Below are 72,089 nucleotides of genomic sequence, written 5' to 3' on the forward strand. Positions count from 1 at the left end.
GGGGAAGGAGAGGAAGGGAAGAATACCTTTGAGGAGGTGCAGCTGGTAGTGTGACTTCTTAGAGACGTCAGATATATGAGGAGAGAAGGAGAGTGTGGTGTCGAAGATGACCCCGAGGTTTTTTGCCTTGCAGGTAGGAGCAGGAAGAGGGCCAAGAGAGGCCGGCCAGAGAGCTGCAGGGAAGGAGGGAGTGGGTGTGCTGATGAGAAGAATCTCAGTCTTACTGGCATTAAGGCAGAGGTCATTGGCGGCACACCATTCCTGGATAGCAGACAGACAGTCAGAGATGAGGGAAGGAGAGGAGGAGGCCGAGGGTAGCCTGAAAATGAGATGGGTATCGTCCGCATAGCACTGAAAGTTGGGGCAGAGAGCGGCGATGCGGTGGGCAAGGAGTGCCAGATACTGGTTGAACAGCCAGGGAGAGAGATTGGATCCCTGGGGGACACCACAGGTGGAGAAAAAGATGTCAGAGAGGAAGGACCCCAGTTGGAACTGGGAGGGACGATTGGAGAGGAAAGATGTCAGCCACGCCAGAGCCTGACCAGTGATACCCAGGTTATCACGGAGATGGTTGAGCAGGATGGCATGGTTGACAGTGTCAAAGGCAGACGAGAGATCGAGCAGAATGAGAACACACGGAGTGTTGGAGTCGAGGTTCAAGAGCAAGTCCTCACGGATGTTCAGGAGAGCAATTTCCGTGCTTCTGGCAGCTCTGAAGCCAGACTGATGGTCATGAAGGCTACCAACAGATTCAGCATGGAGGTTAAGCTGGAAGATGGCCAGTTTCTCCAGGAGCTTGCCCAGGAAGGGAGTGATGGAGATTGGGCGATAGTTAGCCGGGCAGGAGGGGTCAGAAGAGGGTTTCTTAAGAAGAGGGTGCACAAGGGAGTGCTTATTATTACCTGCATGTATTACCTAGGATGGACTTAAAGCCTGTTGCCCTCTAAAGACTGTAATATCTGGGATAGTCTTACAGCACGTTGCCATCTAAAGCATGTACTATCTGGGATGGTTTTACAGCTCATTGACCTCTAAAGCATGTATTACCTGGGATAGTCTTACAGCCTGTTGCCATCTAAAGTATGTATTACCTGGGATGATCTTACAACCCATTGCCCTCTAAAGCATGTATTATCTGGGATAGTCTTACAGCCCGTTGCCCTCTAAAGCCTGTATTATCTGGGATAGTCTTACAGCCTGTTGCCATCTAAAGTATGTATTACCTGGGATGATCTTACAACCCATTGCCCTCTAAAGCATGTATTATGGGGGATAGTCTAACAGTCAATGCCCTCTAAAGCATGTATTACCTGAGATAGTCTTACACCCCATTGCCCTCTAAAGCATGTATTATCTGGGATGGTCTTACAGCCCATTGCCCTCTAATGCATGTATTATCTGGGGTAGTCTTACAGCCCGTTGCCCTCTAAAGCCTGTATTATCTGGGATAGTCTTACAGCCTGTTGCCATCGAAAGCATGTATTATCTGGGATAGTCTTACGGCCCGTTGCCCTCTAAAGCCTGTATTATCTCGGATAGTCTTACAGCCCGTCCCATCTAAAGCATGTATTTTCTGGGATGGTTTTACAGCCCATTGCCCTCTAACGCATGTATTACCTGGGATAGTCTTACAGCCCACTGCCCTCTAAAGGATGCATTATCTGAGATAGTGTTATACCCCATTGCCCTCTAAAGCATGTATTATCTGGGGTAGTCTTACAGCCCGTTGCCCTCTAAAGCCTGTATTATCTGGGATAGTCTTACAGCCTGTTGCCATCGAAAGCATGTTTTACCTGGGATAGTCTTACAGCTCTTTGCCCTCTAAAGCCTGTATTACCTGGGATGGACTTACAGCCCATTGCCGCCTAAAGCATGTATTACTTGGAATAGTTCTACGGCCCATTGCCCTCTAAATCATGTATTATCTGGGATAGGCTTACAGCCTGTTACCCTCTAAAGCCGGTGTTATCTTGGATAGTCTTACAGCCCATTGTCCTCTAAAGCATGTATTATCTGGGGTAGTTTTACAGCCCGTTGCCCTCTAAAGCCTGTATTATCTGGGATAGTCTTACAGCCTGTTGCCATTGAAAGCAAGTATTACCTGGGATAGTCTTACAGCCCGTTACCCTCTAAAACATGTATTACCTGGGTTGGTCTTAAAGCCCGTTGTCCTCTAAAGCCTGTATTATCTGGGATAGAGTTACAGCCAGTTGGCATCCAAAACATGTTTTATCTGGGATAGTCTTACAGCCCGTTGTCCTCTAAAGCATGCATTATCTGGGATAGTTTTACAGCCCATTTCCCTTTAAAGCATTTATTACCTGGGATAGTCTAACAGCCCATTGCCATCTAAAGCATGTATTACCTGGGATAGTCTTACACCGCATTGTCCTCTAAAGCATGTATTATCTGGGATGGTCTTACAGCCCATTGCCCTCTACTGCATGTATTATCTGGAGTAGGCTTACAGCCTGTTGCCCTCTAAAGCCTGTATTATCTGGAATAGTCTTACATCCTGTTGCCATTGAAAGCATGTATTATCTGGGATAGTCTTACATCCCGCTGCAATCTAAAGCATGTATTACCTGGGATGATCTTACAGCCCATTGCCCTCTAAAGCATGTATTATGTGGGATAGTCTAACAGCCCATTGCCCTCTAAAGCATGTATTACCTGAGATAGTCTTACACCACATTGCCCTCTAAAGCATGTATTATCTGGGATGGTCTTGCAACCCATTGCCCTCTAATGCATGTATTATCTGTGGTAGTCTTACAACCCGTTTCCCTCTAAAGCCTGTATTATCTGGGATAGTCTTACAGCCTGTTGCCATCGAACGCATGTATTATCTGGGATAGTCTTACGGCCCGTTGCCCTCTAAAGCCTGTATTATCTCGGATAGTCTTACAGCCCGTTGCCCTCTAAAGCCTGTATTATCTGGGATCGTCTTACAGCTTGTTGCCATCGAAAGCATGTATTACCTGGGATAGTCTTACAGTCGTTTCCCTCTAAAGCCTGTATTATCTGGGATAGACTTACAGCCCGTTGCTATCTAAACAATGTATTGTCTGGGATGGTCTTACAGCCCATTGCCCTCTAAAGCATGTATTACCGGGGATGGACTTACAGCCCGTTGCCCTCTAAAGCCTGTATTACTTGGAATAGTTCTACAGCCCATTGCCCTCTAAAGCATGTATTATCTGGGATAGTCTTACAGCCTGTTACCCTCTAAAGCCGGTATTATCTTGGATAGTCTTACAGCCCATTGCCCTCTAAAGCCTGTATTATCTGGGATAGTCTTACAACCCATTGCCCTCTAATGCATGTATTATCTGGGGTAGTCTTACAGCCCATTGCCCTCTAATGCATGTATTATCTGTGGTAGTCTTACAACCCGTTTCCCTCTAAAGCCTGTATTATCTGGGATAGTCTTACAGCCTGTTGCTATCGAACGCATGTATTATCTGGGATAGTCTTACGGCCCGTTGCTCTCTAAAGCCTGTATTATCTCGGATAGTCTTACAGCCTGTTGCCCTCTAAAGCCTGTATTATCTGGGATAGTCTTACAGCTTGTTGCCATCGAAAGCATGTATTACCTGGGATAGTCTTACAGTCGTTGCCCTCTGAAGCCTGTATTATCTGGGATAGACTTACAGCCCGTTGCTATCTAAAGAATGTATTGTCTGGGATGGTCTTACAGCCCATTGCCCTCTAAAGCATGTATTACCGGGGATGGACTTACAGCCCGTTGCCCTCTAAAGCCTGTATTACTTGGAATAGTTCTACAGCCCATTGCCCTCTAAAGCATGTATTATCTGGGATAGTCTTACAGCCTGTTACCCTCTAAAGCCGGTATTATCTTGGATAGTCTTACAGCCCATTGCCCTCTAAAGCCTGTATTATCTGGGATAGTCTTACAACCCATTGCCCTCTAATGCATGTATTATCTGGGGTAGTCTTACAGCCCATTGTCCTCTAAAGCCTGTATTATCTGGGATAGTCTTACAGCCTGTTGCGATCGAAAGCATGTATTATCTGGGATGGATTTACAGCCTGTTGCCTTCTAAAGCATGTATTACCTGGGATGGTTTTACAGCCCATTGCCCTCTAAAGCATGTATTGCCTGGGATAGTCTTACAGCCTGTTGCCCTCTAAAGCATGTATTACATGGGATAGTCTTACAGCCCATTGCCCTCTAAAGCATGTATTATCTGGGATAGTCTTACAGCCCGTTGCCATCTAAAGCATGTATTATCTGGGATGGACTTAAAGCCTGTTGTCCTCTAAAGCATTTATTACCTGGAATGGTCTTACAGCCCATTGCCCTCTAAAGCATGTATTAACTGGGATTGTCTTACAGCCCATTGCCCTCTAAAGCATGTATTACCTGGGATATTCTTACAGCCCATTGACCTCTAAAGCATGTATTACTAGGGTTAGTCTTACAGCCTGTTGCCCTCTAAAGCATGTATTACATGGGATAGTCTTACAGCCCGTTGCCCTCTAAAGCCTGTATTACCTGGGATAGTCTTACAGCCCTTTGCCCTCTAAAGCCTGTATTATCTGGGATAGTCTTACAGCCCACTGCCCTCTAAAGCATGTATTATCTGGGATAGTCTTACAGCCGATTGCCCTCTAAAGCATGTATTACCTGATATGGTCTTACAGCCCGTTTCCCTCTAAAACATGTAGCTGATCCGGAGCTGATCCCAAGTAAAGCAGACATGGAAAAAACGGCATCCACAAGACCGCAAAGTACCTTACCGCCATGGAGTAAATACCGGCATCGCCGAGAAGGTGTTAAGGACCCTGAGCAGTGTTTCCAAGAGGAACAGGTGCACTCAATCAGCACAGGTGGAGGCAATGGAGTCTGGCACAGCACAAAAGGAGCACACCCACACAACACACCCCCTCCCACACCAAGATGATACCAATAGTAGCAGCATTCCTGGAGCTGGAGGCCCTGCTTGCAAGGCAGCAACTACAACAACAGCAACTACAACAACCACAACCCCCACTGCAGAGGATACACAGGAGGAGAAGGAGGGTGAGACAGGTCCAGCATGCCCTACCGGTGCAGCCACCATTACCACGCCGCCAGCCCCCAATCCCCCGCATCAGAGCCACCCCCTTCAACCTCACACCAGAGCAGATCCACACCCTGTACCGGCTTGACTGGGACACCATTACCAGCATAGTGGACATGATACATGATGATATAGTGAGCCGCATAGAAATCCGCACTGCCACCCCCCCTCTACTGAAGGTAGTGTCTGTGCTCCACTTCCTTGCCACAGGCAGCTGCCAGCATACAGTGGGGCACATGCATGGCATTTCACAGCCCATATTTTCACGGATACTCAAACAAGTGCTGGATGCCCTCCTCACCCACACAAGGGAATACATATCCCTACCCCGTACTCCCCAGGAGATATATGACACCAAAGCTGCCTTCCATGCACTGGCAGGCATGCCAAATTGCATAGGTGCCATCGACTGCACCCACGTGGAATTTGTGGTCCTGCATGCCATGGAGGTGCCGTATTGCAACCGCAAGCAATACGGCTCCATCAACATCCAGATGGTGTGTAATGCCAGTAAATCCATCACACATTGCAATGCTCGATACCCCGGATCAACTCATGACTCCTTGGTCCTGCGGAACTCAACACTACCACGCTACATGGAGCGACATGCCGGACGACGTGCCTGGCTGCTTGGTGAGTAACCTGAATGGGCCATGGCAGTGCATTGGGGCTGTGAGTAGGTCGCCTGCATACTCCACCTGGGTGGGAAAAGGGGGGGGATGCATACTCCACCTGGGTGGGAAAGGGGGGGGATGCATACTCATCCCAGTAGTCATCTGCGGCCATGTAAGACTAGTACAATTCTCCACCATGAATGCACACACAATTACCTCCTTTCCACTTCCATGCAGGTGATGCTGGCTACCCTCTAAAGCCGTGGTTCATGACCCCAGTCCGCAACCCACAGAACAGGCAGGAGGAGGACTACAATAGATCCCATACCCGTACACGGGTGTTGATAGAGCAGACCTTCGGCCTGTTGAAGGCACGATTTCGTTGCCTCAGCGGGTCTGGTGGGGCACTCATCTACAGCCACGAGAAGGTGTCCAAGATCACCATGGCATGTGTAATGCTACACAACATGTGCATCCGTCGGAACGTGACACTGCCCCCTGACGTGGAACTGCTACCACCAGATGATGATGAGGGGGAGGAGGAAGGAATGGCAGGACAGCAGCACGGTGCCGATGCACAGGAGGGACGTTCAGTGCGGCAATCATTGATTGGACAATATTTCGGACTCACAAGTCAGCTGAGGGTGTGAGGGTGAGAGGACATTGGGCACTGGGTGTGGGGATACATGTACACCATGCAATGTGCGATATTAAAAGACACAAGCAAAATGAGCAATGTCCACTCTGTTTTCTGGGAATGAACAACCAGTGTATTCAACATTTATGTAGGAACGTGTACAACAAAACCACCACCCTCACCCTCACCCCCCTCCCCCTCCCCCCCAACTCCCACACACACACACTCACCCCCCTCCCCCTCCCCCCCAACTCCCACACACACCCTCACCCCCCTAACCCCAACTCCCACACACCCTCACCCCCTCCCCCTCCCCCCACAACAACCCCACAATAGTCCCTTCAGTGCAACATAGGCCACATGTGTGTGGCAGTATGGTTATTGTGTACTTCCAGAGCCAGGGGTATCCATGTTCTGGCAGCGGAGTGTGCGCATTGACCGACGGACAGGGCTGATCTGCGTGGAGGAGCACTGTGAGGGTGGGTACTCCCACTGGGGCTGTGGTCTGGGGGGTGCTGCCTCCAGGGCATCAGCGATCCGGCCCAGCACCAACAGAGCCGGTTTGTGTTGGCAGTGATGACTTCGCCCAGGGCCTGCAGGTCATTGTGGCACTCCGACCTGGATTAACGGTTGTCATGGATAAAGTCCTCAATCAGGCGCGTGAGGCGCTGGGAGTGCAATCCATCCATGGCCGGTGTGGCAGATGTGCTCGGCAGCCATGGTGTTGAGCCTGCAGCCCTTTCGGGGCTTTCTGCAGGGGAGGTGGATCCAGGACTGGCAGGTCCTGCTCCTTGGCCTGTGAGGCCTGGGGTGTCACTCTCCCCGGAGTCGCTGTGTGCAACTTGACTGTAGGATGGGGTGTCTGGGCTGTGTACAATGTCATGGGACTCCTCCACGTCGGATACGGGAACTGATGTTGGGCTATCTGGCTCCTCGAGGAGGCACATGGCAGCATTCTCCCCTGCCACACTGGACTCCTCTGAGTGCACCGTGGGGCATGTCTCCGTCGGCAGTGCAGGCATGGGTAGGGGTGTGGGTGTGGGTGTGGGTTGTGCAGCCTCCATGGGGTTTGCTGGTGCAGGTGGTGTTGCCTGTGCCTTCTTCCTTCCTGCAGGTTTACGCTGTGCCCCTGGAGGTACAGGGCTGCGAGGCTTCCTGGCCCTCACTTTCATGGCCGCTGCCTGTGGGGGGGAAGAGAGAGATGGCATGAGCTATGATTTGGGGGTCAGCATTTCTTCAAGCCTATGGTATGAGAATGGGATTGCAGCGATTTGTTGACATTTGGGTGGGGAGTGGGACAGTGATCTGGGCTTGGATGGTAAATGCATGCAGGTGTCTGGGTCACTCATGTTGGTATAGTACTGTGCTGACTCACATTGACTGCCTCTTTGTGTGCTATGGCCAATATGGGTTGGAGCCTTGCACCTGGCATCAGCCTGGGTCTCATTTGTGATGGCATGATTTGATGGGGGGGGGTGTTCCCATATGTGATGTGACTGCTTGACCAGCCCTTGGGGGTGCCTTACATTGGGAATGCATTTACTGTCTTCACTCATGACACTCACCTCCATCTGCGGATGACGGGGCACCGCACTCCATCTCGCCGACCCCCTCTATGACTTCAGTGCCCATCATGTCCGCACACGTTTCCTCCCAGGGCATCATCTTGATGGGAGAAGCTGGGCCTCCTCCTGTCTACAGGGCCTGTGTTCGGTTTGCCGATAGGATGGCCCGCACCCTGAGACGGAGGTCATCCCACCGTTTCCTGCAGTCCCTCGTCGTACAGGGGGTGTTCCCTACGGCGCTCAACCTCTGTGCAACCAAGTCCCAGATCTCCTTCTTCCTGGCAATGGTGGGCCTACGCATGTCACTGCTGAATACTATCTCAGCATTTGCGTGCAGGGTGTCCACCAGGACCTGGAGCTTGTCCTGCGTGAAACGCTCCTTCCTGATGCGGGCGGCACCTTTCTTCAGTTCTTTCGGCATGATACTGGTCAGTGATGGCTTTTTTAAGGGTCAAAATATACCTCCGGGTACTGTATTAAGAGGGTGGCAATGGATTGTGTTTTTGAAGATGGCCGCCGCGCTCCTTCCCGTTCCTGTGCGATGACGTAATTTCCGTATCCGTTAATTAGCGGTGACCGTAATTTACGGATACTGTAAATAACGGTCACCGCTAATAACAGACAGCGAAGCTTCGGTGGCGGTGTTGTATTGACCGTCTCGCTTCATGCCGCTAAGGGGTTTTACGGGCCCTTTAGCGGTATGCCGCTAGGGGATTTACCGGCATGGCGGAAAGCTCGTGCCCGCGAAGTCGCAATGGCCTGTAAATTGCGGCGTCGTACCAGACCGGACTCGGTCTTTCCGCCATGCCGGTAAAAACCCATACTTAGCGCAAAACTCGGAATGAGGCCCACTGACCAGAGCTTTGTATCAAAAGGATATAATTATTTAGTTGAACCACACTTTAGGCAATACACTAGCACTTTAAATCGAAAGCAAGTTAAAACACAGTCAGGCAAAGTATACACACCTTAATAACTATTAGACAAGTCAGAGTTAAAACACCACTATTTGTCAAGGCAGATGTGAGCGCGTAACTAAGATGGCACTCCAATAGTTTAGTTAAAGGGAGAGCAAAATGGCAGAGCATAAAAATAACAGTTCCCAATACTTTTAGAAGTTCAGAGCAAGGGGAGAAAGGCAGTATACACTGTATAGCCAAAGTTCATAGGCCAGGCCCACTTTAAATGGATCAAAGCAAAATGTGCCCAAGATCACACAGTTTAAGCTGTACTAAAAGTCTTTGCAGAGTTCAAAAAGAAGTTGGAGTGGTTCAAGAAGTAAAGTTAGAAGGTCTGGGGCCAACCCAGTGTGGAAAGCCAAGGATTTACGGGACTCCTTTAGTAATCCGTTGAATGGGAGGCCAGGCAAGACACAGTACCTTAAAGAGAGCGGAAGCTCCAGCGGGGGCAGTTGTTCCTGGCAGTGATGGCAGTTTGTTGTTCCGACCAGGGGAAGATAGGGTCTCGTCGTGGAAGAAAACGTGGAGTCGTTGCACTGCTCAGGGAGGAAACCAGCCGCGGAGTTCCTGATTAAAAGGTACGGCCCTTTTATTCGCGGTCAAAGTGGTGAAGCTTGGCTATCCGGCCGCCGGGGTGCTTGGCACGGCGGTTCGACCAAGAGACGTCTTTGGAAAGCGAAAAGTGGCGAACTGGTTGTTCCCCCCAGCTTAAAGGAAGAAGACTCGTCCAGCAGAAGATCTTCTCTTGTCGTTGGTAAAGTGGTGAGTTTGTTGCAGCAGGGCTTCACCGGTGGTGTTGTTATTGCAGATGGCTCAGCTTCTTCCCTCTTCGGATTCTTAGGTCCTGTGGCGACTTCTGAAGTTCCAGTCCCAAAGGCCCCGCTTTTATGCAGAAAAACCACCATTCATTAGCCTAGCTGTCACTCACACATGCTAAGTGGTGAACCGGGCGGCCAATCAGAGTAGAGTGCGACTTGGGTTGCTTTGGCAACACAGTCCAGGGTGCCAAGTCCCCCCTCAAACCCTTCTGTGGAACCCAGACTGAGTGGCACCATTTGGGGGGCTTCTGTGGAGAAGCCTGCCAAATAGTGGAACAAAGGGCTCGGCCTTGGTCAGAGTTACAGAGACGGACACAAACTCCATTTTGGAACCAAGTTCTGGCAAAAAGACCCAAACGTGGATTTAATATTAAATAAATAAATCAGTGGTATCTTTAACATTTACCAAAAAGTGGTGCGTTTAAAATCAATGGGAAAATCCCACAGTAAATATTCCAAAGGAATATTCTGCATGGTAACCACTGCCACCAGCCAGAAACTTGACAAGGGGGGACTGAACCGTGCCCCCTTGGGAACAGACCCCGGGGCAATCAAATTACCCCTACCAGTACTTCCACAATAAGGTGGTTTGTGCTGTTTCTGTTCACAATTTAGGACTAGTAAAGCCAATGGTGACTTTTCCTGCCCGGGAGACAGTAGTCAGTCCCAGGGTCCGGAATCTATGTTGGGGAGTCACTATGATCCCCCTGTGTTACTGCACCGAGGGTGCTATGTAACACACATATAAAAATGATGATGCCCTATGGAGTAAAAAGAGGTTACCCTGTAGCCCATGAACACATACTAAGTAGGAAAGTACCTCAAATCATGCCTAAGAGTGGGAGGAAAAGAGTCTCACTCTTAGCAGGAGAAAAAAACAAACCCCAAAAATCCAGCAAATCTGCTGGGGGACTCACTAGGTTTTGGAAATTAGCCTTATAAGAGAATGCTCCCTACAAGTCGTACAGCCCGTTGCTCTCAAAAGCATATATTACCTGGGATGGTCTTACAGCCCGTTGCCCTCTAAAGCATGTATTACCTGGGACGGTCTTGCAGCCTGTTGCCCTCTAAAGCATGTATTACCTGGGATGGTCTTACAGCCCGTTGCCCTCTAAAGCATGTATTACCTGGGATGGTTTTACAGCCCGTTGCCCTCTAAAGCCTGTATTACCTGGGGTAGTCTTACAGCCCGTTGTCATCTAAAGCAGTTACTATCTGGGATAGTCTTACAGCCCGTTGCCATCTGAAGCTTGTATTATCTGGGATGGTCTTACAGCCCATTGCCCTTTAAAGCCTGTATATTCTGGGATGGTCTTAGAGCCTGTTGCCCTTTAAAGCATGTATTACCTGGGATGGTCTTACAGCCCGTTACCCTCTAAAGCATGTATTACCTGGGATGGTTTTACAGCCCATTGCCCTCTAAAGCATGTATTACCTGGGATAGTGTTACAGCCCATTGCCTCTAAAGCATGTATTACCTGGGCAAGTATTACCTGGGATAGTCTTACAGCCTGTTGCCCTCTAAAGCATGTACTACCTGGGATAGTCTTAAAGCCCGTTGCCATCTAAAGCATGTATTATCTGGGATGGTCTTACAGCCCATTGCCCTCTAAAGCCTTATATTCTGGGATCTTCTTAGAGCTTGTGCCCTCTAAAGCATGTATTACCTGGGATGGTCTTACAGTCCGTTGCCCTCTAAAGCATGTATTACCTGGGATAGTCTTACAGCCCCTTGCCATCTAAAGCCTGTATTATCTAGGATGGTCTTACAGCCCATTACCCTCTAAAGCATGTATTACCTGGGATGGTCTTACAGCCCATTGCCTTATAAAGCCTGTATTACCTAGGATGGTTTTACAACCCGGTGCCCTCTAAAACCTGTATTATCTAGGATGGTCTTACAGCCCATTACCCTCTAAAGCATGTATTACCTGGAATGGTCTTACAACCCATTGCCCTCTAAAGCTTGTATTACCTGGGATGGTCTTACAGCCCATTGCCCTCTAAAGCATGTATTACCTGGGATGGTCTTACAGCCCATTGCCCTCTAAAGCATGTATTACCTGGGATGGTTTTACAGCCCATTGCCCTCTAAAGTCTATATATTCTGGGATGGTTTTAGAGCCTGTTGCCCTCTAAAGCATGTATTACTTGGGATGGTTTTACAGCCCATTGCCCTCTAAAGCGTGTATTACCTGGGATGGGCTTACAGCCCATTGCCATCTAAAGCCTGTATTATCTGGGATAGTCTTACAGCCTGTTGCCATCGAAAGCATGTATTATCTGGGATGGACTTACAGCCTGTTAGCCTGTGGCCCTCTAAAGCATGTATTACCTGGGATGGTCCTACAGCCCATTGCCCTTTAAAGCATGTATTACCTTGGATGTTCTTACAGCCCGTTGCCCTCTAAAGCATGTATTACCTGGGATAGTCTTACAGCCCATTGCCCTCTAAAGCATGTATTACCTGGGATAGTCTTACAGCCTGTTGCCCTCTAAAGCATATGATATGATATGATATGGCATTTGTAACGCGCCTATACACAAGTGTTTCAAGGCGCGATGAGGCAGGGAGGGGGGAAACAAGGGGAGGACAGACAACGATCCTACTAAGCCAGGTGTCATTCAGATCGTGCAAGTGAAGGGGTAGGGGGAAGGGAAAAGTGCAAGGGGAAGGGGAGGGGGGAAGTGCAGTACAAGAAAAGGGCCAGCTGGTGGCAAGTGCAGGGTAAGTGCAGACAAGTGCTGGGAAGGGGGGGCTGTAGGGATACAGAGACAGTCCCGCAGTGCAGGGGTTGCCAGGGAGGCAGTGCAAGTGGAGAGTGGCTGGGCCCAGGACCGAGGTCGGTGAGAGTGGCCCAGTTGCAGATTCAGTGCAGTTTCAGTGAAGAATAAGCAGGGGAGAGGGAGAGAGAAAGCAGAAGCAAAGAGGAAGGTTTTGAGGTGCTTCCAGAACCGGAGATGGTTCTCCTCAAATTTCAGGGAGGCAGGAAGGCTGTTCCAGAGAGAGGCCCCTGCCGCGGAGAGAGATCTACCACCAGCTCGTTGGTTCGAGAAGCGGCTGACCCTGAGGGAGTTGGAGACGGATGAGTGAAGGGCTCGGGAAGGAAGATATTTAGGAAGAGAGAGTTGAAGGTATTTAGGCCCCAGGCCCCAGAAGGCCTTGTGGACAATGCAGAGGGTTTTGAACTTTATCCTCGCAGCCACTGGGAGCCAGTGTAGAGATTTCAGTCCTGGAGAGATACGGTCCCTGGGCTTGAGGGTAAGGACAAGTCTCGCAGTTCTGTTCTGGATGAGTTGCAGAAGGCGGAGAGTGGAGGCAGGCAGATTAAGATAGAGGCTGTTACAGTAGTCCAGCTTTGAGAGAACCAGGGCTCGGGAGACAGCGAGCTTCTGGGGGAAGGAGAGGAAGGGAAGAATACCTCTGAGGAGGTGCAGCTGGTAGTGTGACTTCTTAGAGACGTCAGATATATGAGGAGAGAAGGAGAGTGTGGAGTCGAAGATGACCCCGAGGTTTTTTGCCTTGCAGGTAGGAGCAGGAAGAGGGCCAAGAGAGGCCGGCCAGAGAGCTGCAGGGAAGGAGGGAGTGGGTGTGCTGATGAGAAGAATCTCAGTCTTACTGGCATTAAGGCAGAGGTCATTGGCGGCACACCATTCCTGGATAGCAGACAGACAGTCAGAGATGAGGGAAGGAGAGGAGGAGGCCGAGGGTAGCCTGAAAATGAGATGGGTATCGTCCGCATAGCACTGAAAGTTGGGGCAGAGAGCGGCGATGCGGTGGGCAAGGAGTGCCAGATACTGGTTGAACAGCCAGGGAGAGAGATTGGATCCCTGGGGGACACCACAGGTGGAGAAAAAGATGTCAGAGAGGAAGGACCCCAGTTGGAACTGGGAGGGACGATTGGAGAGGAAAGATGTCAGCCACGCCAGAGCCTGACCAGTGATACCCAGGTTATCACGGAGATGGTTGAGCAGGATGGCATGGTTGACAGTGTCAAAGGCAGACGAGAGATCGAGCAGAATGAGAACACACGGAGTGTTGGAGTCGAGGTTCAAGAGCAAGTCCTCACGGATGTTCAGGAGAGCAATTTCCGTGCTTCTGGCAGCTCTGAAGCCAGACTGATGGTCATGAAGGCTACCAACAGATTCAGCATGGAGGTTAAGCTGGAAGATGGCCAGTTTCTCCAGGAGCTTGCCCAGGAAGGGAGTGATGGAGATTGGGCGATAGTTAGCCGGGCAGGAGGGGTCAGAAGAGGGGTTCTTAAGAAGAGGGTGCACAAGGGAGTGCTTATTATTACCTGCATGTATTACCTAGGATGGACTTAAAGCCTGTTGCCCTCTAAAGACTGTAATATCTGGGATAGTCTTACAGCACGTTGCCATCTAAAGCATGTACTATCTGGGATAGTCTTACAGCCCGTTGCCCTCTAAAGCCTGTATTATCTGGGATAGTCTTACAGCCTGTTGCCATCTAAAGTATGTATTACCTGGGATGATCTTACAACCCATTGCCCTCTAAAGCATGTATTATCTGGGATAGTCTTACAGCCTGTTGCCATCGAAAGCATGTATTATCTGGGATAGTCTTACGGCCCGTTGCCCTCTAAAGCCTGTATTATCTCGGATAGTCTTACAGCCCGTCCCATCTAAAGCATGTATTTTCTGGGATGGTTTTACAGCCCATTGCCCTCTAACGCATGTATTACCTGGGATAGTCTTACAGCCCACTGCCCTCTAAAGGATGCATTATCTGAGATAGTGTTATACCCCATTGCCCTCTAAAGCATGTATTATCTGGGGTAGTCTTACAGCCCGTTGCCCTCTAAAGCCTGTATTATCTGGGATAGTCTTACAGCCTGTTGCCATCGAAAGCATGTATTACCTGGGATAGTCTTACAGCTCTTTGCCCTCTAAAGCCTGTATTACCTGTGATGGACTTACAGCCCATTGCCGCCTAAAGCATGTATTACTTGGAATAGTTCTACGGCCCATTGCCCTCTAAATCATGTATTATCTGGGATAGGCTTACAGCCTGTTACCCTCTAAAGCCGGTATTATCTTGGATAGTCTTACAGCCCATTGTCCTCTAAAGCATGTATTATCTGGGGTAGTTTTACAGCCCGTTGCCCTCTAAAGCCTGTATTATCTGGGATAGTCTTACAGCCTGTTGCCATTGAAAGCAAGTATTACCTGGGATAGTCTTACAGCCCGTTACCCTCTAAAACATGTATTACCTGGGTTGGTCTTAAAGCCCGTTGTCCTCTAAAGCCTGTATTATCTGGGATAGAGTTACAGCCAGTTGGCATCCAAAACATGTTTTATCTGGGATAGTCTTACAGCCCGTTGTCCTCTAAAGCCTGTATTATCTGGGATAGAGTTACAGCCAGTTGGCATCCAAAACATGTTTTATCTGGGATAGCTTTACAGCCCATTTCCCTTTAAAGCATTTATTACCTGGGATAGTCTAACAGCCCATTGCCATCTAAAGCATGTATTACCTGGGATAGTCTTACACCCCATTGTCCTCTAAAGCATGTATTATCTGGGATGGTCTTACAGCCCATTGCCCTCTACTGCATGTATTATCTGGAGTAGGCTTACAGCCTGTTGCCCTCTAAAGCCTGTATTATCTGGAATAGTCTTACATCCTGTTGCCATTGAAAGCCTGTATTATCTGGGATAGTCTTACATCCCGTTGCAATCTAAAGCATGTATTACCTGGGATGATCTTACAGCCCATTGCCCTCTAAAGCATGTATTATGTGGGATAGTCTAACAGCCCATTGCCCTCTAAAGCATGTATTACCTGAGATATTCTTACACCACATTGCCCTCTAAAGCATGTATTATCTGGGATGGTCTTGCAACCCATTGCCCTCTAATGCATGTATTATCTGTGGTAGTCTTACAACCCGTTTCCCTCTAAAGCCTGTATTATCTGGGATAGTCTTACAGCCTGTTGCCATCGAACGCATGTATTATCTGGGATAGTCTTACGGCCCGTTGCCCTCTAAAGCCTGTATTATCTCGGATAGTCTTACAGCCCGTTGCCCTCTAAAGCCTGTATTATCTGGGATAGTCTTACAGCTTTTTGCCATCGAAAGCATGTATTACCTGGGATAGTCTTACAGTCGTTGCCCTCTAAAGCCTGTATTATCTGGGATAGACTTACAGCCCGTTGCTATCTAAAGAATGTATTGTCTGGGATGGTCTTACAGCCCATTGCCCTCTAAAGCATGTATTACCGGGGATGGACTTACAGCCCGTTGCCCTCTAAAGCCTGTATTACTTGGAATAGTTCTACAGCCCATTGCCCTCTAAAGCCTATATATTCTGGGATGGTCTTGGAGCCTGTTGCACTCTAAAGCATGTATTACTTGGGATGGTTTTACAGCCCGTTGCCCTCTAAAGCATGTATTACCTGGGATAGTATTACAACCCATTGCCCTCTAAAGCATGTATTACCTGGGATAGTCTTACAGCCCGTTGCCCTCTAAAGCATGTATTACCTGGGATAGTCTTACAGCCCATTGTCCTCTAGAGCATGTGTTACCTGGGACAGTATTACAGCCCATTGCCCTCTAAAGCATGTATTGACTGGGATAGACTTACAGCCCATTGCCCTCTATAGCATGTACTATCTGGGATAGTCTTACAGCCCGTTGCCCTCTAAAGCCTGTATTATCTGGGAAAGTCTTACAGCCCGTTGCCATCTAAAGCATGTATTATCTGGGATAGTCTTACAGCCTGCTGTCCTCTAAAGCATATATTACCTGGGATGGTCTTACAGCCCGTTGTAATCTAAAGCATGTACTATCTGGGATAGTCTTATAGCCCGTTGGCCTCTAAAGCAGGTATTATCTGCAATAATCTACAGCCCATTGCCATCTAAAGCATGTATTATCTGGGATGGTTTTACAGCCCATTGCCTCTAAAGCCTATATATTCTGGGATGGTCTTAGAGCCTGTTGCCCTCTAAAGCATGTATTACTTGGGATGGTTTTACAGCCTGTTCCCCTCTAAAGCATGTATTACCTGGGATGGTCTTACAGCCCATTGCCCTCTAAAACATGTATTACCTGGGATAGTATTACAGCCCATTGCCCTCTAAAGCATGTATTACCTGGGATAGTCTTACAGCCCATTGCCCTCTAAAGCATGTATTACCTGGGACAGTATTACAGCCCATTGCCCTCTAAAGCATGTATTATCTGGGATAGACTTACAGCCCGTTGTCCTCTAAAGCATGTATTGACTGGGATAGACTTACAGCCCATTGCCCTCTAAAGTCTGTATTATCTGGGACAGTATTACAGCCCATTGCCCTCTAAAGCATGTATTATCTGGGATAGTCTTACAGCCCGTTGTCCTCTAAAGCATGCACTATCTGGGATAGTCTTACAGCCCGTTGCCCTCTAAAGCATGTATTACCTGGGATAGTCTTACAGCCTGTTGCCCTCTAAAGCATGTATTACCTGGGATAGCCTTACAGCCCGATGTCCTCTAAAGCATGTATTACCTGGGATAGACGTACAGCCCTTTGCCCTCTAAAGCCTGTATTATCTGGGATAGTCTTACAGCCCGTTGCCATCTAAAGCATGTATTATCTGGGATAGTCTTACAGCCCGTTGCACTCTAAAGAATGTTTTACCTGGGTTGGTTTTACAGCCCGTTGCCCTCTAAAGCATGTATTACCTGGGATGGTCTTAAAGCCCGTTGGCCTCTAAAGCCTGTATTATCCGGGATGGTCTTACAGACCGTTGCCATCGAAAGCATGTATTACCTGGGTTGGTCTTACAGCCCGTTGCCCTCTAAAGTATGTATTATCTGGGATAGTCTTACAGCCCGTCGGCCTCTAAAGCATTTATTACCTGGGATAGTCTTACAGCCCGTCGGCCTCTAAAGCATGTATAAACTGGGATGGTTTTATAGCCCGTTGGACTCTAAAGCCTGTATTATCTGGGATGGTCTAACAGCCTGTTACCCTCTAAAGCATGTATTACCTGGGATGGTTTTATAGTCCGTTGCCATCTAAAGCATGTATTACCTGGGATAGTCTTACAGCCTGTTGTCCTCTAAAGCATGTTTTATCTGGGATGGTCTTACAGCCCGTTGCCCTCTAAATCATGTATTACCTGGGATGGTTTTATAGTCCGTTGCCATCTAAAGCATGTATTACCTGGTATGGTCTTATAGCCCGTTGGCCTCTAAAGCCTGTATTATCTGGGATGGTCTTACAGCCCGTTGCCATCTAAATCATTTATTACCTGGGATGATCTTATAGCCCGTTGCTATCTAAAGCCTGTATTACCTGGGATAGTCTTATAGCCCGTTGCCCTCTAAAGCATGTATTACTTGGGATGGTCTTACAGCACATTGCCCTCTAAAGCATGTATTACATGGGATGGTTTTACAGCCCATTGCCATCTAAAGCCTGTATTATCTGGGATCGTTTTACAGCCCGTTGCCATCTAAAGCATGTATTACCTGGGATGGTCTTATAGGCCGTTGCCATCTAAGTCATGTATTACCTGGGATGGTCTTACAGCCCGTTGCCATCTAAAGCATGTACTATCTTGGATGGTCTTACATCCCGTTGCCCTCTAAAGCATGTATTACCTGGAATGGTCTTATAGCCCGTTGGCCTTTAAAGCCTGTATTATCTGGGATGGTCTTACAGACCGTTGCCATCTAAAGCATGTATTATCTGGTATGGTCTTAGAGCCCGTTGCCCTCTAAAGCCTGTATTATCTGGGATGGTCTTACAGCCTATTGCCCTCTAAAGCATGTATTATCTGGGATGGTCTTACAGCCCATTGCCCTCTAAAGCATGTATTACATGGGATGGTTTTACAGCCCATTGCCCTCTAAAGCATGTATTACCTGGGATGGTCTTACATCCGGTTGCCTTCTAAAGCATGTATTATCTGGGACGGTCTTACAGCCCGTTTCCATCTAAAGCATGTGTTATCTGGGATGGTCTTACAGCCCGTTGTCCTCAAAGCCTGTGTTATATGGGATGGTTTTACAGCCCATTGCCCTCTAAAGCATGTATTACCTGGCATGGTCTTACAGCCCATTGCCCCCTAAAGCATGTATTACCTGGGATAGTCTTACAGCCCATTGCCCTCTAAAGCATGTATTACCTGGGATGGTCTTACAGCCCGTTGCTCTCTAAAGCATGTATTACCTGGGATAGTCTTACAGCCCGTTGCCCTCTAAAGCCTTTATTATATGGGATAGTTTTACAGCCCATTGCCATCTAAAGCATGTATTATCTGGGATAGTGTTACAGCCCACTGCCCTCTAAAGCATGTATTATCTGGGATAGTCATACAGCTCATTGCCCTCTAACGCATGTGTTGCCTGGGATAGTCTAACAGCCCAATGCCCTCTAAAACATGTATTACCTGGGTTGGTCTTATAGCCCGTTGCCATCCAGAGCATATATTACCTGGGATGGTCTTACAGCCCATTGCCCTCTAAAGCATGTATTACCTGAGATGGTCTTACAGCCTGTTGCCCTCTAAAACATGTATTACCTGGGTTGGTCTTATAGCCGTTGCCATCCAGAGCATATATTATCTGGGATGGTCTTACAGCCCGTTGCCCTCTAAAGCATGTATTACCTGGGATAGTCTTACAACCCGTTGCCCTTTAAAGCATGTATTACAATGGTTTTACAGCCCGTTGCCCTCTAAAGCCTGTATTACCTGGGGTACTCTTACAGCCTGTTCTCATCTAAAGCATGTTCTATCTGGGATGGTCTTAAAGCCCATTGCCCTCTAAAGCCTGTATATTCTGGGATGGTTTTAGAGCCCGTTGGTCTTTAAACCATGTATTACCTGGGATGGTCTTACAGCCCATTGCCCTCTAAAGCATGTATTACCTGGGATGGTCTTACAGCTTGTTGCCCTCTAAAGCATGTATTACCTGGGATAGTCTTACAGCCTGTTGCCCTAATAAGCATGTATTACATGGGATAGTCTTACAGCCCGTTGCCCTCTAAAGCCTGTATTATATGGAATAGTTTTACACCGTTGCCATCTAAAGCATGTATTATCTGGGATAGTGTTGCAGCCCACTGCCCTCTAAAGCATGTATTATCTGGGATAATCTTACAGCTCATTGCCCTCTAAAGCATGTGTTGCCTAGGATAGTCTAACAGCCCAATGCCCTCTAAAGCATGTATTACCTGGGATAGTCTTACAGCCCGTTGCCCTCTAAAACATGTATTACCTGGGTTGGTCTTATAGCCCGTTGCCCTCTAAAGCATGTATTATCTGGGATAGTCTTACAGCCCGTTGCCCTCTAAAGCATGTGTTACCTGGGATGGTATTACTGCCTGTTGCCCTCTAAAACATGTATTACCTGGGTTGGTCTTATAGCCGTTGCCATAGAGAGCATATATCACCTGGGATGGTCTTACAGCCCGTTGCCCACTAAAGCATGTATTACCTGGGATAGTCTTACAGGCCATTACCCTCTAAAGCCTGTATTATCTGAGATAGTCTTACGGGCAGTTGCCATCTATAGCATGTATTATCTGGGATAGTCTTACAGCCTGTTGTCCTCTAAAGCATGCATTATCTGGGACAGTGTTACAGCCCATTGCCCTTTAAAGCATGTATTACCAGGGATAGTCTTACAGCCCATTGCCATCTAAAGCATGTATTACCTGGGATGGTTTTACAGCCCATTGCCCTCTAAAGAATGTATTATCTGGGGTAGTCTTACAGCCCGTTGCCCTCTAAAGCATGTATTATCTGGGATATTCTTACAGCCCGTTGCAATCTAAAGCATGTATTATCTGGGATGGTCTTACAGCCCATAGCCCTCTAAAGCATGTATTACCTGGGATGGATTTACAGCCCTTTGCCCTCTAAAGCCTGTATTATCTGGGATAGTCTCACAGCCCCTTGCCATCTAAAGCATGCATTATCTCGGATAGTCTTACAGCCCATTGCCCTCTAAAGCATGTATCAGCTGGGATAGTCTAACAGCCCATTGCCCTCTAAAGCATGTATTACCTGAGATAGTCTTACACCCCATTGCCCTCTAAAGCATGTATTATCTGGGATGGTCTTGCAGCCCATTGCCCTCTAATGCATGTATTATCTGGGGTAGTCTTACAGCCCGTTGCCCTCTAAAGCCTGTATTATCTGGGATAGTCTTACAGCATGTTGCCATCGAAAGCGTGTATTATCTGGGATAGTCTTACGGCCTGTTGCCCTCTAAAGCCTGTATTATCTCGGATAGTCTTACAGCCTGTTGGCATCTAAATCATATATTATCTGGGATGGTCTTACAGCCCATTGCTCTCTAAAGCATGTATTACCTGGGATAGTCTTACAGCCCATTGCCCTCTAAAGCCTGTATTGCATGGGATAGTCTTACAGCCCGTTGCCCTCTAAAGCCTGTATTATCTGGGATAGTCTTACAGCCTGTTGCCATGGAAAGCATGTATTACCTGCGATAGTCTTACAACCCGTTGTCCTCTAAAGCCTGTATTATCTGGGATAGACTTACAGTCCGTTGCTATCTAAAGAATGTATTGTCTGGGATGGTTTTACAGCCCATTGCCCTCTAAAGCATGGATTACCTGGGATGGATTTATAGCCCGCTGCCCTCTAAAGCATATATTACTTGGAATAGTTCTACAGCCCAATGCCCTCTAAAGCATGTATTATCTGGGATAGTCTTACAACCCATTGCCCTCTAATGCATGTATTATCTGGGGTAGACTTACAGCCCATTGCCCTCTAAAGCCTGTAATATCTGGGATAGTCTTACAGCCTGTTGCCATCTAAAGCATGCATTATATGGGATAGTCTTACAGCCCATTGCCCTCTAAAGCATGTATTACCTGGGATAGTCTAACAGCCTATTGCCTTCTAAAGCATGTATTACCTGGGATAGTCTTACAGCCTGTTGCCATCGAAAGCATGTATTATCTGGGACAGTCTTACAGCCCGTTGCCCTCTAAAGCCTGTATTATCTTGGTTAGTCTTACAGCCCATTGCCATCTAAAGCATGTATTATCTGGGATGGTTTTACAGCCCATTGCCCTCTAAAGCACGTATTACCCGGGATGGTGTTACAGCCCGTTGCCCTCTAAAGCATGTATTATCTGGGATAGTCGTACAGCCTGTTAAGCATGTATTGTCTGGGACAGTTTTACAGCCCATTGTCCTCTAAAGCATGTATTAACTGGGATAGACTTACAGCCCATTGCCCTCTAAAGCCTGTATTATCTGGGATAGTCTTACACCCCATTGCCCTCTAAAGCATGTATTACATGGGATGGTCTTACAGCCCATTGCCCTCTAAAGCATGTATTACATGGGATGGTTTTACAGCCCATTGCCCTCTAAAGCATGTATTACCTGGGATGGTCTTACATCCGGTTGCCTTCTAAAGCATGTATTATCTGGGACGGTCTTACAGCCCATTGCCCTCTACAGCAAGTATTACCTGGGATGGTCTTACAGCCTGTTGCCCTCTAAAGCATGTATTACCTGGGATAGTCTTACAGCCCATTGCCCTCTAAAGTATGTATTACCTGGGATGGTGTTACAGCCCATTGCCCTCTAAAGCATGTATTACCTGGGATAGTCTTACAGCCCGTTGCCCTCTAAAGCATGTATTACCTGGGATGGTCTTTCAGGCAGTTGCCCTCTAAAGCCTGTATTACCTGGGATGGTGTTACAGCCCATTGCCCTCTAAAGCATGTATTACCTGGGATAGTCTTGCAGCCCATTGCAAGATTGCCTTGCGCTCCTTGACACTATGGTAAGCTTGCTGTGCGCTCTGTCACACTGTAGCACGCTTGCCTTTCACACTGTGGTAAGCTTGCCTGTGGGTGCGCACGCACACGCATGAATGACTACCAGACAAATAGTGCAAAAACCAACGCTGCCGCAGTCAAGCTACGTGGGCACAAACCTGACGCTGAGCGCGTGTGACGTCAGAACGTCATTTGACATCATCACGTACAACGGACCACAATCCCCATGGACAGTAGTGCGAGTACTGACTGACCTAAACATCAGCTGAAGTAGTGCCAAATAAGAAATGCACAATCATTTCTTCACAATCGTGCTGCCGCCACTTTAAAATATACAAACGCACATTAATTAAACACATATAACATTAAACGAACCACGGCTGGGATTATGCTAATAAAAACATAATTGGCTTGCATGACGTCACAATGAAGTGTTTCCAAAATCTGTCTTCGAATCTGCACTCATGCTGTAACTGCAGCATATTAAACTGCCAACGTGCACATTGGGTTTTACAGCCCATTGCCCTCTAATGCATGTATTATCTGGAGTAGGCTTACAGCCTGTTGCCCTCAAACGTCTGTATTATATGGAATAGTCTTACATCCTGTTGCCATTGAAAGCATGCATTATCTGGAATAGTCTTACAGCCCGTTGCCCTCTAAAGCATGTATTATCTGGGATAGTCTTACAGCCCGTTGCAATCTAAAGCATGTATTATCTAGGATGGTCTTACAGCCCATTGCCCTCTAAAGCATGTATTACCTGGGATGGACTTACAGCCCTTTCCCCTCTAAAGCCTGTATTATCTGGGATAGTCTCACAGCCCGTTGCCATCTAAAGCACGCATTATCTCAGATAGTCTTACAGCCCATTGCCCTCTAAAGCATGTATAATCTGGGATGGTCTTACAGCCCATTGCCCTCTAAAGCCTGTATTATCTGGGTTGGTCTTACAACCCGTTGCCCTCCAAAGCCTGTATTACCTGGGGTAGTCTTACAGCCCGTTGTAATCTAAAGCATATACTATCTGGAATAGTCTTACAGCCCGTTGGCCTCTAAACCCGGTATTATCTGGGATAATCTTACAGCCCATTGCCATCTAAAGCATGTATTATCTGGGATGGTCTTGCAGCCCATTGCCCTCTAATGCATGTTTTATCTGGGGTAGTCTTACAGCCCATTGCCCTCTAAAGCCTGTATTATCTGGGTTGATCTTACAGCCCATTGCCCTCTAAAGCATGTATTACCTGGGATGGACTTACAGCCCTTTCCCCTCTAAAGCCTGTATTATCTGGGATAGTCTCACAGCCCGTTGCCATCTAAAGCACGCATTATCTCAGATAGTCTTACAGCCCATTGCCCTCTAAAGCATGTATTATCTGGGATGGTCTTACAGCCCATTGCCCTCTAAAGCCTGTATTATCTGGGTTGGTCTTACAACCCGTTGCCCTCCAAAGCCTGTATTACCTGGGGTAGTCTTACAGCCCGTTGTAATCTAAAGCATATACTATCTGGAATAGTCTTACAGCCCGTTGGCCTCTAAACCCGGTATTATCTGGGATAATCTTACAGCCCATTGCCATCTAAAGCATGTATTATCTGGGATGGTCTTGCAGCCCATTGCCCTCTAATGCATGTTTTATCTGGGGTAGTCTTACAGCCCATTGCCCTCTAAAGCCTGTATTATCTGGGTTGATCTTACAGCCCGTTGCCCTCCAAAGCCTGTATTACCTGGGGTAGTCTTACAGCCCGTTGTAATCTAAATCATATACTATCTGGAATAGTCTTACAGCCCGTTGGCCTCTAAACCCGGTATTATCTGGGATAATCTTACAGCCCATTGCCATCTAAAGCATGTATTATCTGGGATGGTCTTGCAGCCCATTGCCCTCTAATGCATGTATTATCTTGGGTAGTCTTACAGCCCATTGCCCTCTAAAGCCTGTATTATCTGGGTTGATCTTACAGCCCGTTGCCCTCCAAAGCCTGTATTACCTGGGGTAGTCTTACAGCCCGTTGTAATCTAAATCATATACTATCTGGGATAGTCTTACAGCCTGTTGGCCTCTAAAGCCGGTATTATCTGGGGTCATCTTACAGCCCATTGCCATCTAAAGCATGTATTATCTGGGATGGTTTTACAGCCCATTGCCCTCTAAAGCCTATATATTCTGGGATGGTCTTACAGCCTGTTGCCATCTAAAGCATGTATTACCTGGGATAGTCTTACAGCCCGTTGCCCTCTAAAGCATGTATTACCTGGGATAGTCTTACAGCCCATTGTCCTCTAGAGCATGTGTTACCTGGGACAGTATTACAGCCCATTGCCCTCTAAAGCATGTATTACCTGGGATAGTCTTACAGCCCCTAGTCCTCTAAAGCATGTATTACCTGGGATAGTCTTACAGCCCATTGCCCTCTAAAGCATGTATTACCTGGGATAGACTTACAGCCCATTGCCCTCTAAAGCATGTACTATCTGGGATAGTCTTACAGCCCGTTGCCCTCTAAAGCCTGTATTATCTGGGAAAGTCTTACAGCCCGTTGCCATCTAAAGCATGTATTATCTGGGATAGTCTTACAGCCCGCTGTCCTCTAAAGCATATATTACCTGGGATGGTCTTACAGCCCGTTGTAATCTAAAGCATGTACTATCTGGGATAGTCTTATAGCCCGTTGGCCTCTAAAGCGGGTATTATCTGCGATAATCTACAGCCCATTGCCATCTAAAGCATTTATTATCTGGGATGGTTTTACAGCCCATTGCCTCTAAAGCCTATATATTCTGGGATGGTCTTAGAGCCTGTTGCCCTCTAAAGCATGTATTACTTGGGATGGTTTTACAGCCTGTTCCCCTCTAAAGCATGTATTACCTGGGATGGTTTTACAGCCCATTGCCCTCTAAAGCATGTATTACTGTGGATAGTATTACAGCCCATTGCCCTCTAAAGCATGTATTACCAGGATAGTCTTACAGCCCATTGCCCTCTAAAGCATGTATTACCTGGGATAGTTTTACAGCCCATTGCCCTCTAAAGCATGTATTACCTGGGACAGTATTACAGCCCATTGCCCTCTAAAGCATGCATTATCTGGGATAGACTTACAGCCCGTTGTCCTCTAAAGCATGTATTGACTGGGATAGACTTGCAGCCCATTGCCCTCTAAAGCCTGTATTATCTGGGAAAGTATTACAGCCCATTGCCCTCTAAAGCATGTCCTATCTGGGATAGTCTTACAGCCCGTTGCGATCTAAAGCATGCATTACCTGGGATAGTCTTACAGCCCATTGCCCTCGAAAGCATGTATTACCTGGGATAGTCTTACACCCCATTGCCCTCTAATGCATGTATTACCTGGGATAGTATTACAGCCCATTGCCCTCTAAAGCATGCATTACATGGGATAGTCCTACAGCCCGTTGCCCTCTAAAGCATGTATTACCTGGGATAGTCTTACAGCCTGTTGCCCTCTAAAGCATGTATTACCTGGGATAGTCTTACAGCCCGATGTCCTCTAAAGCATGTATTACCTGGGATAGACGTACAGCCCTTTGCCCTCTAAAGCCTGTATTATCTGGGATAGTCTTACAGCCCGTTGCCATCTAAAGCATGCATTATCTGGGATAGTCTTACAGCCCGTTGCGCTCTAAAGAATGTTTTACCTGGGTTGGTTTTACAGCCCGTTGCCCTCTAAAGCATGTATTACCTGGGATAGTCTTACAGCCCGTTGGCTTCTAAAGCCGGTATTATCTGGGGTCATCTTACAGCCCATTGCCATCTAAAGCATGTATTATCTGGGATGGTTTTACAGCCCATTGCCCTCTAAAGCCTATATATTCTGGGATGGTCTTAGAGCCTGTTGCACTCTAAAGCATGTATTTCTTGGGATGGTTTTACAGCCTGTTGCCCTCTAAAGCATGTATTACCTGGGATAGTATTACAACCCATTGCCCTCTAAAGCATGTATTACCTGGGATAGTCTTACAGCCCGTTGCCCTCTAAAGCATGTATTACCTGGGATAGTCTTACAGCCCATTGTCCTCTAGAGCATGTGTTACCTGGGACAGTATTACAGCCCATTGCCCTCTAAAGCATGTATTGACTGGGATAGACTTACAGCCTATTGCCCTCTAAAGCATGTACTATCTGGGATAGTCTTACAGCCCGTTGCCTTCTAAAGCCTGTATTATCTGGGAAAGTCTTACAGCCCGTTGCCATCTAAAGCATGTATTATCTGGGATAGTCTTACAGCCCGCTGTCCTCTAAAGCATATATTACCTGGGATGGTCTTACAGCCCGTTGTAATCTAAAGCATATACTATCTGGGATAGTCTTATAGCCCGTTGGCCTCTAAAGCGGGTATTATCTGCGATAATCTACAGCCCATTGCCATCTAAAGCATGTATTATCTGGGATGGTTTTACAGCCCATTGCCTCTAAAGCCTATATATTCTGGGATGGTCTTAGAGCCTGTTGCCCTCTAAAGCATGTATTACTTGGGATGGTTTTACAGCCTGTTCCCCTCTAAAGCATGTATTACCTGGGATGGTCTTACAGCCCATTGCCCTCTAAAACATGTATTACCTGGGATAGTATTACAGCCCATTGCCCTCTAAAGCATGTATTACCTGGGATAGTCTTACAGCCCATTGCCCTCTAAAGCATGTATTACCTGGGATAGTCTTACAGCCCATTGCCCTCTAAAGCATGTATTACCTGGGACAGTATTACAGCCCATTGCCCTCTAAAGAATGTATTATCTGGGATAGTTTTACAGCCCGTTGTCCTCTAAAGCCTGTATTATCTGGGACAGTATTACAGCCCGTTGCCCTCTAAAGCATTTATTACCTGGGATAGTCTTACAGCCTGTTGCCCTCTAAAGCATGTATTACCTGGGATAGCCTTACAGCCCGATGTCCTCTAAAGCATGTATTACCTGGGATAGACGTACAGCCCTTTGCCCTCTAAAGCCTGTATTATCTGGGATAGTCTTACAGCCCGTTGCCATCTAAAGCATGTATTATCTGGGATAGTCTTACAGCCCGTTGCGCTCTAAAGAATGTTTTACCTGGGTTGGTTTTACAGCCCGTTGCCCTCTAAAGCATGTATTACCTGGGATGGTCTTAAAGCCCGTTGGCCTCTAAAGCCTGTATTATCCGGGATGGTCTTACAGACCGTTGCCATCGAAAGCATGTATTACCTGGGTTGGTCTTACAGCCGTTGCCCTCTAAAGTATGTATTATCTGGGATAGTCTTACAGCCCGTCGGCCTCTAAAGCATTTATTACCTGGGATAGTCTTACAGCCCGTCGGCCTCTAAAGCATGTATAAACTGGGATGGTCTTATAGCCCGTTGGACTCTAAAGCCTGTATTATCTGGAATGGTCTAACAGCCTGTTACCCTCTAAAGCATGTATTACCTGGGATGGTTTTATAGTCCGTTGCCATCTAAAGCATGTACTATCTGGGATGGTCTTACAGCCCGTTGCCCTCTAAAGCATGTATTACCTGGTATGGTCTTATAGCCCGTTGGCCTCTAAAGCCTGTATTATCTGGGATGGTCTTACAGCCCGTTGCCATCTAAATCATTTATTACCTGGGATGATCTTATAGCCCGTTGCTATCTAAAGCCTGTATTACCTGGGATAGTCTTATAGCCCGTTGCCCTCTAAAGCATGTATTACTTGGGATGGTCTTACAGCACATTGCCCTCTAAAGCATGTATTACATGGGATGGTTTTACAGCCCATTGCCATCTAAAGCCTGTATTATCTGGGATCGTTTTACAGCCCGTTGCCATCTAAAGCATGTATTACCTGGGATGGTCTTATAGGCCGTTGCCATCTAAGGCATGTATTACCTGGGATGGTCTTACAGCCCGTTGCCATCTAAAGCATGTACTATCTTGGATGGTCTTACATCCCGTTGCCCTCTAAAGCATGTATTACCTGGAATGGTCTTATAGCCCGTTGGCCTTTAAAGCCTGTATTATCTGGGATGGTCTTACAGACCGTTGCCATCTAAAGCATGTATTATCTGGCATGGTCTTAGAGCCCGTTGCCCTCTAAAGCCTGTATTATCTGGGATGGTCTTACAGCCTATTGCCCTCTAAAGCATGTATTACATGGGATGGTTTTACAGCCCATTGCCCTCTAAAGCATGTATTACCTGGGATGGTCTTACATCCGGTTGCCATCTAAAGCATGTATTACCTGGGATGGTCTTACATCCGGTTGCCATCTAAAGCATGTATTACCTGGGATGGTCTTACAGCCCGTTGCCATCTAAAGCATGTATTATCTGGGATAGTGTTACAGCCCATTGCCCTCTAACGCATGTGTTGCCTGGGATAGTCTAACAGCCCAATGCCCTCTAAAACATGTATTACCTGGGTTGGTCTTATAGCCCGTTGCCATCCAGAGCATATATTACCTGGGATGGTCTTACAGCCCATTGCCCTCTAAAGCATGTATTACCTGAGATGGTCTTACAGCCTGTTGCCCTCTAAAACATGTATTACCTGGGTTGGTCTTATAGCCGTTGCCATCCAGAGCATATATTACCTGGGATAGTCTTACAACCCGTTGCCCTCTAAAGCATGTATTACAATGGTTTTACAGCCCGTTGCCCTCTAAAGCCTGTATTACCTGGGGTACTCTTACAGCCTGTTCTCATCTAAAGCATGTTCTATCTGGGATGGTCTTAAAGCCCATTGCCCTCTAAAGCCTGTATATTCTGGGATGGTTGTAGAGCCCGTTGGTCTTTAAACCATGTATTACCTGGGATGGTCTTACAGCCCATTGCCCTCTAAAGCATGTATTACCTGGGATGGTCTTACAGCTTGTTGCCCTCTAAAGCATGTATTACCTGGGATAGTCTTACAGCCTGTTGCCCTAATAAGCATGTATTACCTGGGATAGTTTACAGCCCGTTGCCCTCTAAAGCCTGTATTATATGGAATAGTTTTACACCGTTGCCATCTAAAGCATGTATTATCTGGGATAGTGTTACAGCCCACTGCCCTCTAAAGCATGTATTATCTGGGATAATCTTACAGCTCATTGCCCTCTAAAGCATGTGTTGCCTAGGATAGTCTAACAGCCCAATGCCCTCTAAAGCATGTATTACCTGGGATAGTCTTACAGCCCGTTGCCCTCTAAAACATGTATTACCTGGGTTGGTCTTATAGCCCCTTGCCCTCTAAAGCATGTATTATCTGGGATAGTCTAACAGCCCAATGCCCTCTAAAGCATGTATTACCTGGGATAGTCTTACAGCCCATTGCCCTCTAAAGCAGGTATTACCTGGGATGGTCTTACAGCCCATTGCCCTCTAAAGCATGTATTACCTGGGATAGTCTTACAGCCCGTTGCCCTCTAACGCATGTATTACCTGGGATAGTCTTACAGCCCCTTGCCCTCTTACGCATGTATTACCTGGGATAGTCTTACAGCCCATTGCCCTCTAAAGCATGTATTACCTGGGATAGTCTTACAGCCCGTTGTTCTCTAAAGCAAGTATTACCTGGGATAGACTTACAGCCCGTTGCCCTCTAAAGCCTGTATTATCTGGGATAGTCTTACAGCCCATTACCCTCTAAAGCCTGTATTATCTGAGATAGTCTTACAGGCAGTTGCCATCTATAGCATGTATCATCTGGGATAGTCTTACAGCCTGTTGTCCTCTAAAGCATGCATTATCTGGGACAGTGTTACAGCCCATTGCCCTTTAAAGCATGTATTACCAGGGATAGTCTTACAGCCCATTGCCATCTAAAGCATGTATTACCTGGGATGGTTTTACAGCCCATTGCCCTCTAAAGAATGTATTATCTGGGGTAGTCTTACAGCCTGTTGCCCTCTAAACCCTGTATTATGTGGAATAGTCTTACATCCTGTTGCCATTGAAAGCATGCATTATCTGGTATAGTCTTACAGCCCGTTGCCCTCTAAAGCATGTATTATCTGGGATATTCTTACAGCCCGTTGCAATCTAAAGCATGTATTATCTGGGATGGTCTTACAGCCCATAGCCCTCTAAAGCATGTATTACCTGGGATGGATTTACAGCCCTTTGCCCTCTAAAGCCTGTATTATCTGGGATAGTCTCACAGCCCCTTGCCATCTAAAGCATGCATTAGCTCGGATAGTCTTACAGCCCATTGCCCTCTAAAGCATGTATCAGCTGGGATAGTCTAACAGCCCATTGCCCTCTAAAGCATGTTTTACCTGAGATAGTCTTACACCCCATTGCCCTCTAAAGCATGTATTATCTGGGATGGCCTTGCAGCCCATTGCCCTCTAATGCATGTATTATCTGGGGTAGTCTTACAGCCCGTTGCCCTCTAAAGCCTGTATTATCTGGGATAGTCTTACAGCATGTTGCCATCGAAAGCGTGTATTATCTGGGATAGTCTTACGGCCTGTTGCCCTCTAAAGCCTGTATTATCTCGGATAGTCTTACAGCCTGTTGGCATCTAAATCGTATATTATCTGGGATGGTCTTACAGCCCATTGCTCTCTAAAGCATGTATTACCTGGGATAGTCTTACAGCCCATTGCCCTCTAAAGCATGTATTACCTAGGATAGTCTTACACCCCATTGCCCTCTAAAGCATGTATTATCTGGGGTAGTCTTACAGCCCGTTGCCCTCTAAAGCCTGTATTATCTGGGATAGTCTTACAGCCTGTTGCCATGGAAAGCATGTATTACCTGCGATAGTCTTACAACCCGTTGTCCTCTAAAGCCTGTATTATCTGGGATAGACTTACAGCCCGTTGCTATCTAAAGAATGTATTGTCTGGGATGGTTTTACAGCCCATTGCCCTCTAAAGCATGGATTACCTGGGATGGATTTATAGCCCGCTGCCCTCTAAAGCATATATTACTTGGAATAGTTCTACAGCCCAATGCCCTCAAAGCATGTATTATCTGGGATAGTCTTACAACCCATTGCCCTCTAATGCATGTATTATCTGGGGTAGACTTACAGCCCATTGCCCTCTAAAGCCTGTAATATCTGGGATAGTCTTACAGCCTGTTGCCATCTAAAGCATGCATTATCTGGGATAGTCTTACAGCCCATTGCCCTCTAAAGCATGTATTACCTGGGATAGTCCAACAGCCCATTGCCCTCTAAAGCATGTATTACCTGGGATAGTCTTACAGCCTGTTGCCATCGAAAGCATGTATTATCTGGGACAGTCTTACAGCCCGTTGCCCTCTAAAGCCTGTATTATCTTGGTTAGTCTTACAGCCCATTGCCATCTAAAGCATGTATTATCTGGGATGGTTTTACAGCCCATTGCCCTCTAAAGCACGTATTACCCGGGATGGTGTTACAGCCCGTTGCCCTCTAAAGCATGTATTATCTGGGATAGTCGTACAGCCTGTTGCCATCGAAAGCATGTATTGTCTGGGATAGTTTTACAGCCCACTGTCCTCTAAAGCATGTATTACCTGGGATAGTCTAACAGCCCATTGCCCTCTAAAGCATGTATTACCTGGGATAGTCTTACAGCCTGTTGCCATCAAAAGCATGTATTATCTGGGACAGTCTTACAGCCCGTTGCCCTCTAAAGCCTTTATTAAATGGGTTAGTCTTACAGCCCGTTGCCATCTAAAGCATGTATTATCTGGGATGGTTTTACAGCCCATTGCCCTCTACAGCAAGTATTACCTGGGATGGTCTTACAGCCTGTTGCCCTCTAAAGCATGTATTACCTGGGATAGTCTTACAGCCCATTGCCCTCTAAAGTATGTATTACCTGGGATGGTGTTACAGCCCATTGCCCTTTAAAGCATGTATTACCTGGGATAGTCTTACAGCCCATTGCAAGATTGCCTTGCGCTCCTTGACACTATGGTAAGCTTGCTGTGTGCTCTGTCACACTGTAGCACGCTTGACTTTCACACTGTGGTAAGCTTGCCTGTGGGTGCGCACGCACACGCATGAATGACTACCAGACAAATAGTGCAAAAACCAACGCTGCCGCAGTCAAGCTACGTGGGCACAAACCTGACGCTGAGCGCGTGTGACGTCAGAACGTCATTTGACATCATCACGTACAACGGACCACAATCCCCATGGACAGTAGTGCGAGTACTGACTGACCTAAACATCAGCTGAAGTAGTGCCAAATAAGAAATGCACAATCATTTCTTCACAATCGTGCTGCCGCCACTTTAAAATATACAAACGCACATTAATTAAACACATATAACATTAAACGAACCACGGCTGGGATTATGCTAATAAAAACATAATTGGCTTGCATGACGTCACAATGAAGTGTTTCCAAAATCTGTCTTCGAATCTGCACTCATGCTGTAACTGCAGTATATTAAACTGCCAACGTGCACATTACATCTGCTAAAGACTAACTCGATAAGAAGAATGTAAATATCTTATGCATGGTATCTCAGCATTGATATCCGCATATAAAACTGTGTCCTCACTAATGGTGGCATGTGTACCTATGGAACTCACTCGTGTTGCATCATTGCAGGAACAGTATGTCTTAAATGATCTGGGCTAGTAGTATCTACTGAGCTCTCTGCAGTACTGTCACTAATGACAACACTTAGTAGCATGTATGCGTCACATATGGAACCAGATATTATTCGGTCAATGTCAACTCTAGCTCCCAGCAAATAACCTGCCGGCATATAACCTCACAGAATACCACCTGTCGGCATATCACCTGCTGGCAAATCACCTGCCAGCATATCACCTCCCAGCATATCACCTCCCAGCACATCACCTCCCAGCATACCACCTGCCGGCATATCACCTGCTGGCAAATCACCTGCCAGCATATCACCTCCCAGCATATCACCTCCCAGCATACCACCTGCTGGCATATCACCTCCCAGAATATCACCTGCCAGCATATCACCTGCCAGCATATCACCTCCCAGTATACCACCTCCCAGCATGTCACCTGTCAGCATATCACCTCCCAGTATATCACCTGCCAGCATATCACCTCCCAGCATATCACCTCCCAGCATACCACCTGCCAGCATATCAGCTGCCAGCATATCACCTCCCAGCATATCACCTGCCAGCATACCACCTGCCGGCATATCACCTTCCAGCATATCACCACCCAGCATATAACCTGCTAGCATATCACCTCCCAGCATACCACCTGTTGGCATATTACCTCCCAGCATACCACCTGCCAGCATACCACCTACCAGCATATCACCTGCCAGGGTATCACCTGCCAGCATATCACCTGCCAGCATATCACCTCCCAGCATACCACCGCATATCATCTTCCAGCATATCACCTCCTAGCATATCACCTGCCAGCATATCACCTGCCGGCATATAACCTGGCAGCATATCACCTCCCAGGATACCACCTCCCATCATACCACCTGCCGGCATATCACTTCCCAGCACATCATCTCCCAGCATACCACCTGTTGGCATATCAGCTGCCGGCATATCACCTCTCAGCATACCACCTGCCAACATACCACCTGCCGGCATATCAGCTCCCAGCATATCACCTCCCAGCATATCCCATCCCAGCATACCACCTGTTGGCATATCACCTGCCGGCATACCACCTGTTGGCATATCAGCTGCCAGCATACCAGCTGTTGGCATATCACCTGCCGGCATATCACCTCTCAGCATACCACCTGCCTGCATATCACCTCCCAGCATATCACCTGCCAGCATATCATCTGCTGGCATATCACCTGCCAGCATATCACCTCCCAGCATACCATCTGCCAGCATATCACCTCCCAGCATAACACCCATTGGCATATCACCTGCCGGCATATCACCTCGCAGCATACCACTGGCCAGTATACCACCTGCCAGCATATCACCTGCTGGCATATCACCTGCCAGCATATCACCTCCCAGCATACCACCTCTTGGCATATCACCTGCCGGCGTATCACCTCTCAGCATACCACCTGCCCGCATACCACCTGTCAGCATATCACCTGCAGGCGTATCACCACCCAGCCTATCACCTCCCAGCATACCACCTGTTGGCATATCACCTCCCAGCATACCACCTGCTGGCATATCACCTCCCAGAATATCACCTGCCAGCATATCACCTGCCAGCATATCACCTCCCAGTATACCACCTCCCAGCATGTCACCTGTCAGCATATCACCTCCCAGTATATCACCTGCCAGCATATCACCTCCCAGCATATCACCTCCCAGCATACCACCTGCCAGCATATCAGCTGCCAGCATATCACCTCCCAGCATATCACCTGCCAGCATACCACCTGCCGGCATATCACCTTCCAGCATATCACCACCCAGCATATAACCTGCTAGCATATCACCTCCCAGCATACCACCTGTTGGCATATTACCTCCCAGCATACCACCTGCCAGCATACCACCTACCAGCATATCACCTGCCAGGGTATCACCTGCCAGCATATCACCTGCCAGCATATCACCTCCCAGCATACCACCGCATATCATCTTCCAGCATATCACCTCCTAGCATATCACCTGCCAGCATATCACCTGCCGGCATATAACCTGCCAGCATATCACCTCCCAGGATACCACCTCCCATCATACCACCTGCCGGCATATCACTTCCCAGCACATCATCTCCCAGCATACCACCTGTTGGCATATCAGCTGCCGGCATATCACCTCTCAGCATACCACCTGCCAACATACCACCTGCCGGCATATCAGCTCCCAGCATATCACCTCCCAGCATATCCCATCCCAGCATACCACCTGTTGGCATATCACCTGCCGGCATACCACCTGTTGGCATATCAGCTGCCAGCATACCAGCTGTTGGCATATCACCTGCCGGCATATCACCTCTCAGCATACCACCTGCCTGCATATCACCTCCCAGCATATCACCTGCCAGCATATCATCTGCTGGCATATCACCTGCCAGCATATCACCTCCCAGCATACCATCTGCCAGCATATCACCTCCCAGCATAACACCCATTGGCATATCACCTGCCGGCATATCACCTCGCAGCATACCACTGGCCAGTATACCACCTGCCAGCATATCACCTGCTGGCATATCACCTGCCAGCATATCACCTCCCAGCATACCACCTCTTGGCATATCACCTGCCGGCGTATCACCTCTCAGCATACCACCTGCCCGCATACCACCTGTCAGCATATCACCTGCAGGCGTATCACCACCCAGCCTATCACCTCCCAGCATACCACCTGTTGGCATATCACCATCCAGCATATCACCTGCCGGCATATCACCTCCCAGCATACCAACTGTTGGGATATCACCTGCTGGCATATCATCTCCCAGGATATCCCCTGCCAGCATACCACCTGCCAGCATACCACTGCCAGCATATCAACTGCCGGCATATCACCTGCCAGCATATCACCTCCCAGCATACCACCTGTTTGCATATCACCACCCAGCATATCACCTGCCGGCATATCAGCTCCCAGCATATCACCTCCCAGCATACCACCTGCCAGCATATCACCTGCCAGTATATCACCTTCCAGCATACCACCTGTTGGCATATAACCAGCCGGAATATCACCTCTCAGCATACCACCGGCCTGCATATCACCTGCCAGCATATCACCTGCTGGCATATCACTACCCAGAATACCACATATTGGCATATCACCTGCCGACATATCACCTGCCGGCATATCACCTTCCAGCATACCACCTGTTGGCATATCACCTGCTGGCATATCACCTCCCAGCATACCACCTGCCAGCATATCACTTGCCATCATATCACCTGCCGGCATATCACCTCCCAGCATATCACCTCCCAGGATATCACCTGCCAGCATATCACCTGCCAGCTTATCACCTCCCAGAATACCACCTGCCAGCATATTACCTCCCAGCATATCACCTCCCAGCATACCACTTCCAACATATCACCTGCCGGCATATCACCTCCCAGCATACCACCTGTTGGCATATCACCTCCCAGCATTCCACCTGCCAGCATACCACCTGCCGGCATATCACCTCCTGGCATATCAGCTCCCAGCATACTACCTGCCAGCATTTCACCTGCTGGCATATCTCCTCCCAGCATATCACCTGCCGGCCTATCACCGACCAGCATATCACCTCCCAGGATATCACCTGCCAGCATATCACCTTCCAGCATATCACCTCCCAGCATACCACCTGCCAGCATATCACCTCCCAGCATATCACCTCCCAGCATACCACCCGCCGACATATCACCTGCCGGCATATCACCTCCCAGCATACCATCTGTTGGCATATCACCTCCCAGCATACCACCTGCTGGCATATCACCTGCCATCATATCACCTGCCGGCATATCACCTCCCAGCATATCACCTCCCAGGATATCACCTGCCAGCATATCACCTGCCAGCATACCACCTGCCAGCATATCATCTTCCAGCATATCACCTCCTAGCATATCACCTGCCAGCATATCACCTGCTGGCATATCACCTGCCAGCATATCACCTCCCAGCATACCACCTCCCATCATACCACCTGCCGGCATATCACCTCCCAGCATATCATCTCCCAGCATACCACCTGTTGGCATATCAGCTGCCGGCATATCACATCTCAGCATACCACCTGCCAACATACCACCTGCCGGCATATCAACTCCCAGCATATCACCTCCCAGCATATCCCCTCCCAGCATACCACCTGTTGGCATATCACCTGCCGGCATACCACCTGTTGGCATATCAGCTGCCAGCACACCACCTGTTGGCATATCACCTGCTGGCATATCACCTCTCAGCATACCACCTGCCTGCATATCACCTCCCAGCATATCACCTGCCAATATATCACCTGCCAGCATATCACCTCCCAGCATACCACCTGTTGGCATATCACCTGCCGGCATATCACCTCTCAGCAACCACCTGCCCGCATACCACCTGTCAGCATATCACCTGCAGGCATATCACCACCCAGCCTATCACCTCCCAGCATACCACCTGTTGGCATATCACCATCCGGCATATCACCTGCCGGCATATCACCTCCCAGCATACCAACTGTTGGCATATCACCTGCTGGCATATCATCTCCCAGGATATCCCCTGCCAGCATACCACCTGCCAGCATACCACTGCCAGCATATCACCTGCCGGCATATCACCTGCCAGCATATCACCTCCCAGCATACCACCTGTTTGCATATCACCACCCAGCATATCACCTGCCGGCATATCAGCTCCCAGCATATCACCTCCCAGCATACCACCTGCCAGCATATCACCTGCCAGTATATCACCTCCCAGCATACCACCTGTTGGCATATCACCTGCCGGCATATCACCTCTCAGCATACCACCTGCCTGCATATCACCTGCCAGCATATCCCCTGCTGGCATATCACTACCCAGCATACCACATGTTGGCATATCACCTGCCGACATATCACCTGCCGGCATATCACCTCGCAGCATACCACCTGTTGGCATATCACCTGCCGGCATATCACCTCCCAGCATACCACCTGCCAGCATATCACCTGCCATCATATCACCTGCCGGCATATCACCTCCCAGCATATCACCTCCCAGGATATCACCTGCCAGCATATCACCTGCCAGCTTATTACCTCCCAGAATACCACCTGCCAGCATATTACCTCCCAGCATATCACCTCCCAGCATACCACCTGCCAACATATCACCTGCCGGCATATCACCTCCCAGCATACCACCTGTTGGCATATCACCTCCCAGCATACCACCTGCCAGCATACCACCTGCCGGCATATCACCTCCTGGCATATCAGCTCCCAGCATACTACCTGCCAGCATTTCACCTGCTGGCATATCTCCTCCCAGCATATCACCTGCCGGCCTATCACTTACCAGCATATCACCTCCCAGGATATCACCTGCCAGCATATCACCTGCCAGCATATCACCTCCCAGCATACCACCTGCCAGCATATCACCTCCCAGCATATCACCTCCCAGCATACCACCTGCCGACATATCACCTGCCGGCATATCACCTCCCAGCATACCATCTGTTGGCATATCACCTCCCAGCATACCACCTGCCGGCATATCACCTGCCATCATATCACCTGCCGGCATATCACCTCCCAGCATATCACCTCCCAGGATATCACCAGCCAGCATATCACCTGCCAGCTTATCACCTCCCAGCATACCACCTGCCACCATATCACCTGCCAGCATATCACCTCCCAACATATCACCTCCCAGCATACCACCTGCCGACATATCACCTGCTGGCATATCACCTCCCAGCATACCATCTGTTGGCATACCACCTGCTGGCACATCACCTCCCAGCATACCACCTGCCAGCATACAACCTGCCAGCATATCACCTCCCGGCATATCACCTCCCAGCATACTACCTCCCAGCATATCACCTGCCAGCATATCACCTCCCAGCATTCCACCTCCCGGCATACCACCTGCCGGCATATCACCTTCTGGCATATCACCTCCCAGCATATCACCTGCCAGTATATCACCTCACAGGATATCACCTCCCAGCATATCACCTCCCAGCATACCACCTGCCAGCATATCACCTGCCGGCATGTCACCTGCCAGCATATCACCTCCCAGTATATCACCTGCCAGCATATCACATCCCAGCATACCACCTTCCAGGATATCACCTTCCAGCACTTCACCTGCTAGCATATCACCTCCCAGCATATCACCTGCCGGCATATCACCTGCCAGCATATCACCTCCCAGCATACCACCTGCTGGCATATCACCTCCCAGTATATCACCTGCCAGCATACCACATCCCAGCAAACCACCTTCCAGGATATCACCTTCCAGCACATCACCTGCTAGCATATCACCTCCCGGCATATCACCTGCCGGCATATCACCTCCCAGCATCTCACCTCCCATTATACCACCTGCCGGCATATAACCTCCCAGCATATCACCTACTGACATATCACCTACTGGCATACCACCTGCCAGCATACCACCTGCCAACATATCACCTCCCAGCATACCACCTGCCAGCATATCACCTACCGGCAAATCACCTGCCAGCATATCACCTCCCAGCATTCCACCTGCCAGCATATCACCTGCCGGCAAATCACCTCCCAGCATATCACCTCCCAGCATACCACCTGCCAGCATATCACCTGCCATCATATCACCTGCCGGCATATCACCTGCCGGCATATCACCTCCCAGGATATCACCTGCCAGCATATCACCTGCCAGTATACCACCTGCCAGCATATCACCTGCTGGCATATCACCTGCCAGCATATCACCTCCCAGAATACCACCTGCCAGCATATCACCTCCCAGCATACCACCCATTGGCATATCACCTGCCGGCATATCACCTGCCGGCACACCACCTGTTGGCATATCAGCTGCCAGCATACCACCTGTTGGCATATCACCTGCCGGCATATCACCTCTCAGCATACCACCTGTCTGCATATCACCTCCCAGCATATCACCTGCCAGTATACCACCTGCCAGCATATAACCTGCTGGCATATCACCTGCCAGCATATCACCTCCCAGCATACCACCTGCCAGCATATCACCTCCCAGCATACCACCCATTGGCATATCACCTGCCAGCATATCACCTCACAGCATACCACCTGCCAGTATACCACCTGCCAGCATATCACCTGCTGGCATATCACCTCCCAGCATACCACCTGTTGGCATATCACCTGCCGGCATATCACCTCTCAGCATACCACCTGCCTGCATATCACCTGCCAGCATATCCCCTGCTGGCATATCACTACCCAGCATACCACATGTTGGCATATCACCTGCCGACATATCACCTGCCGGCATATCACCTCGCAGCATACCACCTGTTGGCATATCACCTGCCGGCATATCACCTCCCAGCATACCACCTGCCAGCATATCACCTGCCATCATATCACCTGCCGGCATATCACCTCCCAGCATATCACCTCCCAGGATATCACCTGCCAGCATATCACCTGCCAGCTTATTACCTCCCAGAATACCACCTGCCAGCATATTACCTCCCAGCATATCACCTCCCAGCATACCACCTGCCAACATATCACCTGCCGGCATATCACCTCCCAGCATACCACCTGTTGGCATATCACCTCCCAGCATACCACCTGCCAGCATACCACCTGCCGGCATATCACCTCCTGGCATATCAGCTCCCAGCATACTACCTGCCAGCATTTCACCTGCTGGCATATCTCCTCCCAGCATATCACCTGCCGGCCTATCACTTACCAGCATATCACCTCCCAGGATATCACCTGCCAGCATATCACCTGCCAGCATATCACCTCCCAGCATACCACCTGCCAGCATATCACCTCCCAGCATATCACCTCCCAGCATACCACCTGCCGACATATCACCTGCCGGCATATCACCTCCCAGCATACCATCTGTTGGCATATCACCTCCCAGCATACCACCTGCCGGCATATCACCTGCCATCATATCACCTGCCGGCATATCACCTCCCAGCATATCACCTCCCAGGATATCACCAGCCAGCATATCACCTGCCAGCTTATCACCTCCCAGCATACCACCTGCCACCATATCACCTGCCAGCATATCACCTCCCAACATATCACCTCCCAGCATACCACCTGCCGACATATCACCTGCTGGCATATCACCTCCCAGCATACCATCTGTTGGCATACCACCTGCTGGCACATCACCTCCCAGCATACCACCTGCCAGCATACAACCTGCCAGCATATCACCTCCCGGCATATCACCTCCCAGCATACTACCTCCCAGCATATCACCTGCCAGCATATCACCTCCCAGCATTCCACCTCCCGGCATACCACCTGCCGGCATATCACCTTCTGGCATATCACCTCCCAGCATATCACCTGCCAGTATATCACCTCACAGGATATCACCTCCCAGCATATCACCTCCCAGCATACCACCTGCCAGCATATCACCTGCCGGCATGTCACCTGCCAGCATATCACCTCCCAGTATATCACCTGCCAGCATATCACATCCCAGCATACCACCTTCCAGGATATCACCTTCCAGCACTTCACCTGCTAGCATATCACCTCCCAGCATATCACCTGCCGGCATATCACCTGCCAGCATATCACCTCCCAGCATACCACCTGCTGGCATATCACCTCCCAGTATATCACCTGCCAGCATACCACATCCCAGCAAACCACCTTCCAGGATATCACCTTCCAGCACATCACCTGCTAGCATATCACCTCCCGGCATATCACCTGCCGGCATATCACCTGCCAGCATATCACCTCCCAGCATACCACCTGCTGGCATATCACCTCCCAGCATATCACCTGCCAGCATATCACCTCCCGGCATACCACCTGCCGGCATATCACCTGCCGGCATATCACCTCCCAGCATATCACCTGCCAGTATATCACCTCCCAGGATATCACCTCCCAGCATCTCACCTCCCATTATACCACCTGCCGGCATATAACCTCCCAGCATATCACCTACTGACATATCACCTACTGGCATACCACCTGCCAGCATACCACCTGCCAACATATCACCTCCCAGCATACCACCTGCCAGCATATCACCTACCGGCAAATCACCTGCCAGCATATCACCTCCCAGCATTCCACCTGCCAGCATATCACCTGCCGGCAAATCACCTCCCAGCATATCACCTCCCAGCATACCACCTGCCAGCATATCACCTGCCATCATATCACCTGCCGGCATATCACCTGCCGGCATATCACCTCCCAGGATATCACCTGCCAGCATATCACCTGCCAGTATACCACCTGCCAGCATATCACCTGCTGGCATATCACCTGCCAGCATATCACCTCCCAGAATACCACCTGCCAGCATATCACCTCCCAGCATACCACCCATTGGCATATCACCTGCCGGCATATCACCTGCCGGCACACCACCTGTTGGCATATCAGCTGCCAGCATACCACCTGTTGGCATATCACCTGCCGGCATATCACCTCTCAGCATACCACCTGTCTGCATATCACCTCCCAGCATATCACCTGCCAGTATACCACCTGCCAGCATATAACCTGCTGGCATATCACCTGCCAGCATATCACCTCCCAGCATACCACCTGCCAGCATATCACCTCCCAGCATACCACCCATTGGCATATCACCTGCCAGCATATCACCTCACAGCATACCACCTGCCAGTATACCACCTGCCAGCATATCACCTGCTGGCATATCACCTCCCAGCATACCACCTGTTGGCATATCACCTGCCGGCATATCACCTCTCAGCATACCACCTGCCCGCATACCACCTGTCAGCATATCACCTGCAGGCATATCACCACCCAGCCTATCACCTCCCAGCATACCACCTGTTGGCATATCACCATCCGGCATATCACCTGCCGGCATATCACCTCCCAGCATACCAACTGTTGGCATATCACCTGCTGGCATATCATCTCCCAGGATATCCCCTGCCAGCATACCACCTGCCAGCATACCACTGTCAGCATATCACCTGCTGGCATATCACCTGCCAGCATATCACCTCCCAGCATACCACCTGTTTGCATATCACCACCCAGCATATCACCTGCCGGCATATCAGCTCCCAGCATATCACCTCCCAGCATACCACCTGCCAGCATATCACCTGTCAGTATATCACCTCCCAGCATACCACCTGTTGGCATATCACCTGCCGGCATATCACCTCTCAGCATACCACCTGTCTGCATATCACCTGCCAGCATATCACCTGCTGGCATATCACTACCCAGCATACCACATGTTGGCATATCACCTGCCGACATATCACCTGCCGGCATATCACCTCCCAGCATACCACCTGTTGGCATATCACCTGCCGGCATATCACTTCCCAGCATACCACCTGCCAGCATATCAACTGCCATCATATCACCTGCCGGCATATCACCTCCCAGCATATCACCTCCCAGGATATCACCTGCCAGCATATCACCTGCCAGTTTATCACCTCCCAGAATACCACCTGCCAGCATATTACCTCCCAGCATATCACCTCCCAGCATACCACCTGCCAACATATCACCTGCCGGCATATCACCTCCCAGCATACCACCTGTTGGCATATCACCTCCCAGCATACCACCTGCCAGCATACCACCTGCCGGCATATCACCTCCTGGCATATCAGCTCCCAGCATACTACCTGCCAGCATTTCACCTGCTGGCATATCTCCTCCCAGCATATCACCTGCCGGCCTATCACCTACCAGCATATCACCTCCCAGGATATCACCTGCCAGCATATCACCTGCCAGCATATCACCTCCCAGCATATCACCTCCCAGCATACCACCTGCTGACATATCACCTGCCGGCATATCACCTCCCAGCATACCATCTGTTGGCATATCACCTCCCAGCATACCACCTGCCGGCATATCACCTCCCAGGATATCACCTGCCAGCATATCACCTGCCAGTTTATCACCTCCCAGAATACCACCTGCCAGCATATTACCTCCCAGCATATCACCTCCCAGCATAGCACCTGCCAACATATCACCTGCCGGCATATCAGCTCCCAGCATACTACCTGCCAGCATTTCACCTGCTGGCATATCTCCTCCCACCATATCACCTGCCGGCCTATCACTTACCAGCATATCACCTCCCAGGATATCACCTGCCAGCATATCACCTTCCAGCATATCACCTCCCAGCATACCACCTGCCAGCATATCACCTGCCTGCATATCACCTCCCAGCATATCACCTCTCAGCATACCACCTGCCGACATATCACCTGCCGACATATCACCTCCCAGCATACCACCTCCCAGCATACCACCTGCCAGCATACCACCTGCCGGCATATCACCTCCCGGCATATCACCTCCCAGCATACTACCTGCCAGCATATCACCTGCCGGCATATCTCCTCCCAGCAGAACACCTGCCGGCATATCACCTCCCAGCATATCACCTGCCAACATATCACCTCCCAGCATTCCACCTCCCAGCATACCACCTGCCGGCATATCACCTGCCGGCATATCACCTCCCAGCATATCACCTGCCAGTATATCACCTCCCAGGATATCACCTCCCAGCATACCACCTGCCAGCATATCACCTGCCGGCATGTCACCTGCCAGCATGTCACATCCCAGCATACCACCTTCCAGGATATCACCTCCCAGCACATCACCTGCTAGCATATCACCTCCCAGCATATCACCTGCTGGCATATCACCTGCCAGCATATCACCTCCCAGCATACCACCTGCTGCCATATCACCTCCCAGCATATCACCTGCCAGCATATCACCTCCTGGCATACCACCTGCCGGCATATCACCTGCCGGCATATCACCTCCCAGCATATCACCTGCCAGCATATCACCTCCCAGCATACCACCTGCCAGCATATCACCTGCCAGCATATCACCTCCCATTATACCACCTGCCGGCATATCACCTCCCAGCATATCACCTACTGACATATCACCTACTGGCATACCACCTGCCAGCATAGCACCTGCCAGCATGTCACCTCCCAGCATACCACCTGCTAGCATATCACCTACCGGCAAATCACCTGCCAGCATATCACCTCCCAGCATTCCACCTGCCAGCATATCACCTGCCGGCAAATCACCTCCCAGCATATCACCTCCCAGCATACCACCTGCCAGCATATCACCTGCCATCATATCACCTGCCGGCATGTCACCTCCCAGGATATCACCTGCCAGCATATCACCTGCCAGCTTATCACCTCCCAGCATACCACCTGCCAGCATTTCACCTCCCAGCATATCACCTCCCAGCATACCACCTGCCAACATATCACCTGCCGGCATATCACCTCCCAGCATACCATCTGTTGGCATATCACCTGCCGGCATATCACCTCCCAGCATACCACCTGCCAGCATACCACCTGCCAGCATACCACCTGCCGGCATATCACCTCCTGGCATATCACCTCCCAGCATACTACCTGCCAGCATATCACCTGCTGGCATATATCCTCCCAGCATATCACCTGCCAGCATATCACCTACCAGCATATCACCTGCCAGCATATCACCTGCCAGCATATCACCTGCCAGTATATAACCTCCCAGGATATCACCTCCCAGCATATCACCTGCCAGCATATCACCTCCCAGCTTACCATCTGCCAGCATATCACCTGCCAGCATATCACCCAGTATACCACCTGCCGGCATATCACCTACCAGCATATCACCTCCCAGAGTATCACCTGCCAGCATATCACCTGCCAGCATATCACCTGCCAGTATATAACCTCCCAGGATATCACCTCCCAGCATATCACCTGCCAGCATATCACCTCCTGGCATACCACCTGCCAGCATACCACCTGCCAGCATATCACCTCCCAGCATACCACCTGCCAGCATATCACCTACCTGCAAATCACCTGCCAGCATATCACCTCCCAGCATTCCACCTGCCAGTACATCACCTGCTGGAAAATCACCTCCCAGCATATCACCTGCTTGCATATCACCTTCCAGCATATCAACTTCCAGCATATCACCTCCCAGCATATTATAAATAGAATAGAAAAGTTGTAGGAACATTGTGTTACATCATTTTTGTTTCGTATCTGACAAACTGTCACCAAACAAACCCAGACACTGGACTTTACCCATACGGACACAACAAGCCAGTGCACGCACCCTATCCATCTGCCAGCCAACACACACACATGACAGTTTCTTCTGGTTCTGGACCTATCCTATCATTCTTCCCTCGCTAACCTGTACTGCGGGTGGCCTTGGAGCTCACCAATAAAAGTCACAAAAGTAATCCAAACGCAGTGTACAGCAAGCAAGAGGTAACGCAATTTTAATCTGGGTCCAGTCACAGCAGGGAAAGGCAGATTCATACAGAATGCGGAAAAGAACTGCACGAAAGGTGCTGTCAAATATACACTCCTAAAACAAAAGCTTTTATAATCATACAAACAAATGAGCATTAAAACAGGTTGCAGCATTAGGTTAGTCCTATATGTCAAGTTGATGGTATGAACCCTTAAGGCCCTTTAAATGAGGTAGCGCTTTATTAAAGGGATGGGGATGCAGAATTTACTCTGATGGAATTGCCCAAATTGACCTTTTAAAATTGACCTTTTGCACAATTGACCTAATTATAGTGGTCCTAATTGACCTTCTGCACAATTGACCTTTATATTATTTTAGTTATTTTATATATGTATTGGGTTGGTTTTGTATTATAAATAATATAAGGGGATTGGGTGGGGGGGGTTGCAGGGAGTTTTGGATTGGCTGGGGGGGTTGCGGGCGGATTCCCCCTGCATATATGTCCTAATTGACCTTCTAAATTAGATCATTTCTCCCGAGGTCAATTCTCCGGAGGTCAATTGTGAAAAGGTCAATTAGTATACAACCACTCTGACACCAAATAAAAGCACCTACTCAGGAATTTGGCAAGCAGACCTGTTTAATCTCAATTGTCTAATCAGGGAGTACAACAGACATCAACAGACGTTGCACTGCATAATCTCCAAGCATCACATGCACTTTTATAGCAAAAACTCATCATACGTGGTGTCATTCTACATGGCAAACTAAGAAAACCTACTTGGGGTTGTGACTGGCTTAAGGGGAACATCTAGGTATACTTTCTATGGGAATGGGATTGTGATTGGATCTGTAAAGTCAGGTGGGCAGCTATGCCCTCCCCTAGTGAAGTCATCTTCGCCGTCATGAAATAATGTCTCATTGGCTCTTAAACTATAGGGCTCTTTGCTATTTGGCCCTCCATAATTGATTGACACGCTTGTATCCTTCTGGAATGTTCCACTCGCTAGCAGCACGCAAGCTGGTACCCCAGGGGCCCTACTTCCTGGCCCATCAATCCACATGCCGTTGCGGGTCATTTGTCCACTAACAACGCTTTGCTGGTTGATTTCTTCTCGAGCCGTACCATCAGGTGACATCAGTGACTTCCCCAGCCCCTTGATATCAAGTTGTCATCCCTGGAATGGCCCCACCCTCTGCTGCCCTGAAAGTTTATATTTCCTGTTAATCGTTCTGGATATCCTACTTTCCTGCCCCACCCATGCTGTGATAATGCCTGTCTGCTGCCTGCACTGCCCCCCACCCGCTGCTATCCCACCCATGCCTGCAACAACATACCATGATGTGCAGAGATCAGGACCGTTCCTCCACAAGGCCGTACTAACACTCTAACAGCCCTCATACTGAAATAAGGCTGGAAGCCACTCTGCTTGAAGGTAATTGATGTTAACTTTATTGATGAAAAGTAACAGAATATAAGCTGGCTGCAAACTGCTCCTTCCCTTTCAGCCTCTCTCTCTCTCTCTCTCTCTCTCTCTCTCTCTCTCTCTCGCGCGCTCTCTCACACAGGCCACTCATTTCACACTCTGGAGCTATCACCGTGCCTTCAAGCAGAGTGGCTTGAAGGCACGGTGATCCCAAGATGCCCCTCATACCACTCTGTGCCTCCTACATTTTCCACCATTCCCACTTGGCCACACTAAGGAGACCTGCCGACATCAGCTCCACTGTCAGCCCATCAGTGTTAACCGACTCATCCCTAACACACCTCCAATCTACTCATGCCATTGCCAGACTGTGCTGCTTGCTTTAATGTTGTACTCCCTATTACTAGCTTGCCCCTTGCATGTTGTCCACCCACCTGCAACTGCATACTTGATGTAGCACCCCGTACCATGAGGTGAGGCTTTCCAAAGTGTGCACCCAATCTTATGTCTCTTTTTACCCACCTGTAACTGCATGCTTTGATGTAGCACCCCGTACCATGAGGTGAAGTTCTCCTGTGCATGTGACCTGTAACCAATGTGAGCTACCTCTGCAAGCTATTACCCGTGCCAGCTAATAATGCATTGACTGCAACCTGCTACCTCTGTAAGTAACCAATGTAACCAACCTTTTGTTTTTTATTTGGTTTTATTGAATTTTCTTAGAAACAGTTGCCCCGTCCAGGTGTCTGATCCACCCCAGGACCTCATCCCAATACAACTTAATTCAGGGGCATTCCCACCAAATGTACCAATAGGCCACAACTTCTCCACGTTCACGCCAACACAGTGGACTGACTAACTGGTACATTTTGGAGAGTCTATATGGGTCATACTGCCACCGGTGTAGGAGTGTGATAGCATGTAATTTATATTGATATGATATGGATGTTCGGGGTGCCGCTCTGCACATTTTCCCCCATGTATCTTGATCAATATCTTCTCTCAAGTCTCTCTCCCATTTAGGGTGTGCTTTCGATATGTTTAGTAGTTTCTTCCGTGGGTCCCACAGCCACTCTGAGACCATGGCCGGGGATAGATAATAATTGTCCATTGAGATCCACTGTGGTTCTTTCTGATTACGCAGGTGGGGAATGAGCACCTGTAATTGGGCCACTTCATGATATTTCCTGAGATCTGGAAGGCCCACCCCGCCCTTGTCCTTAGGTAATGTCATAGTGTAATATGCAATTCTAGTTTTTTTCCCTTGCCAGAGGAATTTTACAATCGCCTTCTTGACCTCTAGGAAGAAGTGTCCTGGTATCTTAATGGGAAGCATTCGGAAGGGCTACAAAAACCGTGGGAGACAGACCATTTTTATCGCGTTGAGGCGTCCTAGCCAGGATATTGTCAATTTGTCCCATCTAGCTAGGTCCACATGGAAATTTTGAAGAAGTTTTGGAAAGTTGGCTACATATAGGTCTCCTATTTGTCTAGTGATTCGTATTCCTAAATATTGCAACATATTGGGCCTCATTGGGAGTCCGGCGGTAACCGAGCCGGAAAAACTGGAAGGTTACCGCCGGACCCGTATTACCATTCCACCTCCGTGATTCCCGGAATCACTGGGGCATTATGACCCCGGTGACCCGGGAATTTCGGAGGCGGAATTGTGTAAGTCCCCATTCCCATGGAGCCCCATAGGACTCCATGGGGATGGGGACAATGAAAACACTGGTTCCGTCTATGATAGTGTTTCCATGTCCTCCTGCGGGCGGGTGGTGTTAAACCCGCCAGGTCAGACCTGGTGGGAGTGACACCTCCCGCCTGCAGGACTCTTAATCAGCCGGTCCGGAAAGAACAGTGGTGGCGGTTTTACCACCACCGTTCTTTCCGGACCGGCAGGGTCGTAATGAGGCCCATTGTGTTCAATCGTTAGACCAAGAAAGGAGTATTTGGCTTCGTTTGCCTCTGCAGACCCTTGTAGCGGGAACAAAATTGACTTGGTTCTGTTGACTTTGAATCCTGACATTCAGCCGTACTCCTCAAGGAGGTGCATAGCTCTGGGGATGGATGTTCTCGGGTTGGCTACATGCAAGAGTATGTCATTGGCATACAATGCTGCTTTATACTCAGTCTGGCCTAATTGCATTCCCTCCACCTGGGTATCTTCTCTCCTCTTTTGTGCAATGGCTCCAATGAGAGTGCGAAGAGGATGGCCGAGAGGGGGCATCCCTGCCTAGTACCCCATTTTAGTTCAAACCACCTAGAGTATTCCCCATTTACAAATATTGAGGCTTTGGGTGCTGTATAAACTGCCTGAATCCCCCTTCTGAATTTAGGCCCTATCCCAACCTTGCGTAAGACTCCCATCAGGAAGTTCCATTCTACCCTGTCAAAGGCTTTTTCCACAACTATGGAGAGCAGAGCGGGGTCGTTGTTCATATTTTGGGAGGCGTTGATCAGGTGCAAGGTCTTGCGCATGGTGTTGGCTCCTTGTCGCCCAAGTATGAAGCCAACTGGGTCAGAGTGGATAAGACGAGGCATAAGTGTCTCCAGTCTAGAGGCTAATACTCGTGTATGACTTTTCGCATCCACATTAAGCAGGGATATGGGACGATACGATCCACATCTTTTGGGGTCTCTTCCATCTTTAGGAATCACCGTTATAAGAGCTCTAACAAAGGAGTCTGGGGGTTTCCCTGTTTCTAGGATCTCATTCAAGAGTTCAACCAGAAATGGTGTGAGATGGGTACTAAAGGATTTGTAGAATCCGACTGTATATCCGTCTTCTCCTGGGGATTTGCCTAGGGTCAGCCTTTTTATCACATTCTGTATCTCTTCCTCTATTATGGGATTTTCTAAATAAGCCGATTCAATGTTCGTTACTTTGGGCATGTTGATGGTGGCAAGATAAGTCTCTATGCCAGTCGGATCTGTGTCTGTCTCTGGGGTATACAGTGTTTCATAGAAGTCAGCGAAGACTTCGGGGATGGTGGATTTGCTTGTCACCGAGCTAGGCCCTCCACCAGTTATCTCTTGCACCCTGCGTTCCGCCCGTTGTTCCCTTAGCCTAGCAGCTAGCAGTATATCAGCTTTGTCCCCTTTTCGTAGACTTTTTGTTTCAGTAGGTGGAGTTTGCGTACAGTCTGATCGTGCTCTAGGAGGCGGAGTTCCTCCCTTTTCTTTTTTGCTTCACTAATTTTGATGGGATCTACCGTGTCTCCCCCCTTAGCTTCCTTATCCAGCTGGCAGATCTCCTCCCGGATTCTATTTTCAATCAGAGCTCCTTCCCTTATGAGGACTCCCCTCCAGGTTGCCTTTCCCGCATCCCAGACCCCCTGTTTAGAGACTTCCCCAGTGTTGTTCATCCTAAAGTATTCAGTGATCTCTATTTTCATCTCGTTCTTGAAGACAGGCTCTTTCCATAAGGCCTCATTACATCTCCATTTCCCGCCCCTAGCTGGTAGGTGCTCCCATTGTTTGTCAGCGATCACCATATCGTGATCCGACCATGTGATTGGGGTGATCTCCATGTGTGTTGTTGTATTATATAGATCTCGTTTGAGAAGTAAATATAATCAATGCGAGTGAAGGTGTTGTGTGGGGCTGAGAAAAAGGTTTAACCTCTTTCATTGGGGTGCATTTGTCTCCACGCATCACTCATCCCTTACACATCCATCATGTCCGTAAACTCAGTATATTCTCCTTTTAGTTCTATCTCTCGTTACTGGGTTAGCTGTTTTTCGATCCAATGTAGGATCTGCCCATAGGTTAAAGTCGCCACCTAGGATGATGTGGCCAGTGGCCTCGAGCATTATTTTGGGAATTGTTTTAGACAGGAATCTAACTTGGCATACGTTGTGAGCATAAATCGCGGCAATTGTCACATTCATATTTCCGATAGATCCTGTTACCAATAAAGCTTGGCCTTCTGTGTCTGACCAAGTCTTGGTGAACTGAAAGTCTGTCCCCTTCCTGATAAGGATTCCCACCCCTCCTTTTTTCAGTGGGCCAGACCCCAGAATTCTATTCCATTTCATTTCCCAAGAACTGACCTCTCATCGCCCTTCATATATTTGATCTCTTGTAAGAGAAGGATGTCGATTTTTGCTCTACGAAATTCTCTGGACACAAGGGATCTCTTGATCGGTGAATTGAGACCTTTGACGTTAGGTGTTCTCACTCTTATGGAGCCCCTTCTGTGTGATTCAGCAGTCATCGTAATTATGGAGTCTCAGAGTGTACATAATGTTCGACCGCAAACACCAACATGCCATCTTTTCAATTGACCACATTTCATTTCTCTCTTTTTCAGTCTCTAAAGGTGTCACCCAAGCTCAACCAACCTCTCAGCAGTCCACACTTAGACAATGTACACCAGAGTCAGCCATGATCGACTCTACACATGCTGCAGAGAGATCAATTGAGGCGACATAGATACACTGTGTCGTGTCAGCCCATCCATGCTCCTGGATGACTCTAACAACTAGGCCATTTGGATTCGTAGAGTGGCCTTTTCAAAAACTGGTTTGTAATTTGTTGAGCCTTCCCTTAGAGCGTACCCATTCTTCCAAGTGTTATCTGCTTATGATCGTGTTTCCTTTCTTGCTCTTCACGATACAACTGCTCTTGTCTCTGTCTTTTTTCCTGATCCTTTCGTCTCTCAATCCTTTTTGCTTTTCCTTCTCTTTTCTTTGTAAATCGTCTGGCTCTCCCTTTTGTCTCACGTCCTCAATGCCTTTACCATCGAGTTTCAATAGAATCTGACCTCCCATCCATTAGTTCTGTGCGAATGCTATCTCATCAGTTCTATCCTTATCTCCTTTCCATCTCTTGCTCTCTCTCTTGGTATTTAGAGATGTACTTGCTTGTGCCTGGTCTCCTTTCTCTTTCTCGCACCTCTCCTTGTCTATTGGGACTTTGGAGGTGATATTTCTATCTCTGTCTTTGTCTGGGTTTTCATCACTACTTTGCGTAGGTAACTCATATGCCGGGTTGCTATAGCCCGTAGCTGCTTTAAATTTCCTCAGCGGGTATAATCCTTCGTCTTTACTGGCTTCGATTTTTGTATCAGATGGGGCAGGTGGTGCAGAAGGCGTCTCAACCCCCTCTGTGCAAACGTTAAGTATCCAATCTAACGGTGGCTCCTTCTCCTTATCCTCTTGGTACATCTTCCAAAGTTCTAAACTCGCTAGGCGTTTGTCTAACTTTTTGCCAGTGTACGTGATGTGCAAATATGTCGTCATGTGCTGCAGGACCGTTTTAGACAGCGATCCTCCTTGCGGCCATGGCATAAACATTTTGTGGGTGGTTCATTTAACACATTCTGCACTGTACTTTTTCAGTTTAGGTGCATGTTTTGGCAACTGCTTGCACAAGTGTATTAATAGTGCAATGTCTTCCATGCTTAAATCTATTCACCTTCTCTTTATATAACAGTTTGTTATGCTTTTACGCTTCTTAACCAACCCCAACAATATGAGCGAGTACCAATTGTCGCAAGCTCCAATCCTGTTTTTTCACAAAAACACATTTTTTCTTTTTCAAACAACAACCATCAATTCATATTATACAATATCTTAGCTAAACAATTGCGTAGTTTTCGTGCTAATTCCTCCCAAAAAATGTCTTATTCTATGACGTCAGAAAAAGAAAAAAACACAAGACAGACGTGACAGACTAGGCAGACTCCGGCCGGCTACACAATTCTCCTGCCCCTATTATTATTCCGACATGGAATGTGAGCCCATCCCTTTCAGATCGCTTTTCATCAATTCTGGTTTTCTACTGCTTCCTATTTTTTCAGGATTTTGAATGCAGGCTTCTTCTAACTGCTATATTAAAGCATAGGTATTTGGGCGTATCCTCTCTCTGCTCAGGTATCCTCCTGGTATCCTCTCTCTAGCTTGGGTAACCTCCTGGTATCCTCTATGCTCGGGTATCCTCCCGGTATCCTCTATGTATTGCTCGGTCACCCTGGAGTCACTATTTCCTTCCCCTTATATATATACATTCTACTCTACCTCTAACTTTATTTTTGTCATGCCTCCCTCCGTTACCTTCCCTTACTTGTCATGCAACTTTTTCCCAAAGCGTTCAGTCTTTTTCACTCACTGTTCGCATGTTTTCCTCTCTGGATCCTCAGGATCACTGCCTTCGTCACCGCCTCTCCTGCTTTTCGCTCGATCGGCTGCTCGTAGAAGTGGGAAGGGGTTTGTGGGTGCAAACACAGGTTCCTTCAGACCTCACCCTGCAGGTTTTTCAATTTAGTCTAGCCACTATCTACGGGGAGCTTCTCGGTCTACTTAGCCGGATGGCAAAGAACTTGTGATATTGCTGAGGACCTCCAGTTACTTTAAGTCGACGGTCAATGGGTGTTTTATCTAATCGATAATCGATAAACCATCCTCTCCTTGCTACCAAGTGTGCACTAGGACCCCAACCAGCCCATAAAGCTGGGGGTTGCCCAATAGCACTTTAAGATGAGTAGCAGCACTGTGAGATGAATGGGGATGCAGATTAATACTCTAGCATCAAATCAATAATGACAACTCAATGGTTTGGCAAAGGGAGTCCGTTTAATGACAAATACAAAAAACATGGAGTTCATGAATATCAGCAATCACTCGATCTTCCTTCTCGCTTCAACAACTCCAACAAACTTCATAAAAAAACTCATTTTTTTGTACTAAAAACTCATCATCACTGACGTGTAACGCTTAAAATGTTGCATGCAATTCTATTGGTTATAGGAAGGTAACTTTAATATAGGTACTATATCTGTATATGGTAACTGAGTGAGGGGATTGGACAAACACTGTCAGGTGGGGCATCCAAGCCCTACTTTCAAAATGGCTACTGTAGACGTCACTAAAAGTATGATGTCTCATAGGTTCTACTAACTATAGGACCCTAGATTACTTGGTCCACTATGATTGGGTTGGCAACAACCCCACTCATACTTTTCCACTAGCTTAGCAGCATTCAGAATAGCCGGCCAGGTGCAGGGAGCTTGTCTGCACCCCCAGACTTCCTCCAATTATTTCTACAATCAATCATCACCTCAGTGGTCATGTGTCAATTATTTCTTTGTGGTTGGCCTCGAGACTGCTTCTCGGTCTGGAAAAGTTAAGACATCTGTGCATGGCACGAGGACACGCATAGGTGTGAAAGTTTCATCCCTTCTCGCTTGGCTGGTCACGTGATTCAGACACTGTGAAATTGTCTTATTCTTCAAGCAATGTGTGTATTTGATTTAGTCTTGTGAACCATCTGCCTCCTGTGGCTTATCTTGACCTTTCAGAACAGGAAACTCTGTTCTTTGCTTCATTAATTGTATCCACTGTTGGTCTATTTCAGCCGATACCACCTTGGCTTCTTGGCATGATTTGCATGCGTCTAAGTTTCTTTCTGTCTTTAGTTTTAGATTTGCTTACTGTGGGGCTCTTCTCCTGAGACCTTTAGTAACCTTTGGTAGATTCTGCTCTTGTGCATACTGAAAGTATACCTATATAAAGTGCTCCTTGAGGTAGATTTATGTATAGGTGGCACTTGCAGCAATCTATCTTACTACTAAGCATAAGCAAGCCTCCCGATTCTTTGCTTCTTGCGGTTCCATGCATATGTACACGTGTGGACTAACTGAATATCTTCATCGTGCTCATGGCATAAGCTTGTAACATTTTGACATCGTTATTTCACTTTTAGGTTCATGATGTCCCTTATCCATGGTGTTTCATCTCTTTTCGTCATTCGCAGGTCGTCATATCTTCTAGTCCGGGTTGTTGTGACGTCACAATTCGTCTTCCTTCAGTATCTTTTTAGCTTCTTCAGGAACTGTGCTCTGACATTCTTCATTTTGTTTCATTTGTCGATATGGCTTTCTCAATGGGTACCTTCCTGTCCAGGCTTTCTTGGGTGGCAGTACTTCAACAGGTGCTGTTCTTCTGATAGGTACTGGACAGTGCCCCCCTGCGGCTCTCTGCTGGTTTATTTGCTCATCGTACGTCACATATTTCGGCGTGAATGTTCCTCGTACTTCAAAATGAACGGTTGGAGTGCGGGTCGTGCTTGGGACCTCCTCTACAATGGTGTGAACCACTGCAGGACTTTCTATCCAACCTATTGTGCATGGAAAGATCCTTGAAGAGGGCATCATGGCCAATGATGTCTTAGGCAGCAGAGGGGTTCAGTATGATGGGGTTTTAGGGGATACTGTTTGTCCAAGATGTGGAGAGTGTTATCAGTCAATTGGAATGTGGGGGTCTGTGCAACATGGTGGTCAGAATCTGAATGTGTAGTCCAGTGGGTGATTGCTTTGAGTGATTGTTTCATGCAACTGGTTCCTGCTGGTCTTCACTTTGCGGTGGAAAGGGAGACTTGTGATGGGTACCTGTGTCTAGTGTGGGTAGGGGTGTATCTGTTTATTATCAGTACATCTGCGAAGGTGCTGTGTGTGTGGGATGTGTTGAGCATTTTGAGATGCTGTGTGAATGCTTCACCTGTGATCACTTGCGCAATGGAGATGGGGAATGTGGCATCTTTGCAGGATGTTATATAGCTTAGCATTGCATGCCATTACACAGTTCCCCTGACAGCCTGGAGTGTTGCATGCATGCCATTTCGCAGATCCCCGGCCAGCCTGGAGTGCTGCATGCATGCCATTACACAGGTCCCTTGCCAGCTGGAGTGCTGCATGCATGCCATTACACAGCTCCCCTGCCAGCTGGAGTGCTGCATGCGTGGCATTACACAGGTCCCTTGCCAGCCTGGAGTGCTGCATGCATGCCATTACACAGCTCCCTTTCCAGCTGGAGTGCTGCATGCATGCCATTACACAGGTCCCCTGCCAGTCTGGAGTGCTGCATGCATGTCATTACACAGGTCCCCTGCCAGCCTGGAGTGCTGTATGCATGCCATTACACAGATCAGCTGCCGGCCTGGAGTGCTGTATGCATGCCATTACACAGGTCCCATGCCAGCCTGGAGTGCTGCATGCATGCCATCACACAGGTCCCCTGCCTGCCTGGAGTGCTGCATGCATGCCATTACACAGGTCCCCTGCCAGCCTGGAGTGCTGCATGCATGCCATTACACAGATCCCCTGCCGACCTGGAATGCTAAATGCATGCCATTACAGAGGTCCCCTGACAGCCTGGAGTGATGCATGCATGCCATTACACAGGTCCCCTGACAGCCTGGAGTGATGCATGCATGCCATTACACAGATCCCCTGACAGCCTGGAGTGCCGCTGCTTGAAGGCACGGTGATAGCTCTGGAGTGTGAAATGAGTGGCCTGTGTGAAAGAGCGCGAGAGAGAGAGAGAGAGAGAGAGAGAGAGGCTGAAAGGGAAGGAGCAGTTTGCAGCCAGCTTATACTCTGTTACTTTTCATCAATAAAGTTAACATCAATTACCTTGTAGCAGAGTGGCTTCCAGCCTTATTTCAGTCTGAGGGCTGTTAGAGTGTTAGTACAGCCTTGTGGAGGAATGGTCCCGATCTCTGCACATCATGGTATGTTGTTGCAGGCATGGGTGGACGTCTGTGGCGTGCTTGGCGCTGTCTATCATCTATATCTTAATGGAGCAGCATTTCTCGGTGGATTGTGGTATTGCAGGTTCTGGCCACGGCATTTAAGCAATGGGCAGAACAACACAAGAGAGTCCTGGTAGGACTTGGAAAGGGCCAGAATCCCTACTCCACACATCTCAGGTAGGCCAGCACCATGTCCTTCACACCTCTTACACCCCTTCCCATACCCACTCTCACCGACACATTCACATGCCGTCTCGCCGCAATCCGCGTTTCTCCAATGCACACAACCTCATCCACAGTTTCAAACCTATGGGCCCCATTACGAGTTTGGAGGCAGCCATGCCCTTAATAAGGGTATGGCTGCCTCCAAACTCGGGTCCGGGTCCGTGGTCCCAGAATGGGGAAATACCGGGCCATTCCGACTTTGGAGGAACCATCCCGATTCCCATTTGAGCCCCAATAGGGCTCAATGGGAATGGGTAGCATGCTAACAACGGGCCCGTTAATGACGGGCCCGTTGTTAGCATGCTGGTCCCCTCGCAGGACCTGCAAAGGACGTCTGGTCTGACCAGACGTCCAGAGCGGGTCCCGCGAGGGGACCTGGTAATGAGGCGGTACGGGATTAATGGCACCGGCACCTTTACCGGCGCCGTTATCCCCTTACGGCTCACTTGTAATGAGGCCCTATATCTTTTGACTGCAATGCCTCTTGCCAGTGGGACAGTGCAGGACCCCTGGGGTGCAGCTCAGAAAGATAGAATGCCCTGGCACTTATTTCTTACAAATTAATCCCAATCAAGTTGACAATCTATATGTGATTTCCGTCATGCATCGCGTGTAAGATGGAAACTTCCCTGGTTATTTCTTTGCATCAGGATATCGTCAGATTAATGAATGGAAACACACAAACATGTGTGATGAGCCTAATGCAAACATGCAGCCTTTCATATTGGAATCATGAGTACATGTCCTATCACCAAGACTCCTAATGTTATTTTACATTGCAGTGTGTTTTGAAGTGCAATGTATGTCTCGTGCAGGGTAGAGGGATGGGTGCTGTGCTGCGGACGGAGGCGCAGGTGGTCACTGTGGATTGACGGGGAGCATGCTGTGGAGGGGGCCACAGCCCACCGCAGAGGGACCGATCACTGAGACAGGGTGTAATCTCTTGTCTTTGGAAGGTTTCCCTGGCTTTGTTGTGCTGCTGGTCAGAAGTGACATCTCTCTGGAGGTCCATTCCCTCCGGTGTCTCTGCAGCTGCCGTCTCCAGAATCGTTCTCTGCCTGCGCCGTGGGATGCACTGTGCATAGAAGTGTCTCAGGTGTGTCTGTAATGACAATACTTTCACCATCACAGGATAGGTCAGGATAGGTCAGGATAGGATGCTCTGGACACAAGGACGGCTTTTCAGTTATTGACATCCTGACACAGAAAGATCCTTAGTTTTTGGTTTTTAGGTAGGGAAACTCCTCTTTAGAATAGTGCTGCACTGCTGGGCTGTATCTTCAACCCAAATGCTACATCATCTTTCGAGGCCTGAGCGGAACACCAACGAGTACCTTATGGGGAAACAGCCAAACACCTGAGACCTGTTTACTTACGAGTCTGGTGCACATAACAAATGAATAAACAAACAAACAAACAAACCTAGTGAAGCTGATCCTGCCTGGGTGTGGATATTCATTACCCAACCACCAAGCACAGAACACAGCATTTGCCCAATGGGTTACACTGTGCATACTGCACATGGTATACTTTGTCATTTCCCTTTTTTTTGTTATATGGTTAAATATTTAATCATTAACAAGTGGAAAAAGAAATATACATTTAATAAATCACATCAAAATATTCCATTAACAATCAATTAAAAAAAGAAAAAGTATTACCACATTTGATGAAAGATATAGATAAAAACATATTTTGCATGCTTAAAAGCATTTACTTATCAAAACAATGGTCCTCATTACGATAGTGGCGGTACAGTGATAACGGTGCCGGTAGTGATGTAAGCGCCGTTATCACTGTACTGCCACATTACGAGATCTGCTTGCGGGTGCCGCTCTGCACGCCTGGTCAGACCAGGCGTGCAGAGCGGCACCCGCGAGCAGAACTGGATGGTATCAACGGTACCGTTATGAACGGTACCGCTGCTGCCATCCTTCACATTCCCATTGAGCCCTATGGGGGCTTAAATGGGAATGGGGACGTACTGGCTACGGGTCCCGTGAAAGGGGAATTACCGAGCCTGCCGAGGTCGGAATGGCCCGGTTACTCCCCTTTCGCAGGACCCGGAGCCAGACCCGAGTTTGGGGGTAGCCATGCACTTATTAAGGGCATGGCTACCTCCAAACTTGTAATGAGGCCCAATGTCACTCAATAAGTAATTCATCAACTTGTGAGATAACACTTGCCGGTAAAACCTCCTTCAAAAAGCCTAATGTGACAAAACTCGAGCCATTAAACCCGTTCTAATCCATACTACTTTGCCAGACTATATCACTGTCTAGTGTTCTGTGACCTTCGATAAGATGTTTAAAATAAAAGAGCCGCCAGTCACGCAGGGCATGGCAGTCCAGTATTATATGGCCCAGGGTTCCAATCTGTCCCTCCGAGTTACAGAACCTGTATGTCCTACCTTCCCTGGCCCCTAGAATTTCCCTGGTCGGCCAAAGCTTTAGCCTTAGCCTCCGTAATTGGGAATCTAGCCAAGCAGGATGGCATAGCCCCCACTAGTGTAACACCAAGCAAGCAGGCATAGCCCCCACTAGTGTAACACCAAGCAGGCTGGAATAGCCCCCACTGGTCTAACACCAAGCAGGCAGGCATAGCCCCCACTAGTCTAGCACCAAGCAGGCAAGCATAGCCTCCACTAGTCTAACACCAAGCAGGCTGGAATAGCCCCCACTGGTCTAACACCTAGCAGGCAGGCATAGCCCCCACTAGTCTAACACCAAACAGGCTGGAATAGCCCCCACTGGTCTAACGCCAAGCAGGCAGTCATAGCCCCCACTAGTTTAACACCAAGCAGGCTGGAATAGCCCCCACTGGTCTAACACCAAGCAGGCAGGCATAGCCCCCACTAGTCTAACACCGAGGAGGCTGGAATAGCCCCCACTGGTCTAACAGCAAGCAGGCAGGCATAGCCCCCACTAGTCTAAAACCAAGGAGGCTCGAATAGCTCCCACTGGTCTAACACCAAGTAGGCAGGAATAGCCCCCACTGGTCTAACACCGAGCAGGCTGGAATAGCCCCCACTGGTCTAACACCGAGCAGGCTGGAATAGCCCCCACTAGTCTAACACCAAGCAGGCTGGAATAGCCCCCACTGGTCTAACACCAAGCAGGCGGGAATAGCCCCCACTGGTCTAACACCAAGCAGGCAGGCATAGCCCCCACTAGTCTAACACCGAGGAGGCTGGAATAGCCCCCACTGGTCTAACTCAAAGCAGGCAGGAATAGCCCCCTGGACTAGCACCGAGCAGGCAGGAATAGCCCCCACTGGACTATGTAAGAGGATTCAATTCAACACTACAGCTAAGTCAACGCCTAGTCTATAATACTGAATGAAAACCCTTATTGATATATCTTTATGTCCAGTTCATGCGTTCTGGATGACTACCCCTATATAACACCCCTCTCTTGGAATCCTCCTGACCCCACTGAGCCAAGAAGTAGTTCTGTTTTGCAAGTTAAAGGTTTATTTGAGAATTTAAACAATGTATATATATATCACGCTTTATAATAAATTAATAATTGAATATCACACTTAATCTGATCAGTAATCAATAATGGATAGTCCGACACTAGCACACTTCTTTATAATCAATGATGAGTGGTTATAGGATGGATAAGATAGCAACAATACTTTTATGGTTTCAAATGGATGCAATGTGGAATGAAATGCAGTACAGAAAATAACTTGATAGGATTTCAGCAAATGACAATGTAATCACTTTCTTGGACAATTCACCCCCCCCTTTTATGCAATGCAAGGAAATGGAAGGGAGGCACACAGTTCTCAGAAATGCAATCAAATGTGATTCAGTTCACCCCAGCAAGCTTAGACTACAGAAGTTTGAAACACAGGCCCAAAATGCTTTTATATGTGCTGGCAATGAAGTGAAAAATATGCTAAAATGCTTTTAATTCCCTCTAGAGGTTCAGGGTGAGTGGTATCTAGTTAATATTAGTCCAGGCTCACTCTTGCCATGATTCAGGAATGATTGGCAGGTTAAACGAATTTTTTCTTTAACGGAAGGCAAGCAGCAGCAGATTTTTACACGTGGAGAAACTTGCAAATCGCGGCAAAATGTCAAATCGCGGCAGATTTTTCCGAGTACGCCGGGCGCGATTACAGAGGAACTACAAGGACTATCAATATCGTTTTGGGGTCGTAGGACAGCCTAGGATCTCAGCTTCCAGATGAAAGTTACTGCAAGTCTCTAAGACAAACGGTCGCGGAGATATGAGCGATTTTGTGAAGGTCGTTTTTCAGATTTGAAATTTTAAAGTTCAAAAAGACAAGTGACAGCTAGCAACTGGAAAATGACAGGTGACAGTTAGGAGGCAGTTCTGGTTAGATTAAAATAGATTGAATTATATTATTTTAACTAAGAGATTGGTTCTGCACAGTTCTGCTATGTACTCACAATATATTTAGAAATAGAATGGGCCTCGCCACGGATCTGGTCAGGTTTTGGACTGGACTCCGGTTCAGCTCTCTGGTTCTGCTGACAGCGGTCTGGGTCAGCTCTACTCTGCTGGTCTGGTCTGGGTCTCTGAAGGTGGATAGATTGAAGTCTCTATGTTGGCTCTCTGGAGGTTTAATGGAAGTAAAGTATGGATTTTTCCGGCAGAGCGTCCCGCAGCACATGGAAATGAATGTCCCTATCTGTCCTGTCTGTCTGCTTTTATCTGATTTTTAAAATGGGTGTGTGTGCAGCATCACTAGACCCTACCCCTCTACACTTGCCATTGGCCCAATTCTCCCCTCTCCCATGATTGGGGAAGGAACTGTGAGTCAGAGTGATGCTGTAGGTTTTATGGGTCTGAGGATCCTCCCCTGTCAAATTGCACACAATCTATATTTTGACCCAAAAGACATATTTCATAGCTACACAGTGGTTTGAAAGTACATGCACCCATCATGCATTACAGGAGGTATACCCTGTCCAAATCTGCTCTTCCTGGGAGCTTGCATTCAGAAATGGTGACATTTGCACTTTTTAACTGGTTTCGCAATATCGGACATTACCCCAAATTTACAAACATGTGCGCAAGGAGTATGGACATTAGTTGATGAAGTGTCAGATTTTTCACATGCACAAATTTTGAGTAATATCCTCTTTTCCGCCAAAACCCCCCTGAACATACCACCGGGTCCTAACACGTCTTCAAATGTGCACCGAAAAATCACAAGAATGATGGTATCATTTAAATAATTTTCACAAGTCCGCTCTATGAATGATCCATCTTTTTCTAAAACCATATTCTGGCTCCAGGGGTGTGTCTTTTCAGGTCACATGGTACAGAAACCAGTCTTTCCAGTTTCTGCCAAGCTCAGAGACCCTGCCCCTCCCAGCTTCCGCCAAGAGGAAGCTGTTTTACGACATCTGCAATAAACCATCTGCCTGGGTGAAGGGGGTTGCATTGTTCAGAGCTCCTGTATTCTGTGGGGGCTCCCCTTAATTCAATTATCAGAGAGATGGCATATCCTTAGTGTGGCCAGCAGGAAACAGCCAGGCCTGGGAAGTTACTTGTGAATCAAGTTTCACTCCTGATGGGGGTAGTTGCCAGGCAAAATTGGAATCTCTTTAAGCCAGTTTTTAGCCACATGTCATTCCTGTTCTCCAGTTTTCTGCATTCAAATAACTAACAATTTTTTACATATGCAGCTAGAATGCTGATTCTAAGTTTAAAACTATGACATTTAAACAATTGCAGCCTATGTGACACTCAAAAGTAGGTCACTCATTTCTTTTAAACATTTAGATTTTTAGTGTCTTTCAGTCCAAATTTACTTAAACTGCTGAAATCCACAGCTCAGCCAATCTTGTTATAAACCTTCAAGTCACTTCAGAATATAACTTTACATTGGATCCACCTCTCAGTAAGTCTTTCTTTGGCATGCTTTGGGTTCATTTATTCAGTTTTACATAAAATCTGCCGGCTTTCTGATAGTGGTGAGTACTGGTACTGCACCCATTTTTGGGATTTAAGAAATGAATTCCCCACAATTCTAGGTTGCTTTTGGCAATCAGCATTGCCATTCCCAATGGTTTCAGACTACTGTGTGGGTAGTCCAATGGTGGTTTTAAGCAGTGCCCTTCTGTGCCCATAACATCGGCAAAAATGGGTGGCAGCCTATTCTTCATGCATTTCCCTGTGCATTTTCTGGGAAGCTCTGGCCATCATGATGTTTTCCATGTCAGTACTGCACAGTTTTGAGGTAGGGCTTGGATGCATGGATAAAAACATCCCACAAGCCCCCCTCTTGCGATGGCCATTCGGTTTCACTGATGGGACTCGCAAGACCTGGGATGTTTCCTCATCTTCTTCCAATAGATGGCACAGTTCAGCATCTTTTCCTCCATCCGGTACTGATCGATCGGTTCTCCTCGCCGGTCCTGATGGGAATATTGGGCGGTACACCGGGCCCCTTGCGTCTCTGCTCCCGGTCTCCGGATCGTCCTCCTTGGCCCGTCTCCAGGTTTTCTTTCTCCTAGGACGACAAAGGAAGAGCGGCAATACCTATTCATGGACGTTTTTCCACCACCGTTGAGATAGTGGGACAGCATATGAATTTCATCATAACGAAACATTACATTCTTATTTTGAAAAAAAAAATATAACTAAGAGACAATTTCATGCAAATCACAATATTTTAGAGACTAGATGTGGTATGCTTAATGGTTGGAACTGAATTAGTCTGAGACAGTACCCGCTAGGATTCCAGAGGATTCCTCCAGTTGTTGCAGAGTGTGCCTGGGATGGCAACACTTCAACTGGTTTATGTGGATCCACTTGTCTTCCCCCGCTGCCAAAGGACCTTTGGGGATGTGGATTTTGTAGGCCACAGGGGAGATTTTGTCTATAATCTCAAAGGGTCCCTTCCATTTAGGCAAACATTTTCGCTGTTTGGCCTGGTTCCTTTGGAAATTGTATAGATAGACCCGGTCTCCCACCTGATATTCCTTCCTGGAAGTCTTCAGGTCATAGTGGGTCTTCATGCTATCAGCTGATCTTTCTAGATTCCGCTGAGCATAAGCAAAAGCATGTTGAAGGTGTTTCCTTAAATTCTCCACATACTCATGAGTTGTGGAGGCATTTATCAGTGTCTGCTCTTGGGTCCTGTAGAGCAAATGCTGGGGAAGCACCATCTTGCGCCCAGTCATCAACTCAAATGGTGACATTTTGGTTGCAGATGAAGGGGTAGATCTGATGGCCATTAGGACCAGAGGTAATCGGATATCCCAACTTGGCCCAGAATCTGCCACAAACTTCTTTAATATGCTCACAATTGTCCGGTTGTATCTCTCTACTGCCCCAGAAGAAGCTGGCCTGTAAGCAATATGCAACTTCCTTTTGACCCCCAGTATCTCCCACATCTTTGTCATTACTTCACTGGTGAAGTGGCTACCTCTGTCTGACTCAATCCTTTGAGGTAGACCAAAACGGGAAAAGATGTGGTTAATCATCAAGGCAGCTGCAGTTTCTGCCTTGCAATTTGGGGCTGGGAGACATTCCACCCACTTGGTAAACAAGCATGTCACAGTCAACATGTAATTATTCCCCCTAGCAGAGCGAATCACAGGGCCTACAAAGTCGATTTGTAAATCTGACCATGGGAGTGTCATCCCCCTCTTTTGGAGAGGTGCACGGTGCGTGAGGGATGATGGCTGAAATTGTGCACACACAAGACACCCCTTCAAGTATTGGGCGAGGTCCTGCCCCATGTGTGGCCAGTATGCAACCTCTCTTAAGATTTCCAATGTTGAGTGAAACCCCCTATGACCGGCGGTGGCCGCATCATGGGCGTGACTTAACATCAGGCTTCGGAATGAGGTAGGAACCACCCACTGATCGTGGCCAGCTTTGGATTTCCTTACCAACAAACCGTCTTGGATCCGGAACATTTTTGGACATTTCATCAACACTCTTAGGTCCTCTTTCCCAATGTAATCGGTATCCGTCAGGGGAAAGTTCTCAGGGTCCTCAATGTGCTGGTAAAATTTACCAATTATTGGATCCCCCTTCTGAGCGGTAATCAAATCAGCATCAGGGGTCTCCTTGCTCCATTGGGCAATTGACAGATCATGGTGAGCATTTGTCTGGGACCTAGTGATAGCAGTGACCTGGATTTCCCCCAACAGGGACTCAATCTCAATTAGATCCCCTTGGATGGCCCCGGTTTTGGCCAGCTGATCAGCTAAGTCATTTCCAGTTTTGTCTGGTCCCTCTACTTTGGAATGACCCTTGATCTTTTTCCAATAGATGGTCATCTCATTCGAGGTGACCAGATCATCAATGTTTTGGATCAACTTCCCATGTTTCAAGGGTTTGTTGTTAGCACATAACATGCCTCTGGTTTTCCAATTAACCAGGTGCTCCACGAACCCGTTCCGTACATAATCCGAATCTGTGATTATGACCAGTTCGTGGAGTTGATGCTGGACAGCAGTGAGGATGGCCTGATGCACAGCCATCAATTCTGCCACCTGACTACTTCGGGGACCAATTTTGTATCCAGCGCAGGGTTCTGGGAACTCCTTCACCCATGCATTCCCTACGCCAGCCACCAGTTCTTTCTCCCCGTTGTTGTCAACATGGTAAGAGCATCCATCCACATAGACAGTGGGCATTCCCTCACACTTGTCTTCTTCAAAGATTTTGTGAGGGGAATTAAGGTATGCCTCTGTGTTGTCCTTTATTTTTAGACTTTCGTCCTCGAGACAGTTTTCTCTAGCACAATCATGCAAGTCAGCCAGACCTTGCGCGAGGGGACTCTTCTTGTTTTGGCCATATCTGACCTCCACAGGAAAGCCTTGCATTGACAGAATCCAGGAAGTAATTCGGGAATTACTCACATTCCCGGCTCGGATTCTGTCACTTTGGAGATATTGCAGAGGCTGGTGTGGAGTCTCCACTATGATGTGTTCCCCCTGGATAAACGGGCGGTAATTCTTCAATGCCCACACCGTTGCCAGGAGTGCCTTCTCACAATCGTTGAATTTTTCCTCCACAGAGGATAAAGTTTTGCTCGCATAGGAGATTACTTTACTGACCTTGTCATGCTTTTGGTATAATACCGCCGTCAAGCACTTATTAGAGAACCCTGTCTCCAGGAAGAACTCCTTGTTTCTGACAGGGTAAGCTAGGCAGGGCGCTTGTGAGAGGCTTCTTTTGAGTTGTCTTACTGCCTCGGCTTGTTCTGGACCCTATTCCCACTTGACCCCCCCTTCAGGAGATGAATCAGGGGTCTGGTGATCTCTGCGTAGCCCTCAATGAACTTTCTGCTGTAATTAGTCAGTCCAAGGAGGCTCCTTAGTTCCCGCAGAGTTGTGGGGTCTTTCAGTTTTTGAAGTGCTTCCACTTTCTTTTCCTGGGGACAGAGACCCTGAGGAGTAATCTCATGCCCCAAGAAATTAACACGGGTTCTACACCACTGTGCTTTCTGAAAGGAAAGTTTTGCTCCGGCGGCCCTCAACTGGGTCAGAACATAACGGATCTCCGCTATGTGTTCCTCCACAGATGAACTTTTGATGAGGACATCATCTACATAAGCCAGGTTACCCCTCGCACCCAGGTCGGGCATGGCCTTATGTAGGAAAATATTGAACTCATTACCGGAGTTAAGGTATCCGAAGGGAGTCCGGGTCCATGTATACTGCTGGCCCCCAAAGGTAAAAGCCAGCTTGTATTGGTCCTCCCTACTGACCTGCACGGTCCAGTATCCATTGGTCAGGTCTATTGCAGTGAATACCTGTGACCCCTGAATCTGGGCCAGCCCTTGGTCAATGTAGGGCAGAGGCCATTGGGAAGTATGGACCCGTTTGTTGAGCTCCCTGAGGTCGGCGCAGAGTCTCCACTGGCCGTTTGGCTTTAATATTCCCAGCACCGGATTATTGAAGGTGCTGTGGATGGGACGGATTATTCCCCGGGACTCAAGGTTCTTAATTATTTCAGTAAGGGACTCCATTGATGCGAGAGGCAAGCGATATTGCTTCACAAACACAGGAGTCATGCCAGGGTCCGTGGGGATTGTTGTTGTGTGGATGTCAGTGCGACCACAGTCATATGAGTCTACCGCAAAGAGATCTTGGAAATCCAAGAAAACTTGTTTCAACTTTTGCTTTTGTTCCAGAGTCACACAGGCATCAGCTAGGTTGACTCTCTCTTCCACCATCTGCCTGAAGCCTGGAAAGACTTCTGGTTTGGCTATCTCAGCGGTCTCCTCCAGCTGGGTGGATAAGTCCCTGGTCAGAGTGCTGATTTGGACTGGAGGCTTCAGGTGGGAAAGGCAGCCCTCATGGACCTGGAAAATCACCTCATCCCTCCTGAAGTCACAAGTCACATCTTCCTTACCATAAGGGCAAGAAGTGTACACCAGGAAGTTCCCCCCATGCCGGGTAAAAATCCTGTCTGGTGTTGTAGTGTTATCACTGTCACTGTCAAAGCAGTCCTTGGGGATTGGCCCTAACAGTTCATTACCTAAATCTATGGAAAAATGTCGGTCATCAACCGCCATTCCAATAATGGTGCCTGCGGCTAGAGTAATACTCTTTAAGTCGCTGTTATCCACCTCTATTGGAATGGTGTGATGTTCTATGTTGACTAATGGAGTTGGGTTTACCCCCAACCCTTGCTGTTGGAGAGAAGCGTTTAGATGTATGTAAGCATCAGGGTTTTGCAGATATTGTCCTCTTTTAACTTTCACTTCCAGGGAGAATTGTTGGGTCCTTTCTGGGATGGCGACTTCCTCTTTGATCTGAATTTCAACTGCATAAGGTAGCAATTGAGCTGACCTAAATGCTTTTTCTGGATCATCAAAGCCCATGGGATTATCCGCTAATCGGGACCAAGCTTTGAAGTTTATTAGGTCCAAACTAATGGCAAAGCGATTGAGAATGTCACTGCCTAAGTAAAAGGCGGCAGTGACATCTCGCACGACCCAACAATTATGGACTATGCTCTTGTTGCCAATAGAGATTTTGAGCATACACCTGCTTGGCAGGAGATGTTTGGAATTAGGTGGTTCCAGGTGCATTTCCCTTTTGTCTATCAGTTTGAAGGTGGGAATGGCTGGATCTTTTGGGAGTTGGCGAAACATGGCTTCGCTGATGAAGCTCTTACCATTGTTCACGCACACTCGAGCGAGAACAGAGTCCTTCCCATCATTTAACTGAACAGGGATGAACAACTGCTCTCCAATTTGCTGAATATCAGCCAGGCTCTGAGCTGATTTCACATCTTTCTGGACTATAGGAGTGGGAGTTTCTGATTGTGGATTAGTATAGAATCTCAGAGTGTTTCCTTCCAGCGTGGAGTACCACTTTAGATTGGAAGGAAGGTTGATTTTCAGAAATAGAGAGGACCCTCCATCACCAGTCTGTTGTCCTACTGCTATTACTGTCACGTCTGGAATTTGGCTATTCTGGAAGTGAAATTCTACTTGGTCAGATTTTTGTTCAACCATGTGGCAGGTGCCGTTTAAACTAACATGGTTGACACTCTGTTTTAATTTTATTGGTCGGCTAGTCTGGGTCCAGAGGACCTTGTTTACGCAATCTATTAAGGGTGACAACCTCCTCAGGAGGTCATTCCCCAGTAAACAAGGGGTGCCCTCTGGAGTCACTACTATGACCGGGTGTTTCACCTTGTGTCGCCCGATCTTAATGTCCAAGTCTGCAGTCCCCTCAACGGGTATTTCCTTCCCGTCAAAGTTCTGCAGTTGTCCAGGAAGTGAGGTGAGAGGAATTTGGTAATTCTCTCCCCTTCCTGCATTCAGTTCATCAAAGGCCCTTCTGGACAGAAGGGTAGCTTGAGATCCCGTGTCTACCAGCGCTGAAATCGTACCCTGCCCCTGTACTTGTACCGGGGCATAATATCTTCCCTCCTTCTCCTCAAGGGGGCACAGGTAATGCACATTTTTGGACAACTGGTGGGCTAACTTTCTGGTTTTGGACATCGCTAGCGAAGATATTTGGGCAGAATTCTGTGGAGAGCCTTGGGAATCTGAAAGAAAAAGTTGGCAACTGGAGATCAGAGCCATTGTGGGTTCCCCTGGCTCCGGTTCTGGGCCGCCCCCCCCTTTTTGGAGGCAGTCATCAGGATGGGTTTGAACCAGGGGATTTTGGTATTGTTGGTTCTGGGATAAGATAGTGGGCGGCGATAGCTCAGTCTCCACATCTCCCCAGTCTAGATTTGCATCCCTAGGGACCCATTTTTCTTTGGGAGGAGTTCCCCCCTCTCTGAAGGAGAAGATCCTTTTCCCAGGATCCTCTGAGGATCCCTCTCCCTCAAATTGGAAGATCTGTACCTCCTCCTTAAACTAAGTCTGTTTGGGTCTTTTGTTTCTCCTACCCCCCCTCTGCTCCTTAGGAGGCAGACTTTCAGGGGCAGGAGATTTTGTTTCCGGTTCCTGGGTTTCCAGGGGCTGTTTACAAGTCGGGAAGGAAGCTTCCTCCAAGGCTTTACACCCCCCTTCCCTTTGTGCCTCCTCCCTGGGAACCGGTGAGTTATCGGGGTGCTGCCCCGTCATTGTTCTGGAGCACCAGGTCCAGAGTTGGGTGCGTTCTGCGCCGGCACGCCCATCTGAGGGTTCTGCTGAGACCTCAGTATGTGACCCAGATCCCGCGCCATGTTTTGAACCTGGCGCTCTAACTGGGAAACCCGCTCAGGCTGACACGGGGCCCTGTTTTCTCCCCTGGGCTGATCCCGGGAAGGGTAGCTGTCCCTCCTCTGGTAATACCCCGGGTTGGGAAGATTGGGGTATCCCTCCACCCTTGGCCTCCCCTCTCCCGGATTCAGTGGTCTAGGCTCAGGGAATTGGGGAAAGAAGGATGGATGGTTTTGGGGCTGAAAGTCGGGTGGATATCTGGGGAAAAAGTTCTCCGCAGGGTTTGGTACATTTCTGCCCTCCTGTGGGAAGTTTGGAGGGAAGTTCCCTGGGTTCGGTGCTCGGTTGGATCCCCCCCTTGGGCTGGGGGAGTCCACACATAACCCAGGATTGGACTGTTACCTTTGTAGCGAGGACTTACATAGTCAGGAGAGCGAGGGACCCCATTGGGGGGACTACCTCTTTCACTCCCTGCCTGTGACTGTCCCGAGGGATTTCTGGGTTTAGGATTATTAGGTGCAGGTAGGTTTTTAGCCCCCCCATCTCCAAATCCAAAATGGGGTGACCTTTACCTCTGCCACCTTGGCAGCAGCAGGGGTGCTGTTGGCTTTGGGGTTTTTCTGGGCATTACTTTTGCTATCTACCGGTTTCTGCACCTCATAGATCCGGGTAGCCTGTTCAATGACACAGTCTAAAGATCTTTTCTCGTGAAAATCCCTCACAAGCTGGGTCATTATGTATTTGGGCAAGGCATGAAAAAATGTACTGTCTGTGCGCACCCTTCTGGTGGTCTGCGCAAAAGCACGTTTCAGTTCTTGCACAAATTCTTTTGGGGCCTGATCCTCCCCACATTGCAAATTGTAGGCTGCCTTGCGAGCCTCTTGAGGATTTCTGTGAACAGAAAAATGTTTCAAGATGGCCGCCTTATAGGTGGACCATCTTAAATGATTTTGGTCCTCCAGCCCCGCAAAGAAACTGGAGTATTCCGGGGAGAAGGTCCACTTTACATATTGAATACAGCTTTGGCTGTCCTTCAAATGGAAAGTCTCCATCATTTGCTCAAACAACTCTAAGTGCTCCCAAACAGAATACTTAGCGTTCTTATGGTAAGGCGTGATGACGCTCCTGATCGCCTTAATCTGCTTTAAGGGGTCCTTAAGCAAGGCCCTTTTTGCCTTACTGGCCCTTTTGGTTCGGGTAACCCTGGTCCATTCATCTTCTGACTCAGAGGCACTGCTCCCAGAGGTTCCCGTCAGATCTTCCAGGTTTTCCCGGATTCTGCGAGCCTGGGAATGGCTGGCAGAATGTGGGGACCTGGTCTCCTGTTTCCTGTGGTGCTCAGAGGAGTCTTCAGATCCCTCCTTGCGGCCAGGATTTGCTGGGTACCCCCCCCCACTGACCTAACTGGGCAGAGGTTTTCAGAATGCCCTTAATGGGCCTACTCTCATGGGGTTCCCCACTAAAGTGCACTGTGCTTGGGTGCCCATACCCGGATGCCCGCCCCTCCATACCTGGGTGGTACTGGCCTATGAGCCCCATACTTTTGTCTGGATAGTAGTCTGCCATCCCTGTGGCCCGGTGCTCATGTGCGCCAGGGAACATGGGGGTGGCAGAGTCCAGGGACTGAGAGGTATGAGGGCCTCTGGTACTAGGGCTCCTGAGGTTATGCTCCGGAGCTTCCCTTTCCCAGCGAACCTCATCTCTATCCGCCCCTGCTCCCTGTTGCAATGCAAGAGCCTGCATTTGTGCCTTCAGTTCCTCAGTTAAGGCCTTACTAGACTCTATCAGTCTCTCCTGCATCGCTACCTGTTGCTGGAGCCTATCATTGTGCTGGCAGAGAGCCTCATTCTCTCTCTGTGTTTCCTGATTGGTCCTGGAGCACTGGGCCAGTCTTTGCTGCAGGAGGGTTATCTCCTGAGCTGTGTCCCTATTGTCCTGTTCCTTTCTTGCCAGAGCATCCTCCACCC

General features: G+C 48.4%; 4 protein-coding genes across 4 annotated transcripts; all 4 read right to left on the bottom strand.

Moving 5' to 3' along the window:
* Window positions 1-33,142: 33,142 nt before the first annotated feature.
* Window positions 33,143-33,631, bottom strand: LOC138452687 (activating transcription factor 7-interacting protein 1-like). The gene has a single exon (XM_069605033.1). The coding sequence runs from the start codon at window positions 33,629-33,631 to the stop codon at window positions 33,143-33,145; it is 489 nt and encodes a 162-aa protein (XP_069461134.1).
* A 91-nt stretch (window positions 33,632-33,722) lies between these two features.
* Window positions 33,723-34,826, bottom strand: LOC138452688 (uncharacterized PE-PGRS family protein PE_PGRS46-like). The gene has a single exon (XM_069605034.1). The coding sequence runs from the start codon at window positions 34,824-34,826 to the stop codon at window positions 33,723-33,725; it is 1,104 nt and encodes a 367-aa protein (XP_069461135.1).
* A 91-nt stretch (window positions 34,827-34,917) lies between these two features.
* Window positions 34,918-38,927, bottom strand: LOC138452689 (uncharacterized PE-PGRS family protein PE_PGRS46-like). Its single transcript, XM_069605035.1, has 3 exons — window positions 37,598-38,927; window positions 36,385-37,329; window positions 34,918-35,801 (listed from the first exon to the last, which is right to left on the bottom strand). The coding sequence occupies exons 1-3, from the start codon at window positions 38,925-38,927 to the stop codon at window positions 34,918-34,920; spliced, it is 3,159 nt and encodes a 1,052-aa protein (XP_069461136.1).
* Window positions 38,928-40,088: 1,161 nt separating this feature from the next.
* LOC138452690 (uncharacterized PE-PGRS family protein PE_PGRS46-like) lies at window positions 40,089-41,327 on the bottom strand. Its single transcript, XM_069605036.1, has one exon. It carries the CDS (start codon window positions 41,325-41,327, stop codon window positions 40,089-40,091), a length of 1,239 nt encoding a protein of 412 aa, XP_069461137.1.
* Between the last annotated feature and the right edge of the window lie 30,762 nt (window positions 41,328-72,089).

This window comes from Ambystoma mexicanum, chromosome 4p (assembly GCF_040938575.1).
Source record: "Ambystoma mexicanum isolate Mex_15411 chromosome 4p, UKY_AmexF1_1, whole genome shotgun sequence".
NCBI classification, from domain to species: Eukaryota; Metazoa; Chordata; class Amphibia; order Caudata; family Ambystomatidae; genus Ambystoma; species Ambystoma mexicanum.

Coding starts and splice junctions, on each gene's coding strand:
- LOC138452689 (XM_069605035.1), bottom strand. CDS start 38,927: ATGCCGGCAGGTGGTATGCCGGGAGGTGGAATGCTGGGAGGTGATATG. Junction 37,330..37,597: donor GGCAGGTGATATGCCGGCAG/GTGATATGCTGG, acceptor ATATGCCAACAG/GTGGTATGCTGGGAGGTGAT. Junction 35,802..36,384: donor GGGAGGTGATATGCCGGCAG/GTGATATGTTGG, acceptor GTATGCTGGCAG/GTGGTATGCTGGCAGGGGAT.
- LOC138452688 (XM_069605034.1), bottom strand. CDS start 34,826: ATGCCAACAGGTGGTATGCTGGGAGGTGATATGCTAGCAGGTTATATG.
- LOC138452690 (XM_069605036.1), bottom strand. CDS start 41,327: ATGCCGGCAGGTGGTATGCCGGGAGGTGGAATGCTGGGAGGTGATATG.
- LOC138452687 (XM_069605033.1), bottom strand. CDS start 33,631: ATGCCAACAGGTGGTATGCTGGGAGGTGATATGCTAGCAGGTTATATG.